Source organism: Pelmatolapia mariae, linkage group LG23 (assembly GCF_036321145.2).
Source record: "Pelmatolapia mariae isolate MD_Pm_ZW linkage group LG23, Pm_UMD_F_2, whole genome shotgun sequence".
Classification (NCBI taxonomy): domain Eukaryota; kingdom Metazoa; phylum Chordata; class Actinopteri; order Cichliformes; family Cichlidae; genus Pelmatolapia; species Pelmatolapia mariae.
In genome coordinates, this window is record NC_086246.1 from 32,838,863 (window position 1) to 32,910,951 (window position 72,089).

The 72,089-nt window shown below is 40.3% G+C and overlaps 1 protein-coding gene across 1 annotated transcript; it reads right to left on the reverse strand.

Annotated features, from left to right (window-relative positions):
• Positions 1-35,339: 35,339 nt before the first annotated feature.
• LOC135932322 (adhesion G-protein coupled receptor G7-like) lies at positions 35,340-52,833 on the reverse strand. The gene is made up of 8 exons (XM_065469769.1): positions 52,735-52,833; positions 51,046-51,198; positions 50,807-50,919; positions 49,773-50,131; positions 37,048-37,129; positions 36,670-36,828; positions 36,281-36,437; positions 35,340-35,549 (listed from the first exon to the last, which is right to left on the reverse strand). The coding sequence occupies exons 1-8, from the start codon at positions 52,831-52,833 to the stop codon at positions 35,340-35,342; spliced, it is 1,332 nt and encodes a 443-aa protein (XP_065325841.1).
• Between the last annotated feature and the right edge of the window lie 19,256 nt (positions 52,834-72,089).

Consider the following 72,089-nt stretch of genomic DNA (forward strand, 5'->3'; position numbering starts at 1 on the left):
GCGTGGAGGATGATGGGAGGATGATGGGAGGTTGATGGGTGGATGATGGGAGGATGGGGGAGAAGATGATGAAGGACAAGGCCTGTTTAAGTCAGGGAAACCCTGGATACTGCTGCAGCAAGAGACTTGGGGACTGAAGACCTCAGCTGCAGGTGAGGAGTTCCACTGCTTAATATCTTATGCAGTTATTGGGAAGTACACAAGATCTTGCATCTTGGGGTTGTGATTTGTTGATCAAAAATAAACATTATGATTGGCATGCATAAAATAAAATATTTCTATTATTACAAAAAAAATCCTACAAATCATAGTGTTTTGGTTATTTCCCAGCAACACTGAGGACTTAAACCTCAAAGGGTTAAACCAAACCTTGAAGATTTTCCCCAAAGCATTTTTATCAGACATATTTTTCCGACAAACATTGATTCTAAAAGTTTACCAAAAAAAGTTTACCAAATCACAATCTGGGAACTCCCTCTCTAGCTGCTGACGTACAGTGGCCAATATTTGGGGGCTTCTGGTGTAGCCAGTGGATATCATGATAGAAAACAAATAACCATTTGAAGACTTCTAATGTGAGGTGGTCATTGTTTATGATCTAGATGAATTAATTTTAAAAAGCTGAAAAATAAGTTAATTGTTGTCAGATGGTAGCTGGCAGTTTTAAGACTGCCCTTCAGCTAATACAGTCCCTGTTTGGCCCTCTTCACTGACTGTGCTGCTCAAATGTGGTTTGTCAATAGAAGTCAGGATATCAACAGAAACCTACAAGTTCACAATACCAAAATGACTACATTGGCTGTAAGAAATCATAGCAAAATAGATCGTATATGTAATGTCAAACATTATATACCACTTACATCTGTTACAGAAACCTGATTTAACTCAGACAAACTGTGAGTATGCAAGTATGCAAATTAATTCACTCCTAAAAGTCCAAAAATAAAGGAGTCATCCTCCTTGAAGCTGTATTTTAACTAACTTTAATTTAAAATTAAATTTTCTAATGCTTTGTATTGTTTTTATTACTCTTTATATTTATATTTGTATTATCTGATGAATTTTGGTAGTAACTCTAAGAGACCTGAAAGAGGGGTTTGAACATTATTTTTATGACACATTTTGCGTCTTCGGAACCAGAAAAGGCTCAGATGATTATCTGTTCATATTCTTGCTTGAATGAAGCATAAAATCAACCTGGAGATCCTCTGTCTGCAGGCAGACTGATTTCATATGCTGGCTGCTGGTGAGTCAGAGATCAACTCTCTGTTTTATACTAGTCTTAAGCAAAAGGTGACACCTTTTATCTACAACATTAAAATGAATTTACATTTTGAATGTTATTGTATGTCCTTCAGGCCTTCAAGAGCTATAAACAAGCAACAGTATCTTATTGTAAGCATGCAAGAAAAAGAATGTAATGTAAAATAATGTAAAGCCATCCTCAGTCTTGAAGTGCAGACCTGAAAGACAGCAGTGTAGATGTGAATATTCATTCAGATAATTTTCAGTGCTCAAACAGATGAATTTGGTTTAAATCGATCAGTACCACAAAGCTGACAGACGCTAACAGGCAGAAAATGTAAACCAGAGGAAGACGGCAGGAAAACGGAGACTTATCAGCTCATCAACGCACATATGGAGCCATTCAAAATAAAGAAGAAGAAGAAGCTGTTATGTCACACATGGCTGAAGGGAAGCCAGAATACCACAGAGAGATGAAAGGATTTATGTCACATTGGCTCAGTTTGTTTTATGCCGCAGAAATAAAGACAGACTTCAACAGGTTGGAAAATAAAACCATTTTCAAATATGTGCTCACATACTGCTTAAATTTATGTTCATGAGAAGCCAGATCAGTGGGAGAAATCAGCTGAAAATGTTTGATAACATCGCAATCCCAAATCCTGTGACCCTTTTTTCCCCACTGAGAAGCCTTTTGCCACTCGGTCTACTCCAAATTATGAACGTTCTGCTCAACTTTCACCTCAAATATAAACAATTTGACCTCAAGATTATCTGGAATTATCATTGTGCCTTGGAATTGTGCTTACTTCTGGTGCTGTTATCATGGAGGTTTTGAAGGGAAACTAGAGGACAAATGGATTGGGAGGAAGTCCATGTGTTGAAAGAACCTGTGGAGATGTTGGTCCATGAACTGCAGAACTGGTATCCATCAAACTCAGTTACACCATCCAGGAAATACCGGGTCCAGGAATAGTCGTACTTGAATCCAGAGGGACGTCAGAGTCCTTGTCGTGCCTGGACCGATTTCTGCCTCTGTGGTGTTTGATTTTTTTTCTCATAATTCTTTAGAAATTCTTGATGTAATGTTCCTGGCAGCCTTGATAGTCAGTGAGCATGACCCTAATCATTACAGGCAAATGCAGTGTATTTAAAATGCCTTTGTTCAACACAAAATACACAGAAACCTCTTGAAACACTCAGCCTTTGGATCCTGAACTCTTATAAACAACTTCTCCTGGGAAACAAAAGCAAGAATCGGTCAGCATTACAAATCTCACTTACTGGTACAGTTAAAAACAATATTACAGGATAAATTAGACAACATGCTAATGGGAAAACACTAAAGATTTGAGTAAGTTCAGTGTAGAAACTAACATGAGCAATAAAAAATAATGTAGGGTGTTGTTAAAGTAAACTAAGCTTGGGACTGGGTAAGTGGGTGGGGGACTAAGAATGGGATAACAGTAGGCAGTGGAAAAACTAAGGTAAGTAAGATAACCATGAAGCACGTTGAAGCTAAAATGCCTGACTGTGTGGTGTCAGGGACCTCAAATGGGCTTCTGGAAGGCTAAACTGGATGCAAGTGGTAATAAAAGATAATAAAACGAGTGAAAATGAATCAAGCACAATGTAAGATTTTGTGGCCATTTCTTTATGGTTTATATGTTTTTTAGCTTCTTTTAACTTCTCAGTGTCATCTCAAGAGGAATCCGTAGGAAGTTTGTTTTTGCCACTGAAAATAAATAAAAATTAATTTCCATCTGTAGTTAATTTGAGGTTGTTATCTCAAAATTTAGAGTTAGGCATCTCAAGTTTCCACTTTTTGAATCAAACATCGAAATTGAGAAAAAAACTTGAAACTTCGACTCATTAAATCAAAGTTTGGGGATAAGAACCTGAGGCAAATTGGGGTTTTTTTCTTTTTTTTGGTGGTGGTGTTAGGGGGTGGGGGGGTATTGAATGGGTGCCCTTTGGGGCTGTCTTGTCCTGTGTTTCCAGGGATCTCCCAGGGGGATTTGCAGTATTGCAGGAGGCTATTGCAGTTTATTTTTAACTACTTTTCCTCAGTAATGTGCAGTGTGTTATTTGTGTGTTTGTTATGTGTCATAGCTGAGTTGTTCCTGTATATGTTTCACCCTCCGCTCTCATGGTGATTTTCCTCTTGAGTTTGAAACAAAAGCCTGAAACTGAACCAACCACTTCGTCCAAAAGACATCACTTAATCAGCGCTGGCCCCTGGATCTCCCACCAGGGCCTGTTCCAAACCGGCCCCGTCGGGTCCAGGAACCTGATTACTCAAACAGACATGAAGCAGCGCCAAAAAACCAAAAAGAAAGCTGATTGTTTAAGCAGTGAGCGAGGCTCGGTGTGGCTTTCAGCGGGCTGAAATTCCCTGCAGGATGATCTTAATCGAAGGTTTTGGATGCTCAGGAGCTCTGTGTGGAGCTTTCAGTCATGCCCAAAACAGCTGTGCTCTGGTCTGTATGCTTGTAATTAGACTTTCAGGGGAGTTACGTGGAGTGTTTGTGTCGCTCTGACAAGATGCCTCCATACAGCTCTTGCTTGTAAACTGGTAGATCAGACAACATGAGGGCAGTAAACATATAAGCTTGAGGATACAGTCCCTGAGCTTATTTTGCAACGTTATATATCAACCTGCAGCCAACAGCGAGCTGCATGGCACACAGAGCTCTTTATAGCTCTGAGAATTAGTTCAAAAAAGCTCTTTTAAAATATAATTGGCTTCCTGGGGGCCTCGGTGCCATGTGAGGCCTCACGTGAGCTCGCTGTACCAACATTTTAATGCACAGTTAAATTGCTGCAGCAGCCTGGCTCTGCTCGGTATGGTTCTCATTCAGCAGAGGAAAATCCCTGCGAGCTCAGCAGTTATGCAACAGTCTGGCGTCCAATAAGCAGCCTGAAGATGGCACGCTGACAGCTGATGGGCAGAGGGTTTACACATCACTCATGGCTGCTTCAGAGGAAAGAGTCACCTGGGTTCAAAAATCTGACCAGATATGAGTGTCCAGCTGCAAACCTTAAAGGAGTAAGTGTAGTGCAGTAAAAGTATAAAAAGAACAAAAATCACTTCGAAGAGGCAATATGAATTAAATCTTACATCATATGATATCTGATACAAGGTTGATATATAACAGTCCTGATTTCTGGGTCAGCTGGTAAGTGGAAAAAATGACCTAGTAATACCAAACATGTTGGGGGATCTCCACCTGTTTGCAGTTTCCTCTCAGCATGTTTGGAGCGTGATAATCTTTTAAAATGGAGTCAGCAGGACATTGTATCCTTCCTGCTGTGACAAACTCGTGTTATTATTGTGTTTCTGGTGCATGTCAGCTTCAGGCATTCGTGATCTTGTGAGTTGCCTGGTGTGTGACAGTAGCTGTAACAGCTGGTTCATGTCTGGAATCTTATTGACCTTTTGTTTCAAAGTGTTTGAGGTCTGGTTCCTGTTTTGATGGAATTGTTCCTCTAGTGATGTTACTGGTGTTTTTGTTCTTGTGATTGAGTTCTGGCTCATGCACTAGTTCTACTTATATCACTGAGATTATCAAAGATTTAACAATGTGGTCTACCTGAACTCTTGCTGGACAATCTAAAAGTGGTCTTAATTGTGTTTTTGAGACACTCTAAAATTAGTTATGGAGTTCCCTGGGTTCAGCTTAGAGCTGCTAGATTTTTAGGTTTTCCTGTATTATTCAGGAGAAAGGGGAGGTCTTTTCTGTTTATTTTTGTGGTAACACAGGAACACTTGATGCTGTTTTTTAAAATTTAGTTTTCTTGTGCTTATCAGTTTCTGATTATGTTGTTTATCCGGCGATTCAGGATTATTTGAGGTTGTTTAGTTTCTGTCTGGTCTCCATGTTTATTTACCTCTCTGTGTCTTCTCTCTCTTGCTCCATCTTCTCCCGTGTCTCTCTGTCGCTCTGTCTCATCACAGACATGTCGGGGTGCGCTGCCTCCCTTACCTGTTCCCATGTTCTTCCCTTTGTGTTTCATCCGTTTGTCTCCCCAGTCTGTTGTGTGTTTCCATGTTTGTTTAAACCCGTCTTGGTGTCAAGCTTGCACGTCCTCGTCTGATTTTCAGTCGTTGGCTGTGTCCGAATTCAGGGGAAGGATGCTTAAAATGCCATATTTGGATGCAATGATGTCACAGCGACGCGACAAGGGGTGTCCGAATTCAAAGAGTGCTCAAAATGTGTCGACAAATGCGTCCTACCTCTCCGCGAATTTGAGGGTTAGTTGTGTCCGAATTCAGGGGAAGGATGCGCCAATGCCATATTTGTAGGCAATGACGGCACGGCGACGCGACGAAGACTGTCCGAATTCAAAGAGTGCTCAAAATGTGGCGACAAATGCGTCCTACTTTCCCCCGAATTTTAAGGATGGGTCCGATGTATCCTTCGTGTCCTACTATATCCCAGGATTCATTGCGGGTCATACAGGAGATTTGTTTCTGATAACGATGGTGGTCGAAGCGGGAGAGGAAAACACTTTCAAATGTAAGTATATGAAAATCTGGTTGTACAAAAGTTAAATTGTTATAGCGGTTGTGTTGTTAAGCTTTGGGCATCTGCATAGACATGTTGTTATTTTTTATTTAAATAACTGTAAACCAGCTTGTATGGTGGGTCCCGCGGTTTTTCATGTATTGCTGCTTACATACTGCTAATTTCCGGCTTAATTTATTAAAACGAGGAGAAAACGATCACCTCTTCACTGGGGTGAAGAATTGGGCTGCTATGGCATGGATGTACAAGAATAAATCAATTTACACATCATATTCATATGAGTGCGGTCCTATTAACCCTCATGCTGTACAGCAGCGGTCTCCAACCTTTTTTGCGCCACAGACCGGTTCATATCAGACACGGAGCGGCCTTTAAGGTATCGCGGATAAATACAACCACATAAAATGATCCGACCAAGACAAAAACTGTGGTATTTTGTAAATATAATAATAAACGTGAATGTACTGTGTAATTGTGTAACTTTATTAGCAGCGTCCTCCTGAAAATGCGCCAATATTGAGAGTAACATCCTCCTCTCTGCCGCTTACTGCTCTCTGGTCGCTATGGTAATGTGTAAATATTTCTTTCAAAATAAGACACAAAACTACAACAAGGGAAAGACCCAGGGAAACCGAGTTAACGATAAAACCCCTGAAAACCATAAATTTCACACCGGAGCCTCAACTCTCGTGGCCCGGTACCAAACGACTCACGGACCGCTGCTGTACAGAACCTGTGATGTCCAGACGGTGTTCCTCTGGTGTTCTGCTGTGAAAACTTTTGGGTTTAGGGATTAACATAGTTGCCATGGTGTCCTTTCTTCTCTTATTTGTTGTGTGTGATCAGGACAATTCTGGAGAAGATGGGCCTGCAGGGGACAGTCACCCCCTTGCAGGCAGGAAGACATGGGATAACTTTAAAAAATACAAAGTACGTATGTGTGTTATCAAGAAGATAATTCTTAAGAACACAAGTTAATAAATGTGCAATTACTAAGAGTTGTTGTGGTGTTTTTATTTGCCTGCTGTCATTTTTGATTTCCTCTGCCTTTAGGATTGCAAGTATCCAGGCTCAGGAGAGGGGGTCAGTGGGAAGCCCACTGCTGCTACTTGGCCCTGGTTTGCCCTCATGGATGAGGTGATAGGACAGATGCCTTCCATTAAGCCTCCTGTCCTAATTTCCTCTCTCCCTGAGGACACTCCAGGGCCAAGCACAGCAGTGGGTGACCAAAACGACAGCGATGACGAAGCGGCTCAGCCACCTACGACAGGGAGAAAGAGGAAAAGAGACAGGGATGATGAGCTGCTAGACCTCATCAGAGAGGACATGAGGCAGCAAAGAGAGGCTGAGGAGAGGAGAGCAGGGGGAGGATGGACAGACTGTTTTCACTTCTAGAAAGATGTGTTCCAAAATGAGTTATCTATTGAGAAATTTATTTATTTGAATATATTTGTTACATTGTTATATGTGTTGCATTAGTTTAAAGGTTTTATGTTATTAATAAATTGATTCAAACAAACAGTAACTGTCACTGAACTCAGTTTGATTTACAGGCATTTTTAACATGTATGAACAGAACGCTAACTTTGAACAATATTACTTGGATATTTATTTGATAGCAATAAAGTAAATAACAATAACAATTAAACATGAATATTTCAAATACACAGTATGTAAAGATGGAAAAACAATATTTTCAGTTGTTCACACATTAACCTGAGTGACCTGTTCCTGGACCGTTTCTTTAACAACTGTAATAGATTACAGGAAGTCTCTGGCAGTGTTGCTGAATCTGCTCGAGCAAGATCAGACATGGACGGGGTGCTGAAACTGAGACCTGCGGTTTGTCTTTTCTGGTCGGCAAGTGGAGAATCACACAGGGTGGTCTGCAAAGAGAGCTTTAGGATGCTTCCTCCCACTGTCCACTGCATCGTCCATCCACAGGGTTTGCAGGGCTGGCTCACTCGTGGCTGCCACATCACTAAGATGTTTTCAGAAATATGCAAGCAGGAGATGGTGGATGCCATATTATTAGTATAAAACTTGTAACTCTGTAGCAGACAACAGTTTGATAAAGTGCTATGTAAAAAAAACAAACAAACAAAAGATTAGATTCTATACGTTTCAAAGATATTTAGTTTATATATTTTATATGATACAGTACATGTGTAAGAATGGCCGATGTTGTGGCAAAAAATGATCGTCTGCCAAAAACTGATTTCCGGTTTTTCCCCTAAACTGATTGCTCGTATTTAACCTGCTATGAATAACTTGTTGTTCTATAATATGTGAAACATATGTCAAATGTATCCCTCATTAGTGATATCACATCACTCCGAGCCACCAGCAACATTCCTGTAACAAGGTAGAAGCTGCAATCAGTTTTTGGCACTGACTTTTATATATCCTTTATTTATCCAGTTAAAAAAAAATCTTGTTGACATTAGAAATTTATTTTTTAAGAGTAATCTGGTCAAGAGGACAGCAGACAGCGCAACAAATATATCAATTGTACCTACATTATGACCAGAGTTATAAAGATACTTGAACAACAGGTGATTATTGTATATATAAAACCCCTTTGTAAACCATGTTCACCGAAGTCTATTTACCAACATACATAAAGATATTACACATATTACACACGGAAACATTGGAAATCAGTTTTGGCAGGCGAACACTTTTTTGGCATAACGCTGGCAATAGTTCAATTATCCGTGTAAATATCTCAGTAATTCCTAAATGCATCTAGATTAAAGGAAATTATTTTACCTGGATATGATTGTCTCTGATGAGCCTAAGGTACAAAACGTGCGGGCGACGATGATAAGGTTTTTCTAGCTCCTCGAGAAATAAAATTGTCCAAACAACGGAGCAACATTTCTGGGTCCATTTTAAAGTTTTCACGCTGTGGCGCTAGCGAAAGGGAAAAACACGCAAGTAAGGGCAGAGTTGAAGGCTAGGAGGCTGTCCACAGCCCATCTGTTATGTTGGATACTCATTGTTTGTTCAATAAAGTTTCTATGGAGAAAAAAAGGGGGCTGTCCAGAGCCGCTCACTTCCTGACTACCCGTCCGTCTAAGGACACTACCTTGTGACGTAGGTAGGTAGTGTCCTTATGAGCATCCTTCCCCTGAATTCGGACACAGCCTTTGTCTCATGTGCATTGTGTTCAGTTTTGCTTCCCCCACTTCGATATGTCCAGTTTGTTCCTGTTGTGTTACGTTGTGTTTCCACTTCACTAATCACCCCTCAGTGTATTTATTGTCTCTGTTTTCCTTGGTTCCTTTTCATGTCATTGTGTCTCTCAAGGGGAGATGGATGTGCTCCCCTTGAATATAATAATGGGCACTGATACTTGCTAAACAGATTTTATGTCTGAAAGGAGATGTTATTGTATTCTAAATACTTTGTCATGGTCCGGGTGAGTGCTGGGCCTTCCCACAGGGCTGGCGTTTTCACCCCTGGGCGGAGCTGCCACATCATGCTGACAGACTGCACCTGAGCGTAATTGGAATTGCCGGCTTCTTAAGACCAGCGCTCACACTCACACCTCGCCAGATCGTCTGCAAACCTTTGTCAGTCAGGGCTTCCACAGTTTCGTCTGTTCATAGTTGTTTCATGTGTTTCCTGACGTTTGTGCTTTCTCCACTCTCAGAGGACCTCCGGACAGGGCTGGACTGGGACAAAAAATCGGCCCGGGCATTTTGACTAGAGACCGGCCCACCAGGTATTATAGGAAAAGCCATAAAGCCTTTGAATGAAAACAAACGCAGTTGTGACAGTGATGTACACTGTCTTGTTGGTATATATGTATGATATCTCTACATTTTACATCAGATAAAAACTTTGGTTGTAAGATTCAGATAATTATTTATTAAAAACTAGACATTTTAAATCAGAATAAGAAAGAAAAGTATTTCTTTGTGCCCCCCTCTCCCAGTTAATGCCCTACCTGGCCCCCTGGCAAAACATTGCTAGACCCGTCCCTGCACCCCCGTTTTCCCCACTGGCCTCAGGCCGTGACATACTTGCTGTTATCAGTCCCTTACATGTCAACTATCATTGTCCTTTTCTACCATCTGCAGCTTCTCTACTTTCTTGAGTCACCTGTTTCATCCATTGTATTAGATAACAAATAGAAAGGTGATGGTGATGAAAGGTTGACAGATGAGATCAGGCAGAAGTCTTTGTGGACTATGATGTTCACAGACAACGTTGCGATCTGTGAAAGTAGGGAAGAGGGCCTGAAGAGGTGGAGGTATGCTCTGGAGAGAAGAACAGTATCTGAAATTCACGTCCAAGAAATGGGAAAATATCTAGCAAAGACCTGAAAAAGGACTTGAGAGATGCACCTGGACCTTCAGTTGAGCCATCTACAGTTTACTGAATTCTCATCAGAAATGGTCTCAGTGAAAGGGTGGCTGTCAAGAAGAGAAACAGGGAGGCTGAGGTATTCTGAATTACACAACTGGATTTAAAGTGAGCATCAAAAGGTCTGATGGAGTAATGAATCCAAATTTCAAATTTGTGGTTCAAATCATTGTCAGTAGAGAGAAGATAATGAGAGAAGTACAACAGTGAGTGTCTACAGCGATATGTAAAACATGGTGCAGGCTCTGTGATGGTTCGGGGCTCATCATTTCAACAAAGAATAGAGGAAAAGGGAGCCAACATCTGAAGAAGAGCTCTGATATACTTCAAGGAGCCTGTAGAACTATTCCAGAAAACTATTTAAAGAAACATGGTCATCTCAAATACTGACTTCAATCTCATTGTCATACTGAGTTTGCAAGTGTTTAAATAAATTGCTGCATTTTCCTAGAAAAATATATTGAAATGAAGGTGGGCTCAAGACTTTTGCACAGTACTTTACATGTTTTACAACATGGTAGTAAGCCCTGTTATGATCTGTGGTTAGGAGAGAGTGGCACTGACAAGAGACAGGAGATTGAGCTGAAGATGCTCAGATTTTCACTGGGAATGACCAGAATGGATTAGAAATGAGTACATCTGTGGGACAGCTCACGCTGAGAGAAAAAAAAAAGTCAGAGAGACAAGGCTGAGATGGTTTGGACATGTGCAGAGGACGGAGAGTGGTTAAACTGGACAAAGGATGTTTAACATTGGAAGGAAAATTAAGTCCAGAATAGGGGGCTTAAACTGAAGTGATGGTAGGCACATATTGGTGTTATGCTAGCACTGAAAGTACCTAAAAGGGCTGATCCAGTGCAGAAACATGACCCACTTAAGCATAAAACTGGAGTACACTCTGTGACTGATTTGACCTGCAGGATGAATGACGAAAAAGATCTGCTGGTTTCTTGAACTAGGTTTAGAAAATTTCTTAAACATTATTTCTATAAATGTCCTTTTTTGTTGGATTTATTATTATTTATTTATTATTTATTATTTATTTATTTATTTATTTATTTTTATTTATTTATTTATTTATTTTTTTTTACCAGTACGTTGCTGAAGCCAATCAGTGTCTGTGTGTCGAGTAATGTGTAACTTGGAGGGTTTTCCTCTGGATGAGTGACACTTTATTTTGAGGTAAACTGCTCCTTTAGTTGAAATGAAGATTAATGGCAGCCTCCAGCTTGCGGCTCCGTAAACCTGATTTACTGCCTAGTTTCTACTTTATTAAAACTTGCGTTCAGCCCGAGATGGATGTTTTTATTTCTCCGCCAGCTACATCGCTCTGATGGATGTTCTTTCTCCAACCGAGTGACTGGCTCCAAGTCACCACCGAGTTTAATAAAGCAGAAAGTCGAAGGAAAATGATTGTCTCTGCAGCTTGCCCCATCATCACCATCAGCTTTGAAACATTTCACAAACTTCTTTTCATTTTTATTTAACATATTAAACCCACTCACGCTTCAGCCGAACACATATAACACATTTCTTCCACCGTGGCTCAGCGCACGTGCAACGCTGTTTGCTTCAGGCTCTTCCTTAAAGGATAATTCCACAAAGTTTTGGCCTTCAAATTTTTTGATTATTTAATTTCTCTTAAATTCTATTTGCAACTAGAAAAAAAGCTCTAGCAATAGAATAAGTGTTGAATGCATAGAACATTTTACTCAATTTGAACCATCAAAGCAGTTTCTACATACATCCAAACACATGCACACACATATTTATATGGTTCCTTTATCAGTGTTCAAGCACTTTTACTCACACCGACACTTTGATGGATGCATCTGGGGAAACTCAGAGTTTAGCGTCTTGTCCAAGTATGCTTCAACACATGCATTGTTGAACCTTCTGACTGATAGAAGACCCACTCTATCACCTGAGCCACAGCAACCCCCCCAACAAAATTTGGTCCAAGGAAAATATGGAAAATACTAACATACTCATCATCCCTATGATTACACTTCAAATACGCTCTGAAGGTAAAATAAAAGCACCCCACCCCGAGCTCACACTCCGCAATTAGAAAATATTCTCTTCTCATAAAAACAGGTCAATGTCAGCTTGCCAAATTAAGTTGTAGAATGAGTTCATGTGTAAAAGTAAACTAATATACAATCACTTGACTGGAGCAATGTGTAACCACTTTCTGCACTGCTGTGACACGTGTGTAACCTGCTCCTCCAGCACTGCTAATACTCCTAAATCTCATTAAGCTGATTTGTTGTGTGTGCATGATGTTTTGCACAGCACCAAAGTGCTGCACATTTTAGTTGCATTCGGCTAATTAATGAAACCCAACCATCTGTTTTCTTCCACTTATCCAGTTCTGAGTCATGGTAGGCCAGAGCCTATCCCAGCTGTTATGGACTGATCAGTGGAGTTCAAAGAGACATGCAATCATTCACACCCACAGCTAATTTAGAATCACCGATTAAAATAATCCAGCCCACCAATTTCCCTGAATGTGACGAGGAGAGGATGGTAAGTGACGGTAAGTGACGGTAAGTGACGGAAGTGACGGGAGAAGGTAAGCGAATTATGCTGTAGGTGACGTCAGACGCCGGAGATTTGGCGGAAAAAAGCAAAATGGTAGCATAGAATTTTAAAAAACCCTTTAAATTTCAAGTATTCCAAATACACTAATCAATTGTCATTTAACTAATCACATCTGTCCAACTATCTCCAACACCCTGGAGGACAACGAGGAGAGTTTAGACGCTCTCCAAGATTTCATCGACCAGTGCTTCCACGACCTAGTAATGAAGAAACGACCATGAGAAGCTTCATTAAAACCCACCTGAAGCTGCCGGAGGACACGGTGAAAAACATAGGGTTTGAAAGAGTGCATTGCATCGGGGCTCTGAAGACAGGAAGCGGGAGACCACCTGCTCCTTCTTCAAGCAGAAGGAGCAGGTGATTAGTCGCGGCATAGAGCTGAAAGGAACAGATTCCAGCGTGAACAACCAGTTCCCCAGAGAGATCCTGGAACGGCACAAGGTCCTGTTCCCAGTCCGACGTAGTTTTAGGCTCCCGGGCTGTCATCGCCGTGGACCGGCTCTACGTGGACAGACAGCTCTACCGCGACCCTGGCACCACTCCGTGGCTGTATTGACCGCACAACAGATAAGAATCCGCTACACTATTCTATTTACTCACACTCTCTTGTATTAACATCTGTTTAACTTTGTAATATCAGTTTGCTAATTCAGTATAACGTCACCGTCACTCTCCGTCAATGTCTTAATTTGAATGTTTCCGTTTGTATTCCTCTTTTTCCTCTCTCTCTCTTATCGCTCACCCTGCTCTTTGGTTTCTTTGCTTCTCTTTTCTATCACTGCGTCGATCACCTGTTTCCCTACCCATCCACAAACAACACCTTCTATTTCTACATGCTCACTCTGCACGATCACACACACACATGCATTTAAAGGCAACACATTTACAACAGCCTCACAGCGCACACAGATATAAGACACACACACTCAGACGTGCTCACATTTGCTCATATTAGTTATTATGCACACACATAGTCAGACCTATGGAGCTTCTCGCCGCGCATTTTTCTTCTCTTTATTTATAAACAAATGATGTATTTCCATTTTCCTCACCCATTTAAGTGAGACACACAGCGTACATCATTCGCCATACACACACAACTATGGGCACACTAAGGTTTGTCACATGGAATGTAAATGGAGCTGGCTCCAGAGAAAAAAGGTTAAAAATATTTAACCAACTTAAAAACCTACAGGCAGACATTGTTTTATTACAAGACTCACAGGCCTGTCACAGGTTTGAATAAACTTAAAACACTTGAGTTTCCTAATGTGTTTTCAGCCTGTTATAATTCTAGACAAAGAGGAATAGCAATTTTAATACATAAAAATATTAATTTCACAGAGGGCAGATTCCTAATCATTAAACTATCTATACTTAATCAATACTTAATCAAAAGCTATGTATTGTAAGTATATATGGTCCAAATGTTGATGATCCCTCATTCTTCCACGGATTTTTCAGTGCACTCTCTGAAGTGCACTCTCTGATGGCACACTTGTTCTTGGGGGCAACCTCAACCTCAACCACAAATATAATCAAACAGTATATGAGCGACTTTGGTCTTTGCGATGCTTGGCGCTCCCTTCACCCCAACAGTAAGGAATATACTTTCTTTTAACATGTTCATCACTCCTACTCTTGTCTGGATTATCTCCTAGTCAGCAGCTCACTGCTGAGGGACATTTCAGACACTGAGATTCACCCTATAGATATCAGCGATCATGCTCCTCTATCGTTAACACTAATACACAAGAATAATACTACGCCAAGTAAAAGCTGGAGATTTAATACATCACTACTCAAAGATGAAGAGTTTATCAAATACTTTAAAAAAGAATGGACTCTATATTTAAGCTATAATGACATTCCTGGAACATCAGCATCTGTCCTCTGGGAAGCAGGGAAAGCTGTGATGAGAGGTAAAATAATTTCTTTCTCATCACATAAGAAGAAAGAAGAAAACAAAAATAATCAGGAACTAGAAAAAAACATCAAATTCTTAGAAAAAGCTTATGTGTCCCACCAAGACCAAGAAATATTGAACAAAATACGCAAAACAAAACTAGAATTAAATGAAATTATTAATAAAAAGACTCAATTCTTAGTACAAAGACTTCGCCTGCAAAATTTTGAACACGGTAACAAATCCGGACAATTTCTAGCTAACCAGTTAAAAATCAATAAAGAAAAAAAAACCATATGTGCTGTTAAAGATTTATCTGGGAATACAATATATGATCTTAAAAAAATAAACAAAATTTTTAGGGATTTCTATGAAACTTTATATACACCACAAATAAACCCATCTAAAAACGAAATTGATCAGTTTTTGGACAACATAACTCTTCCAAAATTATTAGACACCCAAGCAATGGCACTGGATTCGCCACTGACGCCAGTTCCTGATGAACTCCAGGAACCCCTGATAAGTATGCCCGATAATAAGGCTCCAGGTCCAGGTCCAGACGGCTTTCCAGCAGAATTTTACAAAGAATTCTGGACGATTCTAGCACCAATTTTTCACAGAATGTTGCAGGAAATCAAAGAAAATGGCAGACTTCCACCAAATATGAACTCTGCAAATATTAGTCTCTTACTAAAATCAGGCAAAGACCCTGTATTTCCTTCAAGCTATCATCCAATATCCCTTATAAATGTAGACCTTAAAATAATGTCCAAAGCTCTCTCAAAGAGATTAGAGAAAATAACCCCCCTTTTAATTCATCCTGACCAAACTGGTTTCATAAAAGGTAGGCACTCATCAACAAATACACGTAGATTACTTAATTTAATAGACTACTCATGCAGTAAAACATTGAAACCATAATATTGTCTCTTGATGCAGAAAAAGCGTTTGACAGGGTTAACTGGAAATTTCTATTTGCAACTTGACACAAATTTGGTTTTGGAAACTCTCTCGTAAACTGGTTAAAAATATTATACAATTCCCCAACAGCTTGTGTCAGAACAAATGACCAAACATCCTCCAGCTTCTGTCTCCTGAGGGGCACCAGGCAGGGATGCCCACTCTCCCCTTCACTGTTTGCAATCTTTACTGAGCCACTAGCAGCAGCACTTAGAGAGGCTACAACAATTAAGGGCATAAAATGCAACAACGAGGAACATAAAATCAGCCTTTATGCGGATGATGTGTTACTTTTTCTCCAAAACCCACAAACCAATCTCTCTGGGGTAATTGCATTGATAAACTCTTTCTCAAGAGTCTCAGATTATTCAATTAACTAGTCAAAATCTACAGTTCTTCTGATTAATTGCTCCTTCCATAATTCTTCATATACCCAACTGCAATCTGGAAATATTTAATATTTAGGTATCAATATCTCTCCTAAGCTTGCAGAATTAACTAAATTAAACCACATCCCACTTTTAAAGACAGTAGAAGGCGATCTGGCTAGATGGAAATCGCTACCCACTCATGGGAAGGGTCGCCGCTATAAAAATGATGGTCTTGCCAAAAATAAACGATTTGTTTTCAATGATCCCAAGTAAGCCATCACAAGATTGGTTCAGATCTCTAGACTCGTATATTTCTAAATTCCTTTGGAAAGATAAACCCCAGCGTATCAGCTTAAAAACATTACAAAATACCAAGGATAAAGGAGGACTAGATCTGCCTAACTTTAATCACTATTTTTTAGCCAACAGACTTCAGTTCATCTCTAGATGGTTAAAACACTGCTTCTTAGATGAACCCTGGATAGATGTAGATCAGGCACTATGTAATAATCTAGAAATTTCAGACCTACCATTTATCAGCTCAAACATCAAACGACATGAATGCTTTAAAAGCATCAACATCAGCTCTTCTCTGACAGCATGGTGGGAGTTTCTAAAAATAACAGTCTTCATTAATCCCATGCAAACGTACACCTATCTGGAACAATCCGGACATATTACAAAACAATAATATGATCACCTTGCCAGATTGGAGTTATAAAGGAATTTAATACTTGGAACATATATTGGAAGGGACAGACTTTATTTCATTTGACAGACTAGTTATACAATATGGGATCAACAAGAAAAGAGTTTTGGAATATCAACAAATTAAATCCATAGTAAAAAATAAATTTAATCCCAGTGAAGCTGAATTACAAACACCACAAAGTGTGGTACAATTTTTTTAAATCTAAAAACCCCCAAATTATTGTCTAAAATATACAGAACACTTTCTAAAATGAATGAATCAATATCCCTTCCTATTGCAAAATGGGAAGCGGATTTATCGATCAGCTTAGACCAAAACCTTTGGTCTCAGATATGTTTAAAAACCTTTCAATGGATCAGAAATCCCAGTTTGCAATTAATACAATACAAAATATTACATAGAGTGCACTATACTGGTCATAGGATGTTCAAGATGGGCTATACGTCTTCCAACAACTGCTCACACTGTCAAGCAAATACACCGGACAATTATATCCACGCTTTTTGGTTCTGTCCACCAGTTCAGAAGTTTTGGCGCGAGATATGTACTTACTCATATATACTTATCAAAGTGTCTGAAATGTAACATTCCAGCCTCCCCTTTAGTGTGTTTGCTGGGCAACTTGGATGAGGTCACTACAGAAATAAACACAGCCCACATTGTTTTTACAGCCCTATGCATTGCCAAGAAAACAGTCCTCCTTAACTGGAAAAAGAAAAATAATCTTAATTCTAACCAATATAAAAACCATTTAATAGATCACATTAGTCTTGATACAGCCTCTGCCATCACATTTGATCAATCCCTCTGGACTCCTTTGATCGGCTTCATCACCTAGTGTGGGTGGGGGGGTCATGGTTTGGTCCTGCCTTCGCTATTGTGGTTGATATGGGGGTAGGGACGGCCTTAAGGCGTCTGGGGATTTTTTTCTTTGGAGGGCCTAACCCGGGGGTTGTGGCCATGACCTGGTTAGGGGCTCTGGTGGCTCTTAGATGGTGTTTTCCTTGTGGCTGCATACAGCGGAGATGGGGGAGGGTCTGTGCTGGCGGACGTTGGTTACTGGCCTGGTAGCCTGGGTGGGTCCGGGACGGACACTTGGGGGTCTGGGAGTGCTCCACCCCCGGGCTGGGGCTCTGGCTGGGCCTTGGGGGCTTGGGTCCTGGTTGTTGTGTCGCCGGGGTTGTGGGCAGGTGGGTGCATGGCGGCTCAGCCCTGGTGCGGGGGACCTCTGGTGCATTGGCCCAGCTGGAGGGCTCTCTAACTGGTGGGGAGGCTGTTACATCTTTGCAGGAGGTCTCCTCTCTACAGGAGCTCACTCTTCACGTGGGGGAGAGATATAGGAGAGGTGGAGAATGAACTCAACTTGGGTGTCTATTGCCTTGTGTAGTCTGGAAGATGATTGGATGATGGGGTGGGTGCAGTTTTCTCTGCGGTGGAGTCGGGTGGGCTGCCCCGGACTCTGTGGGGTGGGGCGGTGCTGCTGCTGTGGGCCCCAGTCCGGATGGGCCTGGGCGTCCTTGCCCTGGTGGGTTCCAGAGTGTGGGGGTGCCTACTGCTTGCCCCTCCCTTTCATCCCTCCCCATCCTCAGCTGCCTCCCTCTTCCCGCTCCATCACACCCACCCACACACGCAGGGCTTGGGGTGCAGGTGTGTCACCAGGGTGCAGGGGAGGCACTCCCCCTCTGTCCCCTTCTGGCCGCCTGCGCCTCAATTTTATTCCGCAACCTAGACATCCACATTACTCATACTCTCATAACACATACATATAGGGTCTTGGGGGTGGGCACGTTATACAGCATCCCCAAGACCCTGGTGTTATGGTCTGTGCCCCTCTGGGGGCAGGGGTACCCGAACCTGGGATATAGAGTATGTTTGGGGAGTGTGAATGTGTGTATAGTGTCTATTTATGTCTGTCTCCACGTCGGGTGAGTGCCGAGTATTTGTTTGTGTATATGGGGGTGGGAATGCACGTTTGTGTCTATGTGCGCCTGTTCGTCTGTGTCTATATGTCAGGTTAGGTCTTAGACTCCACCTCTCTGGGAACATCTCAGGCTCTCCGAGGTATGGAGGCCTATCTCCCCTCACCACACTCCCTGCCGGTGGCTGATGACCTCAGACGTTGGTGTGTTGGTGGTTCTTGGTGCCTGGGGCTGGGCGCTCATGTATGTACCGACTCACTCCTGGTGGCCGATTGACGGGGCCTGGCGCCTGTGGCCCGGCTGGGCCCCTTCCAGGGGGTGGGTTGCCCTCAGGCCTCTGGGCCTGAGGCTCGGTCCTCTGGGCCTGAGGCTGGGTCCTCTCTGGCACAGCTGGCTGCCGGCAGAGCCCACGGGCACGTCATTGCAACCCCCTCTGGCCTCTGCTCCATGGCTGCTGGGTGACCCCTCATTTGGGGCTCTCCTCAGCTCTTCCCAGGAGGGTGGCACGGTTGCCCCTGTGGTGGTCCTCCTTGGGTCCTCGTACTCTGGGGCCTCTGGATGTTTGGGGCCTGGATCTCCTCCATACCTGCTTCATGCCCTGGGGGACAGGGCTATGGCTCCCCACACTCCCTAGCAGATCATTACATGGAGAAACCTTTTGAATACAAGCGTGCCGATCCACACAGGTGTGCACACAGGTGTACACACGGGTGTTCACAGACACAAGCTACACCTTTCTTGGCTGTTACCTCAAAACACATTGTGCGCTGTCGATCTTGCGTATTGCACAATAACATGTAATATTTAGTATCTACTGTTAGCTAGTTTATTGTGATGGTGCTGTATTTATTATGTTGCTCTTTTTTGTTTGTTTTCTCTTCTGTTTTTTTTTTTTAATTTAATCTCCATACAGGTGATCCGGGTGTTTTGTTTGTTTTTCTTTTTTTTTTCTTCCCCCCTTTCTCACCATCTCTTCTCCCCTCTATTTTTCTTTCTCTCCCTCTCTTTCTTTCATTCTTTCTCCTTGTCCTGTCCCCCAGTCATGTCTGTCCCGTCTGTAACAACCGAAAATCAAATCAAATAAATACATAATTATAATAAAGGTCAATCAAATGGACCAATTTCGCAAGGCCATGATGATCCAATTGGTAAAGTGAATCCGCTTGGCATCTTTCTTGGCCTTCAGACAACAATTCTGATGGCTAAAGATCCAAACGGGACAGGCAAAAAAAACAAACAAAAAAAACAAACAATTTCTTTGTATGGCTGGCAGCAATCTCCACAACTGTTTCACTATCCTTCCTGAGGAGGACCAACCTCTACACTTTCACTCTACAGCTACTGTCATTCTGGACAAAGGAGACTAATGTAAGTAAGTATGCATAATCAACAATTCTTGCAGTCACAAATTAGAATGTCAAATTTGTTTCACCACATGCATTTCAACAATCTGGTATTGACTGCAGAGAAACTCCAGCGTTTTATTGTCAGGACCAAATCAGCTCAACAGTGTGCAAGTGGTTGAGTCACAGCGCAGACCAATGAAACAGAGGACACAGACATGTCCGACAAAACACATACACTGTGTTTTTTACTTCCTGGAAGCAAGATGACGCCAGTGTGCTTGGCGAGCCGTCTCTTTGAGCTTTTTCTACTATTTTCTCGGTGTTATCCTGATGCCTTTGCGCTTCTTACCTATGATCGTCATACTCTTCTGAATCTCCAGCCATTGAGTCATCAAACGCCTGATTTAAAGTGGCAATCGAAATTTTTTTTCGATTCCAATGGACATCCCTGATTACATACGCAGCCTCCAGTTACCCTTCCACCTAGGAAACGCCAAAGGAGATGGGGCAATCGGGGTGGTATTCGTGTTCGCCTCAAGGCTTACTTAAACTCACTGGATGTGAGCAGCTATCATGTATTTTTAAATACCCTACCACCTTCCCATGCTCTCTGGGACCGCTTCTGCTATAGATTGCCTCACCATCGCTGGATATGGCCTGAGTTTTCACCTGTTCGGAGCTGGGTGCAGCCTTCCAGAGGTGGCATGAACTACAGCAATCTTTGCCTGCTGGGATCTGCGCCAATCAGCAACGATCTGATTATACTCCGGATGGCCCTGCTAAATATTAGCTCGCTGGCTAACAAGACTTTTATTTTAAACAACTTTTTCCTCTCCTCTGGACTGGATTTCCTATTTCTGATGGAAACCTGATTACGTCCCGCAGAGTCTTCTTTTTCAGAGCTTCTTCCCCCGGATTGTGCCTTAACCAGCTCCCCTAGGACCTCTGGCAGATTTGGAGGATTAGCTTTGATTTTTAAACATAAATTTCGGTGCCGGGAACTACCACCTGTCTTTTACACCAGCTTCGAGGTGCAACTACTGGAATTGAACTGTGCCCCCTTGATTCTTTGGGCTGTGGTGTATCGACCCCCGAAATTTGTTAAGGATTTTATTCTCCAATTTACTGACTTACTAGGGAGCCTGTTTCTACGCTATGACCGTGCTTTAATTGTTGGTGATTTTAATATACATGTCTGTTGTGAGGCAAATACACTAGCAAAGGATTTTCTTACTCTTATTGACACTTTCTATCTCACTCAGTGGGTAAGTGAACCAACACACTCAAAAGGTCACTTGCTTGATTTAGTTTTGTCTTATGTTCTGGATATTCGTATTAGGGATATCAAGGACTCTGGGATTTCATTTTTCGGTTATGTTTGATGTTACGCAACGACATATGGAGCTGAACGGTGAGGGCTCCTTGCATCAGATGCACTCAATTACTTCTGTTACCACGGCTAATTTTGACACTCTTTTTACCAATTCTGCCCTTTATGACTCCAACCAACTTGTGGATTTATCGGTTGATGGACTTACCAATCTTTTTAATTCCACATGCTCTTATATTTTTTTTATTTATATTTTATATTATATTTTATTTATATTTTATATTATATTTTATTTATATTTTATGTTTTACATTTTACATTTTCCAGGAAGCGCTGAACACTATTGGACCTTGTATTTTATGCATATTGAATGCCTTCAAGCATGCTGTTGTACAACCTGTTAGTAAGAAGACTAATCTTGACTCCAATGTTCTTTCCAATTATAGGCCACTTTCTAAACTTTCCTTTATGTCAAAAATCCTGGAAAAAATAGTCTGTAAACAACTTCAGACCTTCTTAGATACCAATGGTATTACTGAAAAGTTCCAGTCTGGCTTCAAGCCTCGACATAGTACTGAGACAGCTTTGTTAAGAGTTTTTAATGATCTCCTTTTAACCACTTATTCAGGTTGCTCTATGGTTTTAGTCTTACTGGATCTGACCTCTGCTTTGACACGGTAAATCATAACATCCTTTTATCAAGATTAGATCAAGTAATTGGCCTTCAAGGGACAGCTTTGTCTTGGTTTAAATCTTATCTCTCAGAGAGGTCATTCTCTGTTGCTATGGGGCAATATTCCTCTTCTTCTGCCCCCTTTCACTGTGGGGTGCCTCAGGGGTCTGTTTTGGGCCCTATGTTATTCTCTCTGTACATGTTGCCCTGGGAATCTATTCAAATCCATTCAAAAAATATAATATTTCTTTCAATTGCTATCCCGATGACATTCAAATATATTTTCCTTTGAGCCTGAATGTCTTAGATTCATTGCACACATTGTTTAATTGTCTTCATGATGACAGAGTCTGCTTATCTCAAAATTCTCTTACTTTGAATGAGAGTAAAACCAAAGTTATTGTCTTTGATAGCCATATCCCTCTGAACTGACTAACTGATACCCTCGGCTCCCTTGCTAGCAACCTCTCCCACACTATAAGAACCCCAGGGGTATTCTTGGAAAGCTCCTTGCATTAGAGAAACAAGTATCTACAGTGGTTAAATCAAGTTTCTATCAGTTAAGTCAAATTTCTAAAGCCAAATGTCTGTGAAGGTTCTCAGTCATCCAGCTCATTGTAGTCTAAGGAGCTTGGAAAGACTTCTAAAGCCAAGCCTTTTCTTTCCCCCCAAGAACCTTTTCATGCATTCATTACTTCAAGACTAGACTACTGTAACTCCCTTTATTTTGGCCTTCTGCACTCTTCTCCTAAATGTTTGCAGTTAGTACAGAACGCTGCTTCACGCCTTTTATCAGGTGCCAGAATGCATGATCATATTACTCCAGTTTTAGCTAACTTACATTGGTTTCCTGTGAAATTTCGTATTGATTTTAAAAATCTCCTACTCACTTATAAAATTCTAAACAATATAGTGCCTAGCTATTTAACAGAACTTCTCCATTTGTATAACCCCCAAAAAGCACTAAGATCCTCTTACCAGATGCTCTTAATGGAACCTAGGTCTAGGCTGAAAACCAGAGGCGATTGTCCATTTGCTATCACAGCACCTAGACTATGAAATAATCTCCCCACTGCCATTCGTACTTCTGATACTATTCAGTCTTTTAAATCTCGCTTTTTACTTTTGCTTAGCTTGATGACACTGAGGCACTAAAACAGTTTCGTTAGAGTTTGGGAAATGCTTGCCTATTGTCTTTAAAGATGAATCCAAAGAATTCCTTTACAAGCTTCCATGTGGCATCAGATGGGAACGAGATCCATCTCACTATTATTATATAGATTGAACATCAAAAGCCAAAGGACTTGTTTTGTAAACCTTTTTGACAAAACATCCGTTTCTGATGTTTAAAACAAGAGAGGACAAGGTTGAACTACACAAATTGCTTACTTGTCCAAATACTTACCAACCTGATTTTGTTTCATTCAATTGCATAAAATTGTAATAATCCAGAAGAAAATCCATTCATCATGGTGGTCGGCTGCTTGCACACACAATAAAATAATTCATTTCAATTCAGTTTTATTTATGTTGTGCCAACAGTTGCCTCAAGACGCTGAATATTGTAAGGTGGAGACCCTAAACCCCAACAATCAGTGAATCAAAGATATGTATAAAGAAGACCCCACTGCTGTCAGTTCCATCAGGACCATGAAGTGCTCCTGCACTTTTCTTTTCTGATTAATTTATAGCCTAGCAAAAAAAAAAAATACACAAAAACCCTTCACCCATGTAAAACACTTAGGCAATATGAAGGCCACCAATGAAAACACACTAAAATACTTCCTAAATACTTACTGAAAAGATTTTGACATCCCTATCAATCAGATAAAACTCTGCCACTAAAACACATTTTCACAATCCAGCATTAAAATCACTATTTCCATTAAAGTGATCTCCATCTCTAAAAGTACATTTAACCCACACATGCATATGCACCTGCCAAACAAAGCATTTGACCTATAAAAGCACACCAAATATAATACAATTTTTATTGCACCAATCACAACAGCAGCTGCCTCAAAGCACCTTATATTAAAAAAATACAGAGAAAACACCAACATTCAGATAACCTCCTTTGAGCAAGTGCTTTTGCGACAATGGGAAGGAAAACCTAAATTTTAACAGGAAGAAACCTCCAGCTGAACGGAGCTGAAAGGAGGGTCGGCCATCTGCCGAGACTGGTTGGGGTTAGGAAAGGAAGACAGGACAACGGCATAAATTTTAGTGTTTACTCATGTAGAAAAGCATGACTTGTTAAGTTTTTCTACAAAAATGTTTGATTTTAGAAGGTGGTGATGCTAATTTTTGGGGAAAAAAATCCTTTGTCCTTACTACAGCGCCTCTTAAGTATAAATTAAAGTTCATTTATTTGTCAGTGTGCTGGTTTCACAGCTTAGTGAGGCCTTGTTGTGTCAGGAAAGATGAAACCCAGAAAAATAAGTTTGTGTGTTTGAAAGCTGTGTAAAATGTGAGCAAACTGCTTCAGTTTTTCCAGTGAGGCCTCAGAGGAAATCAGTGAATCACATCGGATCCTTTTCACCTGCTTTATGTGGAAAAATGTGCTGAAAGTCTCCCGCTGAGTCTGGATGTGAAGCTCGGAGCTCAGGACCAGTTTCTTTAACCTCAGTTTGCAGGTTATGTAATGCCGCCGTGAGGCTGATTCCTGGGATTTATCAATGTGGGGATGCTCTGAGATCCCTGGCAGGGCTGATGGGAGGTTTGGACTCTAAGGCCAAAGGAGAGATTTGTAGCAAAGCTGTGATCCAACGTTTCAGGCTTCGTTTTGTCATGTAGAGTTGATGGTGGGAGGCAAAGAGCCAGCAGCTCGATGCCTTCAAGTTTGTCAGATATTTCACCTGGAGATGCATAACATTTCTGCCCGCTGCATGCTCTATGTGTTTGCACATTGCACAAGTTAAAATACCATTAGCATGTGAGGCCTCAGACCACACACAGCTGTGTGAATATATGTTTGTACAGCTGATAGAGACACTTCAGGTTCTGATTGTTCAGATTCTGGCTCAGATGCCCTGCCTGTGGGTCTTCTTCCTCCGTCTTCTTGAGAAATGTCACAGTGAAGTGCCAGCTTTTAACCTCTAACCTGACCTACATTCTTCAGTCAGAGTTACTGAGTTGGGAAGCCATTCTCTTCTGTTCTCTTCATTCTCTTCTGTTTATGTGGGTTTTAAGTTTGAGTCTTTACCTTACAATATAAAGTGCCTGGAGGTGACTGTTGTTGAGATTTTGTTGTGTCGTTCCACCATATAAAGAATTGAATTGAAATTTAATTTATTAAGGTTTTTAGGTTTTATGTGCATTGAGAAATAGTCATCACATGACAGCTTACGTGATCTGATCCATTTCAAACTGCATACAGTCTGTTTACCTGCATGCATCTGATTGGTTAAAAGAACTACAAATGGACACCTGAAAGTGTTGTATATCAACAGTTTCCTCCTCCCAGATTCTACATATTCATATGCAAGAGATTCTATAAGCATTTTTGCAAGAGGCCATAAGCACTTAATCCCTGGTTAAGAAGTTTTTCAGTTCTTATTTCAGCATTTAAAAATGAGTCTGTATTCCAAGGAAAAACATGCTTCAGTCTGGGAAGCTGGATCATTCTCATCCCACCACAGACCCCTGTAGGTGTACAATCTGCCTGGATGGATGACCCAGTCAGATTACACTTTACAGACAGATTGATGATTTGTAAGGCCTGGTGATATTAGAAGCTTTTGGACATTATTGATGATTACTGTTACACTCTAACCCTGTTACACGGTGACATGTGAGTGTCATTCATTTAATACTGATGGCGTCTGCGACACTGGGGTTGGTGTTGAACCATTAAACTACAGCTGACTTCAAACAGCCTCAATAAAGTTCCTCCTCCATTTTTGATTGTTGGGTTTTTACAACATATTGTGAAATAAATTTTTCACCAAAGAATATTTGTTTAAAATCACAACATTTCATAGACTTTCTTTACAGTTGTGCAATGCGTGCATGTCTTGCTAAACTTTTGGTGTGAATGCAGTAAACCTTGCAGTAAAGTTTTGTAGCAGAATCTGAACCTATAACGCTGCTCTAGAGTTGGTGAAATTACAGAGTGAGTGCTTGTGCAAACAAAACAGATGTGCAAATGGAATATGATGAATGCCAAAGCTGCAGCAATGCAAATGTTTGCTTCAGTTTCAGCCAATCAGCAATTAGTCCTGTCCAGCTGTTTAGTTATGTCCATATGAAGTACCCACCACGATGTAAGAACTTTGTTTAGAAAACATTCTAAGAATAGAACAAATGATAAAACTTTGAAAATGTATAAGACTTCACTCAGTCATGGTGCTGCAGTTGTAGATGGTTGGGATCTGTTTTGTTTTCAGACTCCTCAGTGTTCTCAGATAGAAACATTTGACACTAATGAGATAAAAAACAATTTGCCACTGTGAAAGAAGAAAGTGACTTAACAAAGATGTTGAGCATAATGAAGTACCTTACTATGACTCTTTGCTCAGAGAGCAGTGTGCTTGTGTTGTCAGTCTTTATTTTCATGGACAGTTCCCCCTCTCATCACTCTTCCCTCCACATGTTTCCAATCTGCTGCTCTCATCACTGTCATTAGAGAGAAAATTAGATTACAGCTCCGAGCTCTGTGCAGCCTGGGAGGCCACCGCCGAGCTCAGTCCTGGTCCAAACCGCTGGGATCAGGCTGGAAAATGCCACCGCCGATTGGCCCTCACATATATTAGCCACAGAATTGATTGGCTGAGAGTCTGGAGTTTGGGGTATATGACACACAGGAATGCGTATGAAGATTCCCACATACCAAGCGAGGCACACATCGTTAATCAGTGGAACCAGCGACCAGCAGCAGGCTGGAGGAGGGAATTCGTTTCAGCACATCACCCTCTTGAAAAACCATCACCATCGATCTGCTGAAACGCATTTTCTCTGAGTGTAGAGTAGTCAGCAGCTCAGGAGTGCAAATAGAGCTAAAATACACTACTTTGGTGACCTCTTGGCTAAATTTGTGTCATGTCATGTTTAGCTTCTGTGTCACTTTCACTTTTGAATAGATTACCATCTCTCATATACATCCAAAATAAACCTTAATACACCTACTGTAGAATACGGAGTAACTTTCCTAAGAATCTGTCTTTTTCTTTCAGTATCAGTGATCTAGGGATACTTAAGCTGTACATCCATGACACAGTACAGAGAGGAGATGCTAACAGCAAGATAATCGTTGCAAATTGATACCAATCTTACCTTTTTGGAAGCACTGTAGGAAGCTAACATTAAGCTCTAAATATATTTGGAGTGAACACTGTCGTACTCTAGTTTGGCCATCTGTTAGCAAAAGCCTTCTCTGGGGCGCATTAAAGCCTAAAAAGTCAGGCCGTCAGGCCCGTTGATCCCGGTTTTCCCTGGTGTAAATCCTACATGTTCAGTTTCCAAAAGCAGCGATGAACCTCGTAAAAAGATTTATGGCACTTGCTTGAAGACTGGAACTGAACTGTTAGCGATTTTACAAACAATAAATCAAGAATATTGTCTGGAGACTTTTAAATAAAAGAGCACTAATGAGCCCCTAGTTGTTATTATTAAACTCCTTACTGGACTGGTGACCTGTGTTCCTCCAAAAGCTTGATAGGCTAGACTCCATTGCAGATGAAAGCAGGTTAATGAGATGCAGAACAAGAACACAGGGTGCTAAATGTGCTATTTGACAGTAAACAACATGTTCTCATATAAAATTGAAGAGCATCGTTTGTCACGCTGGATTTACATCCCAGTTTGTCTCAGACGTCTCTGAGCTTTAACAGAGCCACACATTAGTGGAAACTTGAGTAAAACCATCAGACAGATGAGAAGATCTGACTCTGAGCTCAGATCTGAATGCTCAGTGTGTGTGTGTGTGTGTGTGTGTGTGTGGTTAAATTCTGCTTCGTGAAAATGGCCTCAGTACTCAATGTGATCCCACTCCACACACAAACAAGTTCACGTCCAGCACTGGAGGAAAACCCCGCGAACAGGGCTCATGAAGTCACCCAACCGCACATCTGCTTCCAGTCAGAGGAGGTCCGATCTGATCCCCCAGACTGTTTCTATGGAGGAGGTTTTAATCTGCTCCAGATTGCCCCCACCCGCCCTGCCTGCTCACCCCCACAAAAGGAAACAAACCACCCTGCAACAAAGGGGTCACATCAGGATGGATTATGAAGCAGAGATGTCACAGATCTGCAGAGGTGTGCTGGTGTGAATCTACAGGTACACGACTTAAAGAATGGGATTTTAGGGATGAAATCTGGGACTAAATGTTCCCTTTTGTTTGTTGTTTACATTCAACGTCAGCTATGCTGATTTTATTGGACCATGTGGAGCTTCATATGGCTCGTATAAAGAGCAATGACGCACTTTACAGACCCGATGAAGTTACATAACCACCATAAAGACCTGTTGTATTTTCCTTTGTAATGTACACTCTGTGCACTCTCAGTCTGTGAGGCTCAGTGTTTGCAGAAGTCAGAGGTCAGAAACAGAACCAGAATTTTTTTCTTTGCGAGTACATGAGGTTGGATGTGTTGATTTGAACTAAACTGAATATAAAGAGGACAACATTTTGTCACGGTTCTGGGTCATTTTGACCCAGCATTTTCTGTTTCTTATATTTTGGTGTTTTTCTAGATTATGATTTAGGTTCTGATTATTGGGATGTGCTGTTTCGCTTATTTTTATACTAGGTTTCAGTTTGGTTCTGGTCATGAGTTTAGTTTGATGTTAATTCTTCTTTAAGTCTCTGTCGTCTCTGGGTTCCATGTGTTATATTCTTTCAGTCTGCCTCTCAGTGTCAAGTCTCCGTCTTTGTGATTTGTTCCGTGTTCCTGTTTTATTTTGATAGTCCCAGTCTGATGTCAGAGTGTTCAGTTTTACTTCTCTCCTGTCTCGTTAGTCTATTTCTCACAGCTGTGTCTCCCTCCTGTTTCCCATTCCCTGATTACTCCCCAGTGTATATAAGCCCTGTGTTTTCCTTTGCTTTCTGTTGTTGTCGTTAATGTCTGCTCACCTTCAATTTGTGCCTGTGTGTTTTGGTTCTCAGTATTCATTGTTCATGTTTTGTTTTTCTGGCAGCAATAAAGCTGAGGTTTTTTGAGTTGCATTTAGTCTCCGAGTCCTGTATTTGGATCCTCATCTCCGCCTGCCCGAACACAGAGCCCTGGCACTATTAGTCACATTTTAGTCAAATTTAGCAAATAACACTTTATTTTTTAGTCAATAGACCATCTTTTTATTTCTGTTAAAGGAAACACAAAACATCAAGCTGGATGATTTTGATGTTTAGTGCCTCTCTTATCTGTAGTTGGTCCCTTTTTGTGTTTGCACTGTGATTCTGGTGTGTCTGCAGTTGTTTTGTGCACCTTCTTTGTGGTAGCTTCATGCCTCTTTGTGGTCAGGTCATGCCTCCTTGAGGTCTTCCGGTACCTCTTTAATTGCATCATGTTCCTTTGTGATTGCCTGGTGACTTTTTGTGGTTTTTGCATGACTCTTCCTTTTAGTTGCAGTTACTTTGTATCTCTGCGCTTTTTTCAGAGTTCTCTCAGGTCCCAGTGTCCTAAGGATTGCCATTCCGACCTGTTTGTAAGGAAACAGCAGATATGACCTTCAAGCATCTAATAAGGCAGATTGAAATTTCCAACCCATATTCTTTTAATTTTGAGCTGTTTATAAGTATTAGCGTTTGTTCCAGGTAGATGCTTCTCGCTTCCCTTTGACATTTGATGCTTTTAAATACTTTTGAGCTACTCAACAGATGTTGATGGACCTCAATAATGCTTAAAGACTAGCAGATGATTGGAGGAGAAATTAAATTCTTTGTATCTGTTTTTCACTGAATAATAAGAAATAAAAACATCATTTTTGAGTACTTTAGACATCTCAAGATTGAAGCTGCTGATGACAAAACCAAACTCAGATGAAATGTGCTCTAAACCTAGAAATACTTTGGGGTGAAATCAGCTACAGATTTGTGTTTTGGCTGATGAGCCCGTAGTGAGAAATGTCGGCTAAGGCTGCTGTGAAATTTCAGCCTCAGACCTCCTTTAGCTTTCACAGTTTGGTGGTAAAAATGTCGGCACGTGGCCTCTGTGTGCAGTCACGTGGGGAAGTGGGTTGGAGGCATGTGTGGTGAGAAAACAAAATAACTTCAAACCTTTCTCACCTCGAAGGAGACATCTGTGTAATGTCAAAGCTGCTGCTGCCTTCAAGGAACACGGCAAACTCTGGAGAAATCAGTTACCAATCGGAGATTCAAACAGGAAGCAAAAAGCTTTTTAAATCATCTGTTTCTCCTCGTTACTATAAATACCTAACACTAATTTCATAATATTCACATATTTCTGATTTTTAAAAATGTTTTAGTGTTAACCAGACAGCTACCTCACCATTATCCCAATGCTAAATTCAACCCAAATCAGACACAGGCAGAAGGTAAAGGCGATCCACACTGAAGAGGCAAATGAAATGTGTGTCATAAAATACTCGGCAGCTGCTTAAGGTATTTTCATTTCATGCCAAGATTTATTCATTGCAAAATATATAAACTGCTCGTATAATGTAATGCCTTATCATAAATTAACATCAGCAGTGAATGTGCGTGGAGCAAAACACTCTTTGGCCGCTAATATAAAGGCAAAGGCATATTTCCTCAACATGATTTAATCTACTAGAGGGCAGATTATTAGGGCTGCATCATTTCTGAAAAGCGAAATTTTTAATTTTTTGCACAACATAAACAGAAACTCACCTGTGTCTTCATGGGTTTTCTTCGGGTACTCCGGCTTCCTCTTACAGTCCAAAGACATGCGGTTAATTTGTGGTTCTAAATTTTCCATAGGTGTGAATGTGAGTTTTAATGGTTATTTCTATTTCTGTGTTGTAAGCCACCTCTTTACAGCGACTTTGCTGACTACACAGAAGAGAAAATGAAAGCAGACTAATTGTGGACCATTTCTCAGTTGGATGAATCTTCCTCCATTGTTGTACTGATTCAAACTACTGCTGACTGTCACTCTGCAGCGGTTGAACTGTATCTCTCAGACCAGTACCATTCAATTCTGCAGAACATGAAAGACAGCTCATAAAAATTAGCTGCTAATATGGAAAGTATGTATCTATAATGGTGATCTCATAATAAATTAAAAGAAATATAACAGGTAAACATCCCTGCACAGTGTCTTGGCATTATGTTAGGTTGGTAAGAAATGATCTTGTTATATAATTTGATTTTGAAGGACCTGATGTGAAATGAGGACCTGTCAAAGAGAAACTCTCGATATTTCATAAAGCGCCTTTGAATTTTCCTCCAGAGCATGAGTGTTAGTCAGAATTCTACACAGATTATTTATTCACAGCACCATTCGTACAAACTGTCCTGTCAGCTGTTGGGTTTCTTATGTATTTTGATGGTGGATTGGCTGCAGCTGGTTTGGTGTTTCCAACTCTGAGAATCCACAACAAACAGAAAGTGAGAGCCAAACGGTGAGTCAGTGGGAACCCCTCTGAGTTTTGAGACTTTCCCACACCAATGAGTCATGATAGGACTCAGCTGGTCCAGAATTAGGGAATCTCCTTCACCAAACATCGTCAAAGGACCAGCACACAAGACACACCCAAATGTGTTTCCAGCTTATTTGTCTTTGTCATCAGCTGTCGATGGATGCTGCCAGGCTGTTTCCATGGTTATCCTGTTGGATGACGCATGTGGGTGAATCTTACTTGGGTTGCAACATAGGAGTTTTACCTAATCAGAGATGAATAACAGCTTAGGTAATGAAACTTTTTAGTCAGATGACACCACCGGGACCAATGATCATTTATCTGATCAGATCCATTTGTTTAAGTTTTATTCTTTTCAAAGTTGGGCAAAGAGAATGAGGTAAAGAGGTCTTGTTGTTTCTCTTAACTTGTTGGACAGCTTTTGGTGCACAACCCATCAGAGACCTGAGGATGACTCAGATTCTACAATTAGGGAGAAAGGATGATAAAACACTATTGTTTCTGCTGTCCTGGTTAAACAGGAAACATTTCTACTCATGTGGTTCCAAATGGAACATTAGTCCATCTTTTTTACATCACATTGTGATGAATATCCACTCAATAGAAAAGTGATGTCCTTCAAAGACCCTTCATTGTCGCATGTGTATGGTGTAATGCTGATTGACTTGCAGCAGCATGTTAGGGTTCTTGTTGTTCTCTCAAACCTGTTTGGGTACTGCAGCTCAGCACTGATTAAGAAATGCAAACAGAAGTCATTATACAGCAGGTAAATAGAAGGAAATACATATGGTCATTAAACCAAAAGCTAGAACAGTGTGTCCTCTGTAAAAAGCCACCTTCATATGACTCTGTAGGCTGTTTTGTTATGGTCAGAAATTCATTAACCAATCAGGTTCGTCCAGGATTGTGGGACCAAAAAAATTATGCGGAGACGAAAAACGGCAACATGTTTGCTAGATTTTGGCAACATTAAAAAAGACAAATAATAACCAGTAACTTTAATAAGACATTTTGATTTAGATATTGGCTCCCAAAAACTTTGTCACTGCTGGTTAGGTCAGCAGATTGATGGGTTTCTATATTTCTACCTATCTACCTAACAGGCAGTAGGTCCTTCTGTCCAACTCATTGAGATCTGGGCTACATTTTTGTTTTTGTGGTATCAAGCAGGATTATATTAGCAGCAGATGCTGCTTTTAATGCAGCATATCTACAGCCTATCATGTTCTCTTTTTTTTCTGGACATATGCATGACAAAAACCATCATGGTCAAAGAAACCGCACTGCAAACAACCAGTTACCCATCAACAATGACAATGACCAGCCAGATACTTGACATATGATTCTTCTAAAACTGACTAACACTCCCTTCTTGTTGTAGTCGTGCTCTTCAACAATGTCCTCTCTAAAAAACAAAAACAAACAAAGATAAACAAATTCTTTGGGCAAGCTAATATTGCAATCTATAGTCACATTTTGAGTGTCACCCTTAGTGGTTGTCTGAGAAATTGTGTGGTGAATGGACTTGTTTTTCTATATTGTTTTTCTGCTTGAGCACTCAGTGCTTGGGATTGTTTATGCTGTGCTTTATGGAACATGCTACATTCATTTATTGATACAAGAACTTTTACCTATTCTTTTTCTACTTAGTGCTTTCTATCTAATATTCACACTCCAGTGGATGCATCAGAGAGCAACTTGAGGTTGCCTACAATTAGTAGATAAGCTACTTTGGTTGCCTGGAGCTCAGGAGGTAATGTAAAATGTACCCTTTGTCATGACCTCTGTGATGCATAACTCTGATAACTGTAAAGCTTTCTCTACTTGTTTAGCTTTTCTTAACTGAGTCATTTCTACCTTATTTCAGCCCTTCTTCCAGAACAAAATGAGAAGTTGGTGAGGGTGATCTTTGCTTATGCGGCTTGCTAGGGCTACCCTTGGAAAAGCCCAGAACCAATTGTAACGGTAATCAAACTAAATCTTTACTGATATATACTGAGAGGTCATTAAGGGGAGGTCATCAAATTTCATTTTTGTATGGCAAAGAGTTAAAAACTGAGCTGTCTGAGATATTTAATCTTGTGAAGAGGCCAGTTTTTAAACGGGTGAAGATATTTTCCTTCACTCAACCAAAACAGTGAATGAAATTAAAATTAAAATGCTCCAAATTACAACTGGACTTGTAGACTCATGAGTCTTTTCACATGGTAGGAAAGAAACTATGATTGTTTAGTTGGAAAACTTTGTTTCGGTTCTTTAGATGGTACTAATTCTTTTATCAAATATCTGTTGACAACTTTGCGAAGACACTTTTCTCATTTTGTTAAATTTCTTTGGCTTGTTTTAAGTTTCCTCTACTTCTTCATGAATATGGGAACTGTTGAGTGGTTTTTCATGCGTTTTGTGGAAAGCTAAGGAAATGGGAATTTTGCAGAAGTTGAATTATGAGGCATCAATTCGTGACTTTTCAAGAAGAAAAAGTAGGAACCCTTACTCTTTTTACCTTCATTATGACACCACAGAGCCTTTTTAATTTAATTTGAAGGACTCTTCAATTCCTCCCAAAATGATTTATCAGCGGTAACTCTGGATCAGCTTCTTCCGTGGAAACCTGTTATTTTCCCACATGTTGGATGTTTTATCATCTTCAGCCCTGGAAACAGTTTTCATAACTGCATCTGAATTTATGGAGTATTATTCATCTTTAAAGTACTATTCCACCATTTTTGTGGTCATCTCCACACATTTCTTCAATCGTTGTAAATATTAAAGCTGTATCTTAACATACGGTTTGCATCAGGATTAAGCCTCCTGAACTTTCAGAACTGAGTTGCAGCTTTCCTCAGACTGAGGGTCCACACTGTAAGTGTAGGCAGGAGAACACTAATGACCAATAATAAAAAGTGGATATGTGTTTGTTAAAGCCTTTAAAGACCCTAATCAGCCTTATAAAACAGAAAGGCTCTTGTTTCAGAAACACAGACTGGAAATGTACTCTGCATATATTTTTGTTTTTAATCTTCCATTTTTATTTCGCTGAATAGAAATATTTAAATTGCTGATGCTGATTTAGACATAAAACTTCACACAAATTAAAATAATGCAGAACACACTGAAACAAACAGTAATAGATGACGCAACCAAAGCAAAGATCAGGCATATACAAAACAAAGGTGGGAAATTAACAGTAATGAGGAATGTGAAATGGTTCCCTACTGCTGTCTGTTTGAGAACAAACTGTTTGGAGATTGGGTGCCCTCTAGTGGATCAGTGACGGCAGACACACACACAGGTTTAAATATCCAATGAATGTGTTACAGTATCAGCTACTGATAGCAAACATCAAGCTGTCAAACTGATGCAGATGGACACAGATGAACACTGTTTAAAAATTAAAGCAAAAATAATGATTCAATTGCATTTACTGCATTAAGCTTTGAACATTGAAAAATTAGGTTTTGTTTTCTGGTTTCACTTTGTTGCCACAAGTGAAAGTAAAAGTCAGTAAAAGTTATTTTATTTTATTTGTTTTTGTTTTGAAAGACGAAAGATTATGGGAATCTTCCATGTCACTTTATAAATCATGAAATCACAAAATATTGATAATTGCAAAAAAAACTAAATTAAATCACTATTTTTTAGTAATAACTGTCTATCCTTCACATCATCGTTGAGGAATTTTGGCCGACTTAAAGTCTGGACTTTGGACCATTGCAACATCTTGATTTACTGTTGTAGATTTTCTGCTGGACTTAGGATCTCTGTCCTGTTGCATGAAAAAAAAATTTGTAAGTCCTCCTCGGGTCCTACAGGGTTTTGCTGGTGGTCACTTCGATGTCACTCAGATCCTTGTAGGTCTCTGATTGGTTCATATTGCAGTTCTTCCACTTTCTCTGCAGATTGTACTGTCTGCTGTTGAGCGGGATGTTGACTGAGGAAATGTACTGCATGGACTGTGAAATTGTGGCTCTGAAAGCCCGTCTTCGGGCTGTGAAGAGAATGAAAATCTGCAAACCCTTAAAGACAGAATGGGAAGATGATGAGGTTGATGAAATTCTTAAATTCTTTTAGCTTTTTCATTTTTCACTTGATAAGAATAAATATAAAAATAAACAAAAATTCCACACTTCTTGTAGAACTTGAACCACTTTGCTTCTGTCATAGTTTATTTTTGAAATATGACTGTTTTATTGTTTGGATTATTTTGACTTCTAAAAAATCACTACTGTTATTTTTTATAAAATACATTAAGATGTTTTCAGAATATTACATTTAATAAAATCATAGCTTTTTCTTATAATACATTTTATCAACTTCGGATTGCCTAATGTTACATTAGCACTAAAGAAAACAGTTGGAGACCCCAGTGCCACAAAAATGGTTGCCTCCGTGTGCAGTAAATCCGTGTGCAGTTGCGTTGCCTTTGAAATTGCTGCTTTGAAGATGGGGACCAGATTTGCAGCCACTCACAGTCAGTTGCTAACCTCAAAGAAACTCTGATGTGTCAGGACTCTTCATCAACCTATTTCTATTCAAGGGATCAAGTTGGCACTATATATAATATATTTCTAAAAAAAAAATTCCTGTGGAAGAAACAGGTTTAAAGAAACTTTCAACAATTACCTCTCGTTTGTTTTGTTTTGTTTGGGTTTTTTTTTTTTTTTTGTAATTTATGTGTTTATCTGAAGTCTGAGAAGCTCATGAAACCTTTAATCTCAGTTCTAAAATATGGTGGAAGGAGTCGTACCTGTGTGGTCGTACAGATGCAGAACAAAATACTGAAGATCAGGTATGCTTTTCCTGAATTAAGGAGAGCAAAATATCCCAGAGTCCAGGACAGACCGAGTAACACCGCCAGAGACAAACTGATGAGGAATTTCCTCCTTAAAGACGGCTTCTTGTTGCTGCAGTAAAAACAGAAAGAGTTAAAACCCAAATAGAAGCGTGGCAGAAATGATTCATCTGTGGAATTTTTTTACACCATGCCTATTAAGATGCAGTTAATGTATTAATATACATTTTCATTTTATTATACTCAAAAGCCTAGTAATATTCCGACTTTTTCTTTCTTCATGGATTCATTTTTAATTAGCTTGAAGTCAGCAGTGAGAGGACGACAGCAGCTTTAGATGTTACCTGGTCAGTCTGGTATCAACTTTGCACGTGGCCATGGAGGTGAGAACCAACAGGACGATGTTGTAAATCAGGATCAGGCCAATAGGAAGAAGGAAAGCCCAAAACATTGGCTTCCCAAAGTTGAACTGCTGCTTCTTATCCAACGCTGCCAGCCAACAACTGCAATGAGAGGATAAAAGAAGCATTAAGAAAAATACTTTTTGTCTATGTTGATCAAAACTTTATAAATACTTTATAAACTGTAAATTAAACTGTGAGGTGGCAAATTTCATAGAAATGTCAAAAACATTTGGACAAGACGATGACTGAACTGGTAATCAAAGCACATATTAAATAGATAAATAATAAATAGAAATGATCACAGCAATGATTACCCACAATTCCTCTTGTCTGTATCCCAGAGGATTGTCCACCCTGTAGCTCACCGCCAGTGTGATGACCATGAAACAGGCTGGCACTCCTAACAGGACACAATAAATCAAAACAGCAGTTGAAATAGATTTCAATTCAATATTTTAAGTGGGCCAGATATTAAAGTCAACGTTTTTACTCACGTTTTTTCTATAAATGTATTACTTTTTCTTTACTTATGTAAATATTGAAAAAAGAACTTTAACTTTTATTTGGGGTGTTTGATTTTATTTTATTTTATTTATTTTATTTTATTTTTGCATGTCTTGTTTGGTATTTTAGCAATCAGAATTATTGTCTAAAGGCTGAGAAAGATGCCCACTTGTACCAAGTGGATCATTCTAGCTATTGGTCCACTTGATTTACCTTTGTTACTGTTTTTTTTTTTTTAATTATTATTATTTCATTTTACTTTAAGTTATTACAGATGGGACAGACATGACTGGGGGATAGGAAAGGGAGAAAGAAAGAAAGGGAGGGAAAGAAAAACAGAGGGGAAGAGGAACAGTGAGACAAGACATTAAAAAATCTGCTGGATCACCTGTTGAAAGAAAAAAAACAACAAACAAACAAGGAAAAACAGAGCAACACAATAGGGAGACTACAGCAATAAACTAGATAAGTGTAACTAACAGTAAATACTAAATATTGAATGTTATAGCGCAGCACCAAGTGCATGACAGCACACGCTGTGCTTTGAGGTAGCAGCCAAGAAAGAAATAGTTTGTGTCTGTGAGCACCCGTGTGCACACCTGTGTGCGTGAGCGTTCTTGTATTATCACCAAAGGTGATGAGACGGCTTACAGTGAGGAGGTCAGCGCCCTGACCCACTGGTGCAGAGACAACCATCTTACCCTCAACGTTGCAAAGACAAAGGAGTTGATCGTGGACTTCTGGAGGTGCAGAGAAGCAAATACCCCATCACCATCAACGGAGCTGCTGTGGAGAGAGTGAGCAGCTTCCGTTTCCTTGGTGTACATCTGGCGGAGGATCTCATATGGTCAGTACACATAAACAAAACAGTGAAGAAGGCGCGGCAGCGCCTCTTCTTTCTCAGGGGACTGAAAAGATTCGGCATGAACCCACGCATCCTCAGGACCTTCTACCACTGTGCTATTGAGAGCATCCTTACTGGATGCATCACCATGTGGTATCGCAACAGCACCGCTTACAACTGCAAAGCTCTCCAGAGAGTGGTGCGGTATGCGGAAAGGATAATTGGAGGTGAGCTTCCCTCCCTCCAGGACATCTACAGGAAGCGGTGCCTGAGGAAAGTGGGGAGGATCATCAAAGACTCCAGTCACCCCAGCCATAAGCTGCTCAAACTACTTCCATCAGGCAGGAGGTAATGCAGTATCTGGTCCTGAACCAGCAGACTGACAGACAGTTTTTTCCATCTGGCCATCAGACTGCTGAACACTTCATAGACACCTTACCTTCACTTACCAGAACTCCAACATTATGCACACCATACTGTACACAAATGCCACTTGTTTTGCACATTTCCAACAACCGACCTCTGTATATTTTATTTTTATTTAATTTCATATATATGTATACACACACATACACACGTAGATATACATATTTAGCATACATATTCAGTAATGTGCATATACTCTTAAATTTGTACATATATTTATTGTTATAATCCTCAGATTACCCGTTCTTATATTCTGCTCGTTCTTATGTTATTGTATTGCATTTTGCACACCTCTGTTGCTTGTGAAGCTCGCACACAAGAATTTCACTCACATGTGTTGTACCAGTATACCTGCACATGTGATGTGACAATAAAAGTAATTTGACTTGATTTTATTTGTACACACACTCACACTCCCCAAACACACTCTATACCCCAGGTCCAGGTACCATCACCATCAGAAGGGCAATCCACCCCTAGAACCATGAGATTTTACCCTTTTCCCTGGGGTGAAGACAGGCAGACCACCATCTGTCCTGCAGCAGAGTGTTTGCTTTTAAAATCAGTTGTTTCGGTTAGCTTCAAGAGTAGGTTTACTATGTTTTGGTTTAGGATTTATCACTGGAAAATGTTTCATCTCACTTCAGTTTTTATTTTGAATTATTAAACGTAGATGTTATTTGTTAGTGCCAGATTTAAGACTCTTAGATAAGTCAAATAAGGATTCAGGTACAGGAAGATGGTGATAGATTGTCTGAAGCAGTTAGAACAAGACAATGCTACTGAACGAACCTCATAACACAGGCTATACCCAGGGGAATCTACACCAAGTCTGTATGGTTTACCGAAGACACATAAACAGGGTGCACCTTTAAGAGCGATTGTCTGTATGATCAACTCTGTCACCTATAACATCTCTAAGTTTCTGGCTTTGATCCTCAACCCGCTGGTAGGCAGCTCTGAACACCACATCCAGAACACCTTGGATTTTATTAGGAAGGTGAGAGATGTCATTATGGAGGCAGATGAAACCATGGTCTCGTATATGTTACATCTCTCTTCACTTGCATCCCAGTCACAGAAGCATTGGAGATAGTTCGTAAGAGATTAAGGGATGACACCAACCTCAGCAACAGGACCGCTCTCAGCATCGACTAAGTGTGTTTGCTTTTGAAACTGTATCCTCATTCCACCTATTTCACATACAAGGGTCAGTTCTACAGGCGGAAACATGGGTGTGCCATGGGTTCCCCAGTTTCATCCGTCGTGGCCAATTTGTACATGAAAGAAGTGGAAAAGAGGGCTTTGCTATCCTACCCTGGAACACCACCAAGTCATTGGTTCAGATATGTGGATGACACCTCGGTGAAAAACAAATCTCAGGATGTACCATATTTCACAGATCACATTAAGCCAGTGGACCGACACATTAAATTTACCAGGGAGGATATGAAAAGTGGCAGGTTAGCCTTCTTAGACTGTGAGATTTCCATCAGTAATGAGGGACATCTAAAAGCTGGTGTGTACTGTAAACCTACGCATATGGATCAGTATTTAAGGTTTGACTCTCATCATCCACTGGAGCACAAACTGGGTGTCATCAGGATGCTGCAACACAGAGCGAACACCATCCCCACTGACACAGCGGCCAGGGAAGCAGAAGAACAGCACATCAAGAAGGCCCTGAGTAAATGTGGTTATCCCAGTTGGACATTTGTTAAAGCTGGGAAGCTGCCTAAAGAAAGCTCCAGCCGATCCAGGAGAGAAGGAAAACCGCTGCCCAAGCGAAAACCTGTAGTGATCCTGTATGGGTCAGGAGTATCGGAGCAGTTGAGACACATTTTTTCCAAACACCGCGTCTCTTTTAAACCCCAAAACACGCTGCGCCAAAAATTGGTCCGCACCGAGAATCAGGTCCCCCGACACAAACAGAGTAACATTATGTACACTGTTAAGTGCCAGGAGGATTGCCAGGATTTATACATCGGGAAAACCAAACAACCTCTGGCGAAGCGGATGGCACAACACAGAAAAGTTACCTCGTCAGGCCAGGACTCTGCAGTCTATTTACACCTACAGGCCAGTGGTCACTGTTTTTTCCTCAATAGTTTCATCACGTTTACTGTCCAAGGACAGCGCTAGCAAGCACTCTCTGCTTATGACCAAAAAAGAAAAAACTAAACAAAAAACACCCCTTTCTTGTTGGTGGAAAAATGTACCATGTCGACTAATCAAAAAATGATATGGCAACATGACATTTGGTTGTTTAGGAAGAAGGGGAAGTTTTAGGATGGCGAGAGAGAAAGAGAAAGAGAGAAAGGAAGACAGCAGAAAAAAAGAGAGAGCGAGTTTTGAGATGTGAGAGATTTGTGACATGTAGCGTGTTTGGAGTGTGTAGTTCATGTGTTGTCTTGTGTAGTTAGTGCGTAGTGTTGTGGATAATTTTGTGTTGTGTGTCAGAATAATGAGGCAACTGCTGTCTCCAGGTAGAAAACAGGAGGAGTGACACACCTGCTGCAGTCAGACCTGCAGGTATCAGGCTTGTGATGTTCTACTTTATAGTGGACAGAAATTATTTTTTGGAGTGGTACAAATAATTTGTGTGGCATCTTATTGAATGCAGAACAGCTGATTGTTATGTAAATAGTTTGAAATTTTTGTTTTAAAGGTAAATGGCTGCAAATAACTTGCAAAACTTGTGCATATGATTTTAAAATTAAAAATGTATATTTGCATTTAAAGTTATGAAATATGATTCAATAAACATGTTCTGCCTTTTATAACTTAAACTGGATATTATAGTTGTAAACTGCCCTAGAGCTCCCTCTAGTGGCTGCTTTGTAATATGGGTTTGGTTACTTTGGGAAGGAAAAAAATGAGAACGTGAAGAAGAAATCAAAGATGGCGGAAAGTGATGCCGTAATGTTATCGTTCTAAGCTGATACGGACCTTAAAATGTTGTTGCCTTGGACAAGTTATGTCTGTAAGTACGAATGACGATAAAATAATTATTATCTTTTGTTTTTTGTAAAAATGGTACGATAATTTGTACATTTGGAAGTTTCATCTTGTTAGCTTGCAGTAAGAGTGTAACAAGCTAGTTTACAATGTTAGTTAGCTAATACAGTATTTTGTACTTTCAGTTTTACGATGGTCAAAGAGAAGGCAATGGTCAGAGGCCATTCTTCAATAAATCAGCGCAAAAAGGAAAATAAGTCTGGTTATTGGAGCATCGTTATCTCGCTGTCTAGCTGGTGAAACTAAGAGACTCAGGGCGAGGACAGCACAGTAAAAAGACATTAGCGCAGCGGGCACAACCACGAGGAGCTATTTTCAGCGCATCAGTTACAGTGGGGCAAAAAAGTATTTAGTCAGCCACCGATTGTGCAAGTTCCCCCACTTAAAATGATGACAGAGGTCAGTAATTCGCACCAGAGGTACACTTCAACTGTGAGAGACAGAATGTGAAAAAAAAATCCATGAATACACATGGTAGGATTTGTAAAGAATTTATCCGTAAATCAGGGTGGCAAATAAGTATTTGGTCAATAACAAAAATACAACTCAATACTTTGTAACATAACCTTTGTTGGCAATAACAGAGGCCAAACGTTTACTATAGGTCTTTACCAGGTTTGCACACACAGTAGCTGGTATTTTGGCCCATTCCTCCATGCAGATCTTCTCGAGAGCAGTGATGTTTTGGGGCTGTCGCCGAGCAACACGGACTTTCAACTCCCGCCACAGATTTTCTATGGGGTTGAGGTCTGGAGACTGGCTAGGCCACTCCAGGACTTTCAAATGCTTCTTACGGAGCCACTCCTTTGTTGCCCGGGCGGTGTGTTTTGGATCATTGTCATGTTGGAAGACCCAGCCGCGTTTCATCTTCAAAGTTCTCACTGATGGAAGGAGGTTTCGGCTCAAAATCTCACGATACATGGCCCCATTCATTCTGTCCTTAACACGGATCAGTCGTCCTGTCCCCTTGGCAGAAAAACAGCCCCATAGCATGATGTTTCCACCCCCATGCTTCACAGTAGGTATGGTGTTCTTGGGATGCAACTCAGTATTCTTCGTCCTCCAAACACGACGAGTTGAGTTTATACCAAAAAGTTCTACTTTGGTTTCATCTGACCACATGACATTCTCCCAATCCTCTGCTGTATCATCCATGTGCTCTCTGGCAAACTTCAGACGGGCCTGGACATGCACTGGCTTCAGCAGCGGAACACCTCTGGCACTGCGGGATTTGATTCCCTGCCGTTTTAGTGTGTTACTGATGGTGACCTTTGTTACTTTAGTCCCAGCTCTCTGCAGGTCATTCACCAGGTCCCCCCGTGTGGTTCTGGGATCTTTGCTCACCGTTCTCATGATCATTTTGACCCCACGGGATGAGATCTTGCGTGGAGCCCCAGATCATGGGAGATTATCAGTGGTCTTGTATGTCTTCCATTTTCTGATGATTGCTCCCACAGTTGATTTTTTCACACCAAGCTGCTTGCCTATTGTAGATTCACTCTTCCCAGCCTGGTGCAGGTCTACAATACTTTTCCTGGTGTCCTTCGAGAGCTCTTTGGTCTTGGCCATGGCAGAGTTTGGAGTCTGACTGTTTGAGGCTGTGGACAGGTGTCTTTTATACAGATGATGGGTTCAAACAGGTGCCATTCATACAGGTAACGAGTGGGGGACAGAAAAGCGTCTTACAGAAGACGTTACAGGTCTGTGGGAGCCAGAGATTTTCCATGTTTGAGGTGACCAAATACTTATTTGCCACCCTGATTTACGGATAAATTCTTTACAAATCCTACCATGTGAATTCATGGATTTTTTTTTCACATTCTGTCTCTCACAGTTGAAGTGTACCTCTGGTGCGAATTACTGACCTCTGTCATCATTTTAAGTGGGGGAACTTGCACAATCGGTGGCTGACTAAATACTTTTTTGCCCCACTGTATGAGCCTACGGTCAGGAAAGCAATATCAACTGGATCTTCCAGAAGAGGAAGAGACACCAGACCAAAGAGAAACAGAACAAGCGCACAACGCAGATGATATGGAGAACAAGGATAATGCAAGCAACGCAGACACACAGGCGGAGTCTAGACGTTCGCGTACATCCAAGCGTTCATCCACAAGTTCTGCAGCACTTAAAGCACGAGCAAAAGCAGAGATTGCACGTGCACAGCTGGTGTATTCAGAAAGAGAAGCAGCTATAATGAAACAAAAAACTGAACTTGAGGCTAATTTACATGTTTTGAGTTGTCAAAAGGCTGTTGCAGTTGCAGAAGCAGAGGTTGCAGTTTATGAAGAAGAGGAGGAGGGACTCTCAAAAAGTGAACTGCGCTATCCATTGGTGGGACCACCTGCTAGTCCAAAACAACGCACAGCAGAGTATGTACAAAAACACTCAGATATTTGCCTTGAAGGATTCAAACTAAAAGTAGATCCACTTGCCTGTCACAAAGCTGCACGTGAACAATGCGAAATGGCTATGAATGCAGAGACAGACAATGACGGCTCACACAGTGCTCAAAAGGCTAATGTTAAAGTGGAACTCCAAACACAACAGAGAGAGAGACTGGATTCCCCCAAACCTTATCCGTACAACACTCTTCAAACATCAACAGAGATACAGGGTGTCCAGGATATTACAAGGTACCTGACACGGAGGGAAATGTTAAGTACTGGACTTTTGCAGTTTGATGACCACCCAGAAAACTACTGGGCGTGGAAGGCATCATTTCAAAGTGCTATTAAAGACTTGCATGTTACAGCTCAAGAGGAGCTAGATTTAATGGTCAAATGGCTTGGAGTTGAGTCTGGTCAGCAGGCCAAAAGAATCCGATCAGTCCATGTCTTTAATCCAGCTGCAGCTCTCAACCTTGTGTGGCAAAGACTCGAGGAATGTTATGGATCTCCAGAAGTGGTAGAAAATGCACTGTTAAAAAAGATTGAACAGTTTCCCAAACTAAACAACAGAGACAACACAAAGTTAAGAGAGCTGGGTGATGTTCTGCAGGAAATAGAATGTGCAAAAGATGGAGGATACCTACCAGGCCTCTCATATTTGGACACAGCTCGCGGAGTCAAACCCATTGTGGAAAAGTTACCCTATGGACTGCAGGAAAAATGGATTGCAGCAGGAGCAAAGTACAAAGAAGAACATAAAGTTTCTTTCCCCCCTTTCAGTGTCTTTTCCAAGTTTGTAAGACAACAAGCCAAAATAAGAAACGACCCAAGCTTCGTCATCACACCTCCTGCCGACACAAGTTTCAAGAAGGAGAAAAGCTTCAGAGGCAGTAACAGGCAAGTGATTAGTGTACACAAAACGGACATTCCTACAGACACTAGTTCACCTCAAAATAGTTACAGCAAGCCAATAGAAAGCCCTGATAAGGTATGCCCAATACATAAGAAGCCTCACCCTCTTAAAAAGTGCAAGAGTTTTAGAGCAAAGCCCATAGATGAGCGCAAGTCATTTTTAAAAGAGAACAGAATCTGTTTTAAATGCTGTGGCTCTACTCAACATCTAGCAAGAGACTGCAGGGTTCAAATAAAATGCATGGACTGTGGTAGCGACAGGCATTTAGCAGTGCTACATCCAGGTCCACCCCCTGCTCCAGCTGAGAGCTCTGAAGCTGATAAAGATGATGGCGGGGAGACACAGGATAGTGCAATTGCCTCAGTTGTTTCCAAATGCACAGAAGTCTGTGGTGATGCAGATAGCCCACATTCATGCTCAAAAATAAGTCCTGTGTTAGTCTATCCAGAAGGCGAAAAAGAACGGGCTAGAAAGATGTATGCAGTGCTTGATGAACAAAGTAACAAGTCACTAGCTAAGTCTCAGTTTTTTGAGCTCTTTAATATTAAGACACGCTCAGAGACTTACAAGCTCAGAACATGCTCAGGACTGTCAGATAATGTCGGCAGAACAGCAGTAAACTTCATGATTGAGTCAATGGATGGTAAAGTGAAGCTCCCACTCCCAAACCTGATTGAATGTGACATGATTCCAGATGACAGGAGAGAGATTCCCTCTCCACAAGTGGCCATGAAGTTCCCACACTTACAGAAGGTAGCTGAAAAAGTACCTCCTGTAGAAGAACAAGTACCTATTCTGTTGCTTTTGGGAAGAGACATTATACAGGTACACAAAGTCAGAGAGAGAATCAATGGGCCACACAATACGCCTTATGCACAGCGTTTGGATTTAGGCTGGGTTATAGTTGGGGAAGCCTGCATGGGGAAGACGCATAAGCCTCCTAATGTGAGTGTTCTCAAAACACATATTCTTCAGAATGGCCGTGCTTCTTACCTCTGCCCATGTCCTAACACGTTTCAAATCAAAGACCAGTTAAACACCACAGCTAACCCCAAAAAGGACAGGGGAAACACAAACACCAATCAACTGGGAGAAACTGTTTTTGACAGGACAAAAGATGACGACAAACCAGCACTGTCAGTAGAGGACAAAGACTTCATTGACATCATGGAGAAGGAGGTGTATCAAAACGAATGTAACAGCTGGGTGGCGCCTTTGCCATTCCGCTCTCCAAGACCAAAGCTTCCTAGTAACAGAGAGCAAGCATTCAAGCGCCTCCAATCTCTCAGAAAGACACTGGACCGGAACCCTGAAATGAAAAGACAATATATCGAATTCATTCAAAACATGCTGGACAATGACCATGCAGAAGTTGCTCCACCTTTGGACTCAAACAAAGAACACTGGTACTTGCCATCCTTCGGTGTGTACCACCCACAAAAACCTAATCAGCTGAGAGTAGTCTTTGACTCAAGTGCAGAATTTGAAGGACAGTCCCTTAACAAAGTCTTATTAAGTGGACCCGACCTAAATAACACACTACTAGGTGTCCTTATGCGTTTTAGGAAAGAGCCTGTAGCATTTTCAGCTGATGTGCAACAAATGTTTTATTGTTTTGAAGTGAGAGAGGATCATAGGGATTATCTGAGGTTCCTTTGGTATGAAGATAATGATCCCGACCAAGGTATTTGTGACTATAGAATGAGGGTTCATGTTTTTGGGAATAGCCCTTCCCCAGCTGTGGCTATTTATTGTATGAGGCGTGCTGCAGTCGAGGGAGAAGAAGAGCACAGACATGATGCAAAGCAGTTTGTAATGAGACATTTTTATGTTGATGATGGTCTCGCATCCACAGCAACAGTGGAAGAAGCTGTTGAGATGATCACAAGCGCTCAAAAGATGCTGGCACAGTCAAACTTAAGGCTACATAAAATAGCCTCTAATGACCACAAAGTAGTGGAAGCGTTTCCTGCTGCTGAGAGAGCCAAGGATCTAAAAGACTTGGATTTAGAGTTGGACGACGTACCCCTGCAAAGGAGCTTGGGGGTACTGTGGAATCTTAAAAATGACTGTTTTACCTTTCACGTCACCACTGAACAAAAGCCGTTCACCAGGAGAGGTGTCTTGGCCACTGTTAACAGTCTGTATGACCCGCTGGGTTTCGTGTCACCCATCACAATGCAGGGAAAAGCTCTTCTCCGTGAATTGACCTCAGAGCAAAAGGACTGGGATGAATCACTTCCTGCAGAAAGAGAAGATGAATGGAGCAAATGGAGAAGCTCATTGAAGGATCTTGAGCGGCTACAGATACCGAGGTGCTACCTCCCATTCTCCCAGGCCATTGCTGTGAAAAAAGAACTGTGCATATTTTCAGATGCCTCCACCATGGCCATAGGAGCAGTGGCATATCTGAGAGCTCTTGATGGTGAAGGTCAGTGGCACACAGGTTTCATCATGGGCAAGTCCAAAGTAGCCCCAAGACCCGCTCACACTGTTCCTAGATTGGAGTTATGTGCAGCAGTGTTAGCTGTAGAGATGTACGAACTCATTAGAGATGAGATTGACATTGAAGTAGACACTGTCAGATTTTTCACAGACAGTAAAATCGTTCTTGGTTACATACACAACAACACAAAGAGGTTCTACACTTACGTGGCTAACCGAGTGATTAGAATCAGAAAGACTACACATCCAGCACAGTGGTTTTACATAGCCACTAGTGACAATCCAGCAGACACAGCCACTAGACCGATTGCAGCTTCTGCATTGGCTTCCACGAACTGGTTTAGTGGTCCTTCCTTGTTGACACGACATGACATAGAGAAGTCTCACTGTGATAGTTTCACACTGATCGATCCTGACACAGATGCAGAGATCAGACCTGATATAACAAGTTTTGCTACCAAAGCCTCAGTAACACAGCTAGAGCCATGCCGTTTTGAAAGATTCTCTCACTGGATGAGATTGTGTCGCACTATTGCATCACTAAAACGTGTGGCAGCATCATTCAAGAAAACAAACACAGAAGGTAAAGTCTGGAAGTGTTTCAGTGAAACTAACACCGCAGATGAAGTGTCTAAAGCAGCAAAGTTCATCATTCACACAGTACAAAGTGAAACGTTCAAGGAAGAGTACAGATGCATAAAAGAAAATCAGCCATTTCCAAAACAAAGCCGTCTTCAAAGGTTAAATCCAGTTATTGATGAAGATGGGCTCCTCAGACTAGGAGGTCGATTGGCACCTGCTAACCTATCAAGAGATGAGAAACATCCAGCTTCATCAATGCGTTAAGGAGATTTTTCTGCATCCGTGGACCTGCTCAAATACTCAAATCTGATAGAGGTACAAATTTTGTTGGAGCATGCAATGAGTTGCAAATTGATCACAAGGACACAGAACTAAACTCATACCTGCAAGAAAAAGGATGCACATGGCTGTTTAATCCTCCACGCTCGTCACACATGGGTGGATCGTGGGAGAGACTTATTGGAGTGGCAAGGCGCATCCTAGATGGTATTCTGTTGAAAGCCGTACATGTCCAACTGACGCATGAAGTGTTAAGTACATTCATGGCAGAAGTAATGGCAATAATGAATGCAAGACCACTTGTACCAGTCTCAACAGATCCAGACAAACCAAACCTTCTCACTCCAGCAATGCTCCTTACACAAAAGGTCAATGCATTATCTGCACCAACAGAAAGCTTTGGACCGCCAGACCTCTACTCAAAGCAATGGAAGCAAGTACAGTGTTTCGCAGACTCTTTTTGGAAACAATGGAAAAGTGAATATCTTTCAACACTACAGCAAAGGAGAAAATGGACTGATGAGAAAACAAACATAAGAGTTGGTGATGTTGTGTTATTGAAAGATGCTCTTGCACATAGAAATAACTGGTGCATGGGAAAAGTCGTAAAAACATTTGAGAGCAAGGACAATAAGGTTCGAAAAGCAGAAGTAAAGACTGTGAAGGATGGAAACGAAAAAGTGTTTTTGAGACCCATCGCTGATATGGTTTTGCTTTTATCAAGTGATAAATAAGTGTGTTTGTAATAGCCGTAAACTGTTCTAAATGTTTATCAGAAAAGTTTGTTGTAGTGGCACAATCGTATTGTACCAGGCGGGGAGTGTTCTGCCTTTTATAACTTAAACTGGATATTATAGTTGTAAACTGCCCTAGAGCTCCCTCTAGTGGCTGCTTTGTAATATGGGTTTGGTTACTTTGGGAAGGAAAAAAATGAGAACGTGAAGAAGAAATCAAAGATGGCGGAAAGTGATGCCGTAATGTTATCGTTCTAAGCTGATACGGACCTTAAAATGTTGTTGCCTTGGACAAGTTATGTCTGTAAGTACGAATGACGATAAAATAATTATTATCTTTTGTTTTTTGTAAAAATGGTACGATAATTTGTACATTTGGAAGTTTCATCTTGTTAGCTTGCAGTAAGAGTGTAACAAGCTAGTTTACAATGTTAGTTAGCTAATACAGTATTTTGTACTTTCAGTTTTACGATGGTCAAAGAGAAGGCAATGGTCAGAGGCCATTCTTCAATAAATCAGCGCAAAAAGGAAAATAAGTCTGGTTATTGGAGCATCGTTATCTCGCTGTCTAGCTGGTGAAACTAAGAGACTCAGGGCGAGGACAGCACAAAACATGTTTGTGGTTGTTACAGTAAAAAATATAACTTTTTCTACTTGGATTTTATGTTTTTTGTCTGATTTTAGATCAATTGTGCAAATACAATAAGTCAAAATGAAAACATAACTGTAAATTCAGACACGTGAGGTTGTGCTGAAAAGAATAATACCAAACAAGGCAAAGTAAAGAGTTTTTAAAGGTGAAATGTAGAGGTAGTAGTCAAAAACAGCCAATTATACCCTTGTTGCTTTAATGTATTTTTAAAAATATTTCAAATTTGGCATTTTTGTTTTCTTTCTGCATGTCCTACCCCATCCCAGAGTCACACTCAGTGGAGTCCAGTGTGTTGGCAGGCTGCGGCGCATTGACCGGACCAGCAGCACCAGCTGAGTGCTGTATACACTGTTCCACATGAAGGTGGCCATCAGGAGGAAGTGCAGCAGAGCCGCTACAGCCGTACAAGAGCCGCGGTCCGGTTCTATGTGTTCATCAGAGTTCAGGAGGTCGTTGGTCCGATCATCACCCTGCACCTTAGTGTCATTCTGTCTGCTGGAGTTTTGGACTCCAGAGAGGAAGGTGATTATGAAGGCCAGCAGGCTTAGGTAGATGCACAGCAGAGCCAGCTTTGAATTCAGGTTACTTTGCTGCCCACGAGACTTCCTGAAGAAGCTACAGAGAGAAAAAACAACAAAGTTTTAATATTTTTAAACTTTTGTATTTCTAAAAGAAAAACACAAAAATGTAAGCCCATTTGTAAAGCCCGTACATTCAATGAAATCATATTTGGTTTTAAGCACATCTTTTTGCTTTAAATGTAATGATAAATATTTCTTATTACAGATATTTTTCTCTATGTAATTAGATTTTTTTGTCAGTATAATATATTTTCATATTTTGAATTGACATTGCAACTTCTTTCTTTGATATTAAGGCTTAAAATCAAACAAATAAAAAACATTTTTTTCTTTTTCGCTGAAAATATAATTATTTTCTTACTTAAACAAACTAACCTTAAACAAAAAAATTTTATTGGTTACTACTGGTTTTCAGGTCTTACAAATGGGAAAACATACCCCAGTTATCCCTCCCAAAATTCTCCTGAATTTAAAATACTGCTTTTACTACAGACTCTACAGACCCTGGTTTTACCAGTTTAGGACTTTAATTAGTCAGATAAAATAAGAAAATAATCAACCCTTATTATAATTATACTGTTTGTTGGATCCAAGCAAGTTTCAGTTTGTGAAATAACAACTAGAAGTGATGAGTGGTAAATGTGATGAGAGAATTTAAATGCAACATAATTAAATGTCATTTCTAATCTGTGAAGTAACCCAAACTTACTTTTCTTTAATGTGATAAATGATCGTCACAACCAGACCCAGAATAGAAAGAGAAAGTCCCACATTGGAGCTCACATCCAGAGCTTTCGCATACTCGTAGTTCTCTCTGTATGACTGAAAAACAAATAGGATTTAATCATGCCATAAAATATAAATAGTTTACATCTGGAGCTAGTTCATGACCAAGGTTAAGCAAGCTGTAGCCTTATAGCTGTGAACCTGCAAACTTGTGATACTCACCCAAAGAGCAGCAAAATTAGTGGTGTGGTTACAGAAACATCTCATGAGTCCATCTGAAGTGTTTCCTTTAGAGCAGCCGCTGGTGCTCCAGTCCTTCTGACTGTAGTTCCAGAAAACACAGGAGAAGTCGTACAGAGACGTCCCATTGATGTCCTGAAACAGAAGCACACAGGTTTAGAAATCCACAACTTTGATTTACAAAGTGTCTATTCTGGGTTTGGTTGTAACAATCATCCATCACATTATTCAAATTCAATTCAAAGGTGAGCTAAATCTGACTAATGCCAGGGGAAGCAAAGCTCAACCCAATGCACACTGGACAAGAAACTATGAAAATAAGACAGGAAACAGAGACCCAGACTCCAGACATACAGCTTGATGCAGGGAAGGACGTAAACGCATAAAGCGATGACACTGAGATGAGACTAACTTAACACTAGTGATGGCCAACAGTTCTCTTTGGTGACATCTGGTGGCCAAAAATATGAAGAGTAGCTTGAATCTACAACTTATAATGAGCACCTTTTTATTATGATTTCCCACTCTACAGAACTGAGCCAACAGCTTCTGTTTAAAATCACGTGACAGTTCTGTCAGATATCAGGTTGATGTGGTGCTTTGAACATGTATTTTTTTTTAGTAAAAAAAATAATGTTATGTCTATGTTAATAATAAATCACTTTGATGAATGATCCTTACTTTTTTAAACATGTGCCATGGTGTGTTCCTTTTTTTTAGATCTCTTGATGTTTTTTACTAATATCTATCTATCTGTCTGTCTGTCTGTCTGTCTGTCTGTCGAGAGAGAGAGAGAGAGAGATAACAATGTACAACACAATCTTATAATGGATTGGGATTATGCTTGTGCTGTGGTGTGCCCCTGCCTCCACGTGATTATGTAATAAACCAGTGGACAGGCACGTTTATATATAATATACTATAACTTAGGAATAAGCAGAGTGTCCTCTCTTCCCAGCTCCATGTCTCTAATTATGTCACACACGTTTGCTCTCTTGCACAAATCACCAAAACACAGCACAAATCGCACCAATGATTCAGTTCCTTAAATTGAATCAGGTTGTCACGGTCGCTGTGTCTACCCGGCTGGTTGTGCCAATAAACTGATTGCTTGTATTTAAACTACTATAAATAAGCTGTTGGTCTATAATATCTGAAACATATGTCAAATGCATCCCTCATGAATTATATTAAGTAATATTGAGCCGCCAACAACATTCCTGTCACAAGGCAGAAGCTGCAGTCAGTTTTGGCAGTGACTTTTTTACATCCTTTATTTAAACAGTTAAAAAATGTCTTCTTTAAGAGCAGAAAAAAATGCAAATAAAACAATAGTTTTGTAAACATATTTTAAGTGGCCAAAAAGGACCAGATTGGTTATAATGTAGGTAACACAGAGTTATAAAGATACTTGAAAAACAGGTAATTGTATATATAACCCCTTTGTAAATCCTAAGTTAAGAACAAACTCAAACTACTGGATCAAAGACCAGTTGGTCCAAGGACCATATTTCATGTATAAGGAAGTTATGTAGTTTAGAAACACACATTTGGATTTAAAGCAATCCTCCTGAGATACCCAGGAAATATCAAACTCATAGCCAGAGAAAAATCCAGTAGTCAATAATTGCTATCACACTGTAATTATCGTAGAAATGCTGAATTTCTTACCATTTGCCTGAATATCATCTCCACATGTTGTGGCACTATGTTGGGTTCCTGCCCTCTGACGCTGGCTGACAGGACCCTGATGGTGGCCCGTCGCCTCATGTAGTGTTTTGAATGGAAGAAACGATCGTTCTGATAGAGAACGAAACCCAGAGAGAGGTTTGAATCTGTCTGACGGCCTCTGACACCTTCGCCTAACATGAGAGAAAGAAATCCACTGTAGTTAGTAAAAACTAGTTGAAATTTGAAGCTTTTGTGTGGGTGTAAAAAGATCTGACAATGTCTGAAATACAGGTGATTCATTTTTACTAATAACAAACTAAAACAGCTCTCTTAAATACCCCTTACTAATACAATGAGCTTCTTAACAAGTTCTGTTGTTCTCTCCCAGGAATGCAGTAGGCGGAAATGCAGAAAACTCACCTTTTGGGAATTGTATGTAAATAAGGGCATCAGCTACGAAACCGTTTCCCATGACAACCTGTGTTGCGTTTGTGTTCAGCTGAATTCTGTTGGCTATAAAACTGTCAGAGTCCCCTGTTGCAAAAAAAACAAAAAACAACTGAGCTGTTAGTGATCACATAAAATCAGGCAGAACCTTACCACTGGATCACTAATTTTAAAATTCCAAATGTAAGCTTTAAACCAACAAAATACTATTGTAGTAGTAGTAAAAGGCATAGTGTAAGGTTTAGATGTACTAGGAATTGTTGAGGAAGTAGTATCGGGAGAAGTGTATGTAATAGTATTCAGCCACAGCAAAAAATACCCAAATACTAACTAATAAAAAGTAAAACATTCCAAACACAATGAGTTCACAAAAGGACTATAATCTCAAAATGCTGGGTCACAGACTCAGACCCCCCACACCGCCGTGCGCATAATTCCTCAAGGCGTCCCTTCACTTCTCATGTGCTTTCACTAGCACCATCTAAACCAGGGGTCCCCAGTCTCAGTCCACGAGGGCCGGTGTCCCTGCAGGTTTTAGATGTGTCCTTGATCCATCACAGCTGATTTAAATGGATAAATTGCCTTCTCAACATGTCTTGAAGTTCTCCAGAGGCCTGGTAATGAGCTAATCATGTGATTCAGGTGTGTTGACCCAGGGTGAGATCTAAAACCTGCAGGGACACCGGCCCTCGTGGACTGAGATTGGGGACCCCTGATCTAAACCCTCCCTCCTTGACACAGTTATTCAAGACAGCTCTCAAATGTGACTTGTGTTTCTGACAACATCAAAAATGGCATTATCATCTTCTATGAGGTTCAGCCGTCCCGCTTGGTGGAATTTTATGTCAGGGGCTGAGTCTGTGACCCAGCAGTTTTGAATTTGTTTTCTATTTCTATATCTCATGTTCTTGTGTTGCCACTATTAGTTAGGATTTAGTTGAGTTTTTTTCTAGTTTTACTTCTTCTGTAACTCCTGATTTATAAGTCTTTTCTTGTCTTCAGTGTCAATATGTCATGTGTTTCTTGTCTGCGTACTTCATGTTGTCAAATTTGTGTGCCATGTCTAAGTCTCTCATCATTTCTTGTTTTATTTTTATAAGGTCTCATGTTCATTGTGTTTAGTTTCACTTCCCCTTTGGCATCATTATGTTCACTCTAATCAGCTGTTTCCCCAGGTTTTTCCACTTCCCTCATTACCCTTCTGTGTATTTAGTCCTTTGTCCTCCTTTGCTCAGTGTCAGGTCATCTGTTGTGTTTGCGCAATGTCTCCATCTTACAGGTATCTTTGTATCCACATCAAGTTTCATGTTTAGGGCTTTATGTTTATTTTTAGTTTTCCCAGTTATTGTTTTTTCTCATCTTTGTTTGCCTTGTGCATTGCTTTGTATTTCTCCATCAGCCATATTAAACGTCTCGCTTTTTGTTAATTCAAGTTTTGATCCACGTTCCTTTGTTTCTGCATTTGGGTCCACTATTCACAATACATACAGTCTGCTTCTGCATACTGTGACATTATACTTGGCTCTCTGCCAGTTTTGTGGGTTATCATTATGGAAAGCGGTTCTCCTCTGGCTACCTTACCCAAAGTTAATTAACCAGCTGGGCACCCCATCTCCATCTTCTACTGAAACACAAGTTCACGTACGCATTTACAAGCTGTCAAGCCATTACCTCAAGTCTTAAAATCCTTGCATGCGCCATTGTCAGAGCTTCAGTTCAGAGTCAAGCCACGTCGCTACTTGATCGAGGGTTACCCTCGTTCATCTATCAAGGTCTTTTGTTGTCTGGAATATCCTTTGATCTCATGGGCTACTTATCTTCGCTAGCCTGCCTACCGGTTATATTACTGCAGAGGTCTGTTACTACTACTTCTAAGGGATGCCTTCTTTGGGGATCTGCCAGGCCAAAAGCTGGCACCAGTTCCCTTCAAGGCTTTCCCCAAGCCGCAGCTCATTCGTGTTTAAGCCATTTGCCTTTATCTACTTAAAATATTCTTTCAACTCTAAAATGAAGACGTTGGTCCAGCTAATGAATTGGAGATAAATGATCTGAATTTCATTAGCAGGACCACGCCTCGAAACATGCCCCTTCCAGTTGTTATCTATATATGACCACCCAGTTCTACAAGCTCTTCATTCTCATTTCCATGCCCTACCTTCCCTGCCCTTTATCCATTCTTTCACTTCTTCACTTCTCGGTAGTACATCAGGATCTGCCAGGCCTGGGAGCCACCACCCATCCCCTCAAAACCTTTCTTCAAACCGCAGCTCATTCATGTTTAAGCCATTTTTTTTATCTACTAAAAAATGCTGTCGAACCTAAAATGAGGATGTGTGTCAAGCTAGTCAATTGGGACATTTGATCTCAGTAAGTCACACGATAGGGTGGGGCAAGGTCTTACAATGGGTTCACCCAAAACCTTGGCTGATAATGATTTTCACAACTTGGCAAATGTGAGTAAGCAGATGATAATGGGTTAACGACCCTCCTATCGGACAGTTCCATTAGTGCTTAAATCTGGGACTCTCCACCAACTGGTCTTAGAACTAAAGAAGCTTCTTGAATGAGAGGTGAAGTGTCTTCAAGAAACATAAAAAAAATCCAGTCACTTTTCTTTCCAAGCTCCTTTGCTTACTATGACCTGGATGAGTGAAAACTTACAAAGATGCTCATGTATGTTGCGAAAAATGAACAGAGGTCATACTGAGGACTGAGGGTGCCTTAATACAAACATGAGATTAGAAATAAAGTGGCACAGTAGTGGAATGGTTAGTGCCATTAACCCTATATCCAGATGTTTCTTTGGCCTTTCTGTGTGGAGCTTGAATGTTCCCTTTGGACCAGTGTGGGCTCTCTCTTTATGTACTCTAGAGGACTCACAAGATGATGTGCATGTTAGGTTAATTTCTCATTTTAAACTGGCCATGAATGGATGGATGTGACTTAATTGAGTTTTATTTTATTTTATTTTATTTTATTTTATTTTATTTTATTTTATTTCATTGTTAAACACCAGATGCCATTCATGACACAACCCTAAACAGGCTTTGTGTCTCTTTCTGAATTTAAACCAGCAACGTTTCACTTACCAAGCTAATGTGTAAACCACTACACTATGGAGTGACAACAACGGCATTTTTTTAAAAGGTTTATGTTAATGTTTAATGTTTTTTTTATGTTAATTAATGTTGAATTAATACTGATAATTCTAATTAGTAGTTATGAACAGTTGTTATGATATGGCAGGAAGGACAGTATTTAACTGCTGCAATCATTGTACATCCTTAAATACATCCATACATTACATACATATGAATGTATGTAAATCTCTATAAATCTGGCTAAGCGGATGGCACAACACAGAACAGCTAACTTGTCAGCCCAGGCATCCAAAGTCTATTTACACCTACAGGCCAGTGGACACTCTTTCAATGATGAAGATGTACACATCCTGGACAGAGAGACAATTTGGTTTAAGTCAAGCTGAAGTCAAGGAGGCCATTTACGTGAAAAGGACAAGACCATCTCTGAATTGAGGAGGGGCCCTGAGGGTACATCATTCTCCATCTCACAATGTTGTGATTACAGCCATTCCCCAACTCTCTGTGAATGGTACTCATGCCATTGATAAATTGTCATTGATCATGACAATGGTCAGGACAATTTGCATGATGATCAAGAAACTGACCTCATGCCGTATTGTTTGTCAGTGGTGCTAGTTTCAGTCATTGTGCAAATGTACTGTTTATAAGGTTGGGGAAACCTGCAGTCAGCTGAGACTAAAGAAGTCACATGGATGAGTAATGAAACATTTATCCCACTGGAAACGTTACGTCCAGATGAAGAGAATCAATCTTTTGGGACTTACCTTAATAATTTAGCATGCATCAAGACATATAAGTCCTTATATAAGAATTCAGAACAATTCTTAAGTAATCATTCATGTCAATAAAATATCCTTAAATTATTATTGCTGTTAAAAAAAAGTCCCATAAAATCTTAAAAAATCACTGGAGGACATTCCAGGATCTGGTTATGAAGGTCACGCTTTAATGTTTTGTCTGTTTGTCACATAAAAGTCAACACTATGCTTTTGCTTTCACAGTCATCTCATTAGAATTGAACATTTTACTAACTGCTATCATACATACAAGTCTATGAACTTCTCGATTTATCACATTGCTGCTAGTGTCTTCTTGTTTGTAGAAGCCATTACTGTGTTAATCATTTAACTGTATAACACCCAACAGGTACAGAAAGGACAGATAATACTGACATCTGACGATATCCAGTGACTGGTTGTGAGCACGACTGCAGTTACTGTTGATATTTGGTCATTGCATAGATTACTCTGGTGTGGTTCGGACTGTGCAGCTGTGCTTATTTCCAGCTGTAGAAGAGCCTGCTGTTTTAATCTGGGTTTCTTGTCAGATATCACAACAGAAGTTTGAATAGAACCTTCAGCTAGAACAACTATCACTGCTCACTTAACATGTGCATTTAGTCAGAGTCACACCTCTTAATCAAATACAGCCTGTCTCAGAAGAAGTCAGTGAGAAAACTTTATTGAGGCTGCAAGGGAGGAAACTTGTGTCTAACCCCTTCCCATGGTCATAATAACCAAGAGTGCAATCCAATAAAACATAAAAGTTTATCATAATACAGCTCAGACTTTCTCCGTGGGTCAGGCCTAGGCATCATTGTTATGTTAAATCTTTTTAGTTGGTTGCAACACTACATAGTAGACCTCATTGGTCTTGTTCTCCACAACTTACAGAAAATCTTAGTGTTACTCAAAGAATCTCTTGCTGTGACATTTCATCAGCTCTGCGCAAATAAATTTCAGTATTGGGTATATTTTAGTCATTTTATGCAGAGCTTTGTTTCAGACTGGAAAACGTTGACCGTTACTGGTGAAATGTACTGTAATGACTTGAGTGGTTCTGATTTCACCTGTACTGTCACCATCAGATCATCATTATAATATACAGTTAGTGTATATCTGAATCAGCCTCAGCTAGTGACTGTGTTTAATACTACCAATGAAGTATCTCCACTAGCTTGGCCAACATCCTCATTTTAGGGTTGACAGCATTTTCAATGGATGAAGGCAGATGGCTTGAACATGAATTAAGGCTGCAGTTTAGGGAAAGCTTCAGAGTGGACTGGCAGCAACTCCCAGGCTGGGCACATCTCCAAATAAGACATCCCCTAGAAGCAGTAATGACTGTGCAGGTCAAAGATGGTTGCAAAAATATAACTGGTAGGCAGGCTTGCAATGATAAGTGACCCATGCCTCAATAGGGTGGTCAAGGATTCCACTGAGTGGACCAGATGAGCTGAGAAAATTAGGAATGAATGGTGTGAGAAGAGATCAAAGGAAATTCCGGATGATGAGAGACCTTGACAAATGAGTGAGAGAATCCTAATCACATAGCGACATGGCTTGACTCTGAACTGAAGCTTTGGAGGAATGAAGACCATATGGTTGTAAAGAAGGACCTTGAGCTGTAAAACTTAGCCATGTGTTACTGGAAGTTGCCCTGGTACCCCGGTCCCAAGAGGTCTGCTGCTGCATTTGCAAATGAGGGAATGATAATAGAAAACTGCTATCTCAATGCCAGAAAAATTAACTGCTATATTTTTCAAAGGAGGGAATGATGGCAGAGAAACTGGCAACCCAGTTACAAGAAACATTTGCTGCTGTTTATTGGAAAGAAGGGCTAGTGGAGTGATTAACTGGCAGCCCAGTGGCAGTAACGTTCATAGTTGCTCCATTTTGTAAATGATAGACAAATGGCAGATAAACCAGAAAGCCAGTGCAAGAAAGGTTTGCTGCTGCACTCTGCAAAGAAGGAAACAATATCGTAGAAAGTGGCATCCCAGTATAAGGAATGTTTGCTGTTGTGTTTGCAAATGAATGTCACAGGGGAAGAAAAAAAGAAAGTTTGATGCAGAGATGCAGAGAAAATTAACATCCCAGTGGTCGAAAAACATGCTTTTGCATTTTGCGAATGAGGGATAGAGAAAGAGAACCTGGCATCCATTTGCTGCTGCGTATTGCAAATGAGAGATAGTAGAGCAGTTTTTTTGGCAAATGATAGATGGCAGACAACGTGGCATTCAGGGGACAGAAAAGCATGCTGCTGCATTTAGGTAAGGAGGGCTAGACGAGCTGGCAACCTACTGTCCATAATTTTTTTTGTTTTTGCAAACAATAGATAGATGGGACTGACATCCTGGAGGCAGAGGGGTTCACTGCTGCTTTTACAAAAATAGATCCAGAAAAACTGGAAACCCAGTTGTAGAAAAGCTTGCTGCTGGTCATACAAGGTCAACCAGCCACTCCATATCAACAAAATCAAACAAAATTGGTGTCAATCAACTGTGCTATGTTTGTGCTGGTTTGTGCTGATAACATTTTTGTTTGTGCTGCCATCATTTTAAAGACGTTAATTAAAGTGTATACAGGTCATCCAACGTCAACCAGCCCCTTTCTTTACTGTTGTGAGAAATAAACCAGCATTGGATATTTTTTTATCATGATCATACTCTTAAAACTAAAAAAAAACTAACATATAATAGTTGAAATAAATTGCATTCTGTTGGAGAGAAAAACTTTGATTTGACCTCAAAATGATTTGTTAGTTGCCAGCCGTGTTTCCCAGGTGTTTCCTCTTGCCCTGTGTCCCTCTTGTATTTAGTGTCTGCATCTCCCTCTGTTCGGTATCACATTCTCCCTCATCTCTGGCTGTCTGTTCTGTTTGTCAGTGAAATTCTTAGGTTTTCCCACTTTAGTTTCTATTTATTCTGTCCACCAATAAAGGTGTGGTTTTGAGTAAGATTCTGCCTGTTGAGTCTGATTTATATCCTGCCTGGCGGTCACAGCGACACTTGACAAAATCAAGGTCCCCATTTGTAACTCTGTCACCACTGTCCCATAAAATACACACAGACACAGCATTCAAAGTTTTACAGTTTCAAGACTCCCTAAAACCACAATTGTTCCTTAATTTGACACACACCTGTGGATCTTCAATCTGTCTGAACAGATATGCCCTCAATGTTAAATTTATTAAGGTATTCTTACTGCTGTCAGAATGTGTCAAATTTGACCGAAACTGTATGTTGGGGTTACCTAGTGGAATATGCTGTGATAAAAAAGCAGCACACTTTGCTGGGTTTTTTGACACACAGTTTCTCACCGACCTTTAAGAGAAGTGAACTGGACTCCCTGAGTGCTTGCAGCAGAAATCTGTGCTGACTGGACCACCAGGTTTGGCTGAACTATCTGAGATTGAGATGCATTGAGATTGAGGCTGAGGTTCACAGACAGCTGATCCAGAGTCACCGTCAGCCTGGAGATAACATACAAAAAGCATTGTCATTTCTAATGTTCAGCTGCCAGTCCCTCTGAAATGTAATACTTAATAATTTTAAAACACCAGGTTTATTTTTAGCAATTCAAAAAAACAACAATAAATAAACAAACAAAACAAAAAAAACAAAAAAAAGCACAGTTGTTTAAAATTAGATATCTATACACTTTGAATCCTATCAGCAAATTACGATACAAAAAATCACTTCTTTTAAAACAGATCCCCCCAAAGATTGCGTAACTTTGTTTTTGGTCAATATATTATGGGTTATTGTTTAAACTTTCCAGCAATGGCTTTCAGTATAACAGACCTACACTCAGAGGAGAATGGCCAGCCTGTTTTACTTGATTGGAAGTCAAATAACCAGTCATTACAACCAGGGTATGCAGAAGAACATGTTGGATGCCACTCCAATCAGCTAAGAACAGGAAACTGAGGCTACAATTCAAAAACTCACCAAAATTGGACGACAGAATGCTGGAAAGATCTCATTTGTTTTGATCAGTCTTGATGACATTTAGATGGCAGGGTCAGAGTTTGGTATTGCTACTGGTCACGACCATCCCTTTATGACCATAATATGCATATTTACCCCAAGTACATAATTTCCTCTAGGTCTAATAAAGTATTCTGAATCTGATGTACCCGTCTTCTGATTGCTGCCTATAGTAAGATAATGCGCAAAGCTCAAATCATTTGTTGAGGAATATATGTATATATATATATATATATATATATATATATATATGTTTTCTTAGTGCTTATTTTCGGATTATTTTGTTTATGTATTTTAATAACAGGCCAGCTTTGACTCACAAACCAATTGCCTAGCCAGACTGGAGCCGTGCAGAACAGGAAGTTCCATGCAGAGCTGCAGAGGCAGTATATTATGAACAGAAAACAGGAAATGCGGAAATAAGCAACACACACACACACACACACACACACACACACACACACACACACACACATATCAAGTAAGGCCAGAAGTAAAGAAGTTGTTTTGATCGAAACTGTGTGACGTGTAAGTGTGCCAAAATAACATGAGGAGCTAAGGTGCAGACGTTTTTGCAGCTATAGGGCAGACATGTAGTATTGAAATAGATCAAGTGACAGTTTAGTAGAGGAGGAGGGAGCGGATTATAACATAGATGATATGCTGGTAATGCTTTAGATCTGCAGAGGCTTAGCCCTGCACATCTCCTTTTCCGGAAATGAATAAATAAAAGAATGATTGAAAAGCTTTGACCACTCTGAGTCTGCATTTTCTCTGTCCAGTAAAAGAATAAAAAGAACAGGATTCAACACATTTCAAATTGGTTTCTTGAACATGACACGCAGTTCTCTGTACTCAAATGGCCTCCACAGTCACCATATATCAAACCAATATTGCACCTTTGGAATTTGCATTAAAGGTGTGAAACCAAAAACTCTTCACCAACTTTGTGATGCTGTCATGACATCATGGGCAAAAATCTCCCGCACCTTGTTGAATCTATGAAATTCTTAAGACCGTCCGACCTGGTACAATCAAGCTGTACTCAAAAAAGTGTTCAGTGACTGTAGTTGTTTAAACACTTGTTCCACAAAAAGAGAATATTGAAAAGGGTCTAATTTAAACCAAACACAATAGGAAGCTTCATATAAGTAAGATAAGATGACACAGATATGATGAGACATGAGAACTTAGGAACCTTGCAACCATAGATATAGATTTTATTATTTGTTTGGTTTACCCCAGAGTTGTGTTTTTTGCCTTGGTATCATCTGGCGCAGTGGCGTTCAGCAGCTGACTTACTGTTGCTACTGCTGCCACCCTGACGTTCTGCACAAACACATATAAGAACTAAGATTAACATCTTACTTTCTTTTTTATTCTTTTTCTTAAGATTTGTTGAATGTTTGTACCTCTGTGGCGTTTGCAGACAGCAGCAGTGTGTTGGCAATCTCAGCTGCTGCTGTAATATTTTCAGCCGTCAGCTCTTCTGGTTTGGATGTCAGAATCTGAGTGCTGGTTGCCAGCATCTCTAAATCAGCTGGACTTGTGAGCTGACAGAAGAAAGCAATGATTTTATTCTTGTTGTTCTGAATCTGGAATCCTCTGCATGGGATCTCAAAGCTGGATTTCCACAGGATTGCCTCAAAGCAATATTCTTAAACCTCAATTATACGAGACTTTCAATCTACCTTCAGAAGAAAAAAAACTGCAATTCTTACATTTTGTTGTATGTCACTAAGTGTCAGGTTACACTGGAAGATCCGTGGATGGCTGAAATTTGCTGATCCGTTCATTGATAAGCATCTGGTTAAAGCCTTAGGTTTACCAGCTGAGTGGGAATAGTGACAGAAAGGGAAGCATCACTACACTGTGCTGTACCTGATAGAGTGATGTTGGACTGAGGGGATGACTTACCACCACTTGTTCCTACTTCACACTTTTCATTAGAATATGCAAACCGGCCACTGAGTGTAGAGTTGAACGTGAATTGTCCTAACGTCTGGTTTTCGCAGACATTTTCTAAGACAAATCCATAAAAATACAAATTGTGTTTTAGAGAATTATGTCTGATTCTGAAAAGAAAACAATACGTAGTGATTTATAAAAAAAAAAAATCACAACAAATGGATGGTGCATGCTCAAGAGCAAAAGACTTTTGGCATTCAGATAACCATCTGTTGTTGTTTGTTTACAACTGAGATGGGTCTGTGCTAGTTTAAAAGCTGTGTCTCACAATAAAGTCAAGACAGTGCAGTTGTCAAGCTGATGGTGGTTTCCAGCATCCTTATATCACCGAAATAAATAATTCATGTAAAGTTTAATGAAACAACATATTATAACTGCTTCATTGGTACTGTTCTCGCAAATATCAGATCTGTTATAAAACCGTGTATTGGTCAACAGAAAAACATTTCATTAAATTTGGCTGCATTTGGCTGCAGATGAATCCAAGATGACAGTAATGTAATCAGACTGAAGGAATTTTGAGTCATTTTTGTAGCATAAGCTTTGGATGAATTAGATTAAAATACAAACACAATATAATTTGTTACACTACATGGAGTTTAAATTTACAATTCACAACACCTTGCAATAAAAGAGGTAATTTAGTGCCAACAACCAGTTTCAAATATTGTTAATACTGACACCAAATTTATTGTCTATTGTCACTTTGTAACAAGATTCCGTCTTTGTGGTTTTGTTCTTACTTTCTGAGCATGTCTCTCCGGTCAATTCATCAGGACAGATGCAGACACCATTCAGGCTTTTCCCACCATATGAACAATTCAGGAAAGTGGTGCTAAGAGGGGTAACCGTAGTTGGAGATGTAGTAGTAGTAGAAGGTATAGTGTGAGGTTTAGCTGCACTAGTGGGAATTGTTGGGGAAGTAGTATCAGGAGAGGTGTATGTAGTGGTATTTTCATGAGTTACAGTAGTATTAGCTGTAGGGTCAGTAGTAGTGTCACTGTATGGACCTGTGGTGGAAGTAGTATTAGTGGGAGCATAGTAAGTAGTAGGCATTTGCTCAGTCATGGGGTTAGAGGTAGTATCAGGGCTGGGAAAATCTGTGGTTGTAAGAACAGGACTCGTAATGGTAGCAGGAGTAGTTTGTGGATGTTCTGATGTGACAGATTCTGCTATTAAAGTATGCTCTGAGTCAGCTGTTGGATCAGTGCCTGGTGGACTGGTACATACATTAAAAGTATTACACAAAGTGGAATTATTAGGAACTGTTATAGTTGTACCCTCTGTTGTAACCCTTTGTACTGTTGAAATATTTTGTGTAGTAGTAGAATGATCAGAAACATCAGTAGGAAGGAGTGCAGTAGCTGCAGTATCAGGGATGGCTGCTGTTGCAGTGAACTCTGCTCCAGCTGTGAAGGAGGCTAAAGGAACAGCTGTGGGAAACACATCAGAATTACAATGATCAGTTTGAACCTAACAATATTAAAATGCTTTTGTTTAGCATGTAGAATATTTACTGTACTTGGCATTGAACTTTTACTATCTCATCTGTAGTATTAAACACAATGCCCAGCTGAGGCTGATTCAGATAGTTTTACAGGTGCTGGACATTAAAATGGTGACAGTGCAGGCAAAATCAGGACTGCTCAGGTCATTATATTTCACAGTAAGTCAATGTGGAGCTCCCGAAATGTCAATGTAACTTGTGGAGAATGAGACTAATGATCCTCAGATCTTCTATGTGGTCTTGCAAATTTTACTTAATAATGATGCCTTGGCCTGACCAATGGAGAAAGTCTGAACTATATTAAATTAACCGTTTATGTTATATAGCGTTGCACTGCTGATTTAGCTATGGGAAGGGGTTAGGCACAACTCTCCTCCCCTGCAGTCTCAATCCGGTTGTTAAGTGATGACGTGACGAATCCTACTTCCGGGCGTAGTCTGCGTTTAATATGGCTTTTGTGTTGTTAACATGTTTAATGTTTTGTATTTTCTTCTATTTAATCTCAAAAAGCTCCTAAAAACAGTCAGTGATCACTGTTGACCTCCCTCGGCTTTTATTACCGCTAATCATTTATTTAAGCTCAGTTTTTAAAACCTTGCGATGTAACTACAGCACAGCCCATGCAGCAGTATATGAATGACTAACCTCGTATTGTGGATGGATTATCTCAGTTGTTCTCCTGGCTGAAGTTTGGTCCGTTTACAGCATCCTGCCATGCGATTACATTTGTTCCTGACCACTGAGAACCCTCACGTTAACTTTTATCTAGTGGAAAAAAAGTTAGCTTGTTTATATTATGCTAACATAGCTGTGTCGCTAGCGGTCACGTAGCACATCATTATATACCAGCTAGCCAAACTTCAGTAACCCTACAAACGCTGCTGTTTAGTTTTCTGTCTTCATTTATGTTGGAAGTGATAGCAGAGCTGTACGTTTTAATTTGTTTCCAAAACCCCGCAGTCAGGACATGCTATATTGTATTTAGATGGAAGCTAGCGAGCTAACTTCCTGCTAACTTCTAACTCCGTTAAATGTCATAAAATCGGTTTTCATGGATGCCTGGATGTTAAACTCAATTGTTACACCTGGTAGAGCAGAACGCGGAACATTTTATTAAAGATGAAAGACAGTTTTTAACTCTCAGTAATGTCACAGTGATCATTTAATATATGGACCTGCAGCGGAGTTTAGGCCCAGACACGGCTAGTGACGTCAGACTTAACGACCGGATAAAGTTTTCTTACTGGCTTCTTCTGAGACAGACTGTATTTGATGAAGGGGTGGGACTCTGATTACAGGCGCCTTTTATGTGAGCAGTCATAGTTGTTCAAGCTAAAGTCAAAGTCAGCTTTATTGTCAAAGACCATATCTACAGTCATACACAGGAATTTGAAATTGCCATGGCCCAGGCCACGCATATTTTCAGCTTGCTACAGCTGGAAATAAGCACAGCTGCACATTCTGAACCACACCAGCGTAGTCTATGCAATGACCTAAATGTCAACAGTACCTGGAGTCGTGCTCACAAGCAGTAGCTGGATATTGTCAGAGGTCAATATTATCTGTCTTTTCTGTGCCTTCAGGATGTTATAGAGTGAAATGATTAACACAGTAAAGGCCTTTGCAAACAAGGAAACACTAGCACAAATGTGATAAATGGAGAACATCAAACATCAGTGAAGCTCACAGACTTGTGTTGACTGTTATGTGACAAAGAGGGAAACATTCAAATCAACCTTCATAACCAGATCCTGGAATGTTCTGCAGTGACAGCAGGCAACTGTAAAGCGATGGGTGATGGGTGCATTACTATATGTGCAGTCAGTGGTCATGGAAAGAAAGTCCATACTGTAAATAATACTCGCTGTCACCTTTCTGGAGCGACACATATTCTAGATACTTTGTCTATAGCAGTCATAGTTTTGCAAACAATTAATTTGGAGCAGTCTCCAGCAGTTGATTCTGTTCATCTGGACGTAGCGTTTTCAGTGGGAGAAAGGTCACTAATCCAAGTGACTTCTTCAGTCTCAGCTGACTGCAGGTTTACCCAATCTTATAAACAGTACATTTGCATAATGACTGAAACCAGCCCACTGAGGGAACAATGGGCTGGGAGGTCAGTTCCTTCATCATAATTATGCAAATTCTCATGACCATTGATCAAAGACCACTGTTCAATTGCCATGAGTACCATTCACAGAGAGTTGAGGAATGGCTGCAATCACAGCATTGTAAGATGGTGAAAGATGTACCCTTAGGCCCCCTCCTCGATTCAGAGATGGTCTTTCCCTTTTCACGTAAATGGCCTCCTTGACTCCACGCTCAAACCAGCGTTCCTCCCTGTCCAGGATGTGTACATCCTCATCATTGAAAGAGTGTCCACTGGCCTGTAGGTGTAAATAGACTGCAGAGTCCTGGCCTGACGAGGTAACTCTTCTGTGTTGTGCCATCCGCTTTGCCAGAGGTTGTTTGGTTTTCCCGATGTATAAATCCTGGCAATCCTCCTGGCACTTAACAGTGTACACTATGTTACTCTGTTTGTGTCGGGAGACCCGATGCTTGGGGTGGACCAATTTTTGGTGCAGCGTGCTTTGGGGTTTCAAAGCCACAGAGACACGGTGTTTAGAAAAAATGCGTCTCAACTGTTCCGATACTCCTGACACATACAGGATCACTATAGGTCTTCGCTTAGGCAGCGGTTGTCCTTCTCTCCTGGATCGGCTGGAGCTTTCTTTTGGCGCCTTCCCAGCTTTGACAAAAGTCCAGCTGGGATAACCACATTTACTCAGGGCCTTCTTGATGTGCTGTTCTTCTGCCTCCCTGGCCGCTGTGTCAGTGGGGATGGTGTTCGCTCTGTGTTGTAGCATCCTAATGACACCCAGTTTGAGCTCCAGTGGATGATGAGAGTCAAACCTTAAATACTGATCCATATGCGTAGGTTTACGGTACACATCAGCTTTTAGATGTCCCCCATTCCTGATGAAAATCTCACACTCTAAGAAGGCTAACCTGCCACTTTTCATATCCTCCCTGGTGAATTTGATGTGTCGGTCCATCGAGTTAATGTGATCCGTGAATTGTGGTACATCCTGAGATTTGAATTTCACCCAGGTGTCATCCACATATCTGAACCAATGGCTTGGTGGTGTTCCAGGGTAGGATAGCAAAGCCCTCTTTTCCACTTCTTCCATGTACAAATTGGCCACAATGGGTGAAACTGGGGAGCCCATGGCACACCCATGTTTCTGCCTGTAGAGATGACCCTTGTATGTGAAGTAGGTGGAATGAAGACACAGTTCCAAAAGCAAACACACTTGGTCAATGCCCCCTTCGAGGAAGGGGCCTAAGGGTACATCTTTCACCATCTTACAATGCTGTGATTGCAGCCATTCCCCAACTCTCTGTGAATGGCACTCATGACCATTGATCAGTGGGCCTTGATCAGTGATTGTTGATCAATGGTCATGACAATTTGCATAATTATGATGAAGGTGATGATGATGACCTACCAGCCCATTGTTCCTTCAGTGGTTCTAGTTTCAGTCATTATGCAAATGTACTGTTTATACGATTGGGGAAATCTGCAGTCAGCTGAGAATGAAGAAGTCACTTGGATGAGTGACGAAACGTTTCTCCCACTGAAAACGCTACGTCCAGATGAACAGAATCAACTTTTGGAGATTTACTTACCTGGATGATTGTGAATGCATCAAGACAGTGACAGTGAGCAGTGACATCATACTATAATGATCATCATGCATGTTTGTAGGTTTTCCTCCTAGTCGAGTGGAAAATCTTGACAATACTTTCTATAAACATTGCCTAGGGCGCTATGAGCACCAACATCTATATGCCATATAAAATAATTTATACAAATGTCACAATCTTATATATTTGCACATTTGACAGTTCAAACAAGCACCACTTTGCTGTTGTCTGCTGGGTGGGACAGCATCAGTGCCAGAGATACCAGCAGGATCCACAAACAAATTCACAAGTTTGGAAACATCATTAACTAGATTTGGAGGCGTCTGAGAGAGAGGTCACTGAACATACTGCTCTCCATCTTGGATAAACCATCACACCCACTGCACTCCACACTCTCCCTCAGACTGACACAACCTCACTGCCAAAATAAACACTTCAGGAAATCATTCCTACCATTTTCTACAAATCTGTATAATAACTTCTCATTCTGTGACATGTGAGCACACCTGTCAGGGATAAGATCCTAAACATATATTTGTATTATACCTTCATGCAGCTGTTTTTCTTACATTTATACTGTACATGTTATTCATAAATATAATTTGCACTTTCCTCTTGAAACAACGTCAGTCTTACTTACTGTTTTTAACGAACTTCATGTTTGCTTTTCTTTCTTTTTTTTTATCGTTGTTGTAAATATATAAATTGCTGCACTCTCTCATAGTATAGTTATCATTTGTTGTATTTTGTTGACTCTAATATTTCCCTTGTGGGATCAAAAAGCATCTGTTTATCTATGAAAAGGTATGTCAGATTAGAGTGATGTGTTGTAGCATCATAGCATAATACTAATTTTAAAAATAATGATAAAATAAAAAAAAAAACATTGAAATTACCACTATTAAAATTCTCTTACTGAGATAATTTTCATTCAAAACTGTATTATTAAGTCTGAGAAAATGACGACAACGAAAGGCAATGTATATCGTAAGTTATTTGATATGCTGTGTGCATATTTCAGTTGTTCGTGTGCATTAATTCAAACTTATTTATGTAAAATTAAGGAGAGTCACATTTGAGTTAGTTCAGTTTTAAGTGACGAATTAAGGAACTGCCAGCAACAATCAGAAAAGCTACGTTTTTCTTACCCAGAGCAAAAACAAGCCAAATCCAGCCGTCCATGAGGATGAACACCTGCACATCAGGTTTCCTATTTGTCTGGTTTGGTAACATTTTAAAGACGCCACTGTGTGAGTCTGTGTGAAAACATTCAGCCGAGTTACTCTGCTTTACAATAAGCCATCAAATTATACAGCGCCTGATTGTTTTACTGCATGTTTTCTTCAAGAAAAGGTTCCTTGTCTTCGTTCATAAGTTACCTATAAAGGAATTCAAACTGCAGTCCAGCTTTGTAAAAGGTACTCAATTAATAAATATGGTGTGATTTACTGTACAGAATGTGCACTGAGTGAAACCTGAAGTCTCACTGGTAAATTTAAGCTTCTGAAAACTTTTAATATTGTTTTTATTTTCATTGTAAAACTGCCATCAATCACCAAAAAAGAAGCAATTAGAGCCATAAAGGTAAAAGTAACACGTTTGGCTGCAGTGGAAATATCAAATTCCCCTTTTTCTCACTGTACACAAGTTTAACTGTACTCCATGAGATATCTTAATATGAAACAAAGAAGCATAATTACAATAGTATGCCATTAATGCTCCTGTAATGAAAGAGGTCAAAGCACAACACTTTCTTTCTTATCTCACAAACATCCTCCACTGCAACCACTAAACATTCAAGGCATGGACATTGAGGCTGTGGACAGCTACAGGTACCTTGGTGTTCATCTGAAAAATAAACTGGACTGGACCCATAACTTAGACGCCCTCTACAGGAAAGGGCAGAGCAGGCTGTACCTGCTGCGGAGACTCAGGTCTTTTGGAGTGAAAGGCCCACTCCTGAAGACTTTCTATGACTCTGGCCTCAGCCATCTCTTACGGTGTGGTCTGTTGGGGTGGCAGCATCTCTACAGGGGACAGGAAGAGACTAAACAGGCTGATCCAGAGGGTCAGCTCTGTTCTAGGATGCCCTCTGGACCCAGTGGAGATAGTGAGTGACAGAAGAATGGTGGCTAAGCTGTCATCCCTGTTGAACAACATCTCCCACCCCATGCAGGAGACTCTGACAGCACTGAGCAGCTCCTTCAGTAGCAGGCTGCAGCACCTACAGTGTGGGATGGAGAGATTTTGCAGGTCTTTCCTCCCCACTGCTGTCAGACTCCACAACAAAGACTTCGCAGCTGACCAAACAAACACATCCACACATGTGCAATAGCAATAACAAGTGCAATACTCTTTCCTGACAACGTTGTATTATACTCAGTTGTATATAGCACTTGTATTCTATTTTATTCTATGGCATATAGTATTTTATTTTATTGTATTCTATTGTGTACAGTTGTGTACAGTATCTTATTCTTATTCTTATCCTATTCCAGTGTTTTTCTAATTTTTGCTATCTAACTTTGCACTGTCCACTTTCTGCTATAGCAAAACAAATTTCCCGTGTGTGGGACTAATAAAGGTTATCTTATCTTATTATCTTAAAGAGATAACATTCAATAAACTAGTACTCAGTGGTTTGTAATGTTAGTTAGCAGCAGAAACATGCTGACCATGTTAGTGGTTTCTCACTGTTTCATCAGCCATCAACGCTAACTTATAGATCTCTTCACTCTACAGCAGGAGAAGGAAAAATGTAAATTATTTTAAATACATGCTGCGAGTGTTTTTATCTCCCAATCTCACCCCGAGACATAGTGATTGATTTCCCCCTAAGCAAATCAGCTGATCACTGATTAACCTTTCATTCTCAGTTTGTGTTTGTCTTCATGTAATTATTTTACTTTTTTTAAACCAGGTAAGTTTACTGCTGTCTCCACAGCGCCCCCTGGTTTGACAAAAATAACACACGTAAACAAAAAAATCCAGTTTCTAAATGAAGACAGGGCCCTGTGTGAAAAAGTGATTGCCCCTAAACCTAACAACTGGTTGCACCTAATAACTGGTTATAGTAGCAACAACTGCAATCAAGCGTTTGCAATAACTGACAATGTGTCATGCAGCACCATGGAGGAATTATTTAGATAAATAATGTTTTTAGTAATAACTTTAGAATATTTAGAAATAAAAAATAAGACCTTTTAAAGTAAGAATATATAATGCAAAAAAGAATATTTCTGCTATTTTCATTAAAGAACACTGAAAAACCTGTTTATGCCAGTGAACTGTTAAATCATGAAGACCAGATTAGAGTATAAGAAAGAAAATAATAAAGAAAGTAAACAAAGTAACACAAAAATGTATTTAAAGTGGAAATCTGTTTGTTTGTTTGTTTGTTTGTTTGTTTTTAAAGAGAACTATGTTCACCAATTAGGTGTCATTTTTCTGTCACAAAGTTGTTCAATACAAAAACCATATCAAAAACTTCACATTTCATATTAAACCACAAGCTGTTAGATTAGTAGCCAACAGAACAAAATAACAATAAGCCACTGAAGCCAAATCTTGTTAAATTAAAACGAAAAATTAAAGGCTCAAAATTTCGAGTAGAAGTGCAGAGAGGCTCCTTTCAAAGTGCTGATAATACCTTTTTAGGCTACAATTCTGAAATTTGTGGACAGCTGAATGTTTTCAGACACAAGACGAAGCTTAAAATACAAATAACTGTAATTCATTAAAGAAAAAGAGTGCAATTTCAAAATTAAAAGGTGTGACATTTCCAACATTTCAAAAGGTTCCAGTACAATTTAAATGATGATAAACATTATTCTCTGGTAAAATAAGACTT

Bases quoted from the DNA above. Each gene is read 5' to 3' on its own strand.
- LOC135932322 (XM_065469769.1), bottom strand. From the start codon at position 52,833: ATGAGGCGACGGGCCACCATCAGGGTCCTGTCAGCCAGCGTCAGAGGG. The intron at 50,132-50,806 runs GTAAGTTTGGGT...TTCTCTCTGTAG, and splicing joins ATTTATCACATTAAAGAAAA to CTTCTTCAGGAAGTCTCGTG. The intron at 36,829-37,047 runs GTGGGTAATCAT...CTCTCATTGCAG, and splicing joins GGATACAGACAAGAGGAATT to TTGTTGGCTGGCAGCGTTGG.